At 41.5% G+C, this 56,278-nt stretch overlaps 1 protein-coding gene and 1 non-coding gene across 21 annotated transcripts; one reads left to right on the plus strand and one right to left on the minus strand.

Moving 5' to 3' along the window:
* Window positions 1-3,685: 3,685 nt before the first annotated feature.
* On the minus strand, window positions 3,686-41,399 carry LOC114791300 (CLIP-associating protein 1-B-like). 20 transcript variants are annotated; one of them, XM_028982015.1, is made up of 44 exons: window positions 41,308-41,399; window positions 39,680-40,197; window positions 34,584-34,662; window positions 34,317-34,420; window positions 34,123-34,214; window positions 33,929-34,004; window positions 33,524-33,621; window positions 32,910-32,974; window positions 25,490-25,624; window positions 24,933-25,009; window positions 24,553-24,645; window positions 24,325-24,470; window positions 23,891-24,026; window positions 22,350-22,420; window positions 22,210-22,269; window positions 21,788-21,865; window positions 21,448-21,615; window positions 21,216-21,262; window positions 19,424-19,588; window positions 19,103-19,126; window positions 18,266-18,370; window positions 16,950-17,105; window positions 16,433-16,540; window positions 16,149-16,211; window positions 15,455-15,558; window positions 15,028-15,051; window positions 14,295-14,539; window positions 14,135-14,198; window positions 13,979-13,981; window positions 13,710-13,873; window positions 13,534-13,612; window positions 13,304-13,447; window positions 12,676-12,771; window positions 11,999-12,142; window positions 11,679-11,788; window positions 10,888-11,007; window positions 10,220-10,367; window positions 9,788-10,025; window positions 9,135-9,191; window positions 8,713-8,906; window positions 8,479-8,607; window positions 8,185-8,391; window positions 7,390-7,506; window positions 3,686-5,612 (listed from the first exon to the last, which is right to left on the minus strand). In XM_028982015.1, the coding sequence occupies exons 2-44, from the start codon at window positions 39,869-39,871 to the stop codon at window positions 5,526-5,528; spliced, it is 4,812 nt and encodes a 1,603-aa protein (XP_028837848.1). In that variant the 5' UTR covers window positions 39,872-40,197; window positions 41,308-41,399; the 3' UTR covers window positions 3,686-5,525. The 20 variants fall into 20 exon arrangements, with proteins under 20 accessions (XP_028837848.1, XP_028837850.1, XP_028837849.1 ...); XM_028982017.1 differs by lacking the exon at window positions 41,308-41,399 and adding an exon at window positions 40,985-41,263; XM_028982016.1 differs by lacking the exon at window positions 41,308-41,399 and adding an exon at window positions 40,305-40,721.
* On the plus strand, window positions 35,008-35,137 carry LOC114791390 (U4atac minor spliceosomal RNA). The gene has a single exon (XR_003749999.1). It is a non-coding gene; the product is annotated as a U4atac minor spliceosomal RNA (small nuclear RNA).
* Window positions 41,400-56,278: the final 14,879 nt, after the last annotated feature.

Below are 56,278 nucleotides of genomic sequence, written 5' to 3' on the forward strand. Positions count from 1 at the left end.
AAGCAGCTCTGCTGTGTCACACAGACAGAGCTAAGATCAAGAAAGCACAGCTAGTACAGGGAGTGCAGAATTATTAGGCAAATTAGTATTTTGTCCACATCATCCTCTTCATGCATGTTGTCTTACTCCAAGCTGTATAGGCTCGAAAGCCTACTACCAATTAAGCCTATTAGGTGATGTGCATCTCTGTAAAGAGAAGGGGTGTGGTCTAATGACATCAACACCCTATATCAGGTGTGCATAATTATTAGGCAACTTCCTTTCCTTTGGCAAAATGGGTCAAAAGGAGGACTTGACAGGCTCAGAAAAGTCAAAAATAGTGAGATATCTTGCAGAGGGATGCAGCACTCTTAAAATTGCAAAGCTTCTGATCATCGAACAATCAAGCGTTTCATTCAAAATAGTCAACAGGGTTGCAAGAAGCGTGTGGAAAAACCAAGGTGCAAAATAACTGCCCATGAACTGAGAAAAGTGGAGTACTGGTTTGGGCTGGTATCATCAAAGATGAGCTTGTGGGGCCTTTTCGGGTTGAGGATGGAGTCAAGCTCAACTCCCAGTCCTACTGCCAGTCTCTGGAAGACACCTTCTTCAAGCAGTGGTACAGGAAGAAGTCTGCATCCTTCAAGAAAAACATGATTTTCATGCAGGACAATGCTCCATCACACGTGTCCAAGTACTCCACAGCGTGGCTGGCAAGAAAGGGTATAAAAGAAGAAAAACTAATGACATGGCCTCCTTGTTCACCTGATCTGAACCCCATTGAGAACCTATGGTCCATCATCAAATGTGAGATTTACAAGGAAGGAAAACAGTACACCTCTCTGAACAGTGTCTGGGAGGCTGTGGTTGCTGCTGCACGCAATGTTGATGGTGAACAGATCAAAACACTGACAGAATCCATGGATGGCAGATTTTTGAGTGTCCTTGCAAAGAAAGGTGGCTATATTGGTCGCTGATTTATTTTTGTTTTGTTTTTGAATGTCAGAAATGTATATTTGTGAATGTGGAGATGTTATATTGGTTTCACTGGTAAAAATAAATAATTGAAATGGGTGTATATTTGTTTTTTGTTAAGTTGCCTAATAATTATGCACAGTAATAGTCACCTGAACACACAGATCCCCCTAAAATAGCTAAAAATAAAAACAAACTAAAAACTACTTCCAAAAACATTCAGCTTTGATATTAATGGGTTTTTTGGGTTCATTGAGAACATGGTTGTTGTTCAATAATAAAATTATTCCTCAAAAATACAACTTGCCTAATAATTCTGCACTCCCTGTATACAGTTTTAACAGTTTTATTATTTCTCTTGCTACGGTGCACTTCCGTCCTCTTTCCAACACGCAGTTTAATTTTTCGATTAAATGTCAGACGTATTGGCGGACAAATACAAATGATTGCACTTGTCTCATGTTGAAAATGAATACAAAAATGGTTAACATTTAGTGGTGGCGAACAAAATGGCTCTTGGAGCCGACTCCTGTCTGTGATCCGCAGTCGCTTATCTATTCTGTAGAAACAGCTGCTATTAACCTGACTTTTAATTTATCAATTGGTGTTAGAAATAGCTCATATGAAAAGCTAAAACCCTACCAAATGATGTTTAATGCATTGAAATGAATTAGTTTCACTGAAAAAATGAATTATCATTTAATCAAGACAGAAAGGTCAAATTTTGGCAAGACAAAAGTTTTGTCGCCTATACAGAAATTGAGCAACTTTACTGCAAATACAAAAATTAAGTAGTGGTGCTGTGAGATTCAAATGTAATATCTTGAAGGACTGCATCCACTGCATCCAAGGATTCATACAATTTATTGATAAAGTCATCAGGAATAGCAAAGAATGCAGTCTTGCATGCTTCCCAGAGTTCATCAATATTCTTTGGTTTCGTCTTCCATGCTACCCCACACATGCTCAATGATGTTCATGTCTGGTGACTGGGCTGGCCAATCCTGAAGCTTCTTGATGTTCTTTGTCTTAAGGAACTTTGATGGTCAGATGGAAGTATGTGATGGAGCAGCATCCTGCTGCAGAATTTGGCCTCTTTTATGATTGGGAATATAAAAGTTAGCTAAGATTTCTTGGTATTTCAGACTATTGATGTTGCCTTCCACCCTGCAGATCTCTTGCACACCCCCATACTGGATGTAAACCCAGACCCTGGTTTTTCTGCCACCAAACTTCACTGTTTTCTGGGTGAATCTCGGATCCATGTGGGCTCCAGTAGGTCTCCTGCAATATTTGCGGTGACTGTGGTGTAATTCAACAGAAGATTCATCTGAAAAATCCACCTTCTGCCACTTTTCCAGCATCCATCCTTTTAGCAGCCTTTTAGAATGCCACTCGGTTTTTCAAATTTTTTTTGTTTAGTGCTGGTTTCTGGGCACTGATTCCACCATGGAGGCCATTTCGAGACAGAATCCTACAAACTGTTCTGGTTGACACAGGTTTCGTGGAGCTCTGCTGCAGTGGAAAATGGGCTGGCCTTGGATTTTCTCTTAGGTATGTTTGCAGAGGTCTAGTTGCAGTTGATGTGAAGGTCTAGTGTACTGGGGTTCTTTTTATACACACCAGAGACTGGTGTGTATAAACTGATCAATTATTAGTCACAGGTGAAGCTCATATGACAAGGCGACAACACTTATTGACTCAATGGGATTTACCAAGCTTTGAATATTAGAATACTTTTTCACAGTTTCATTTTGCACTGAAACATTATTACAAAATCAGTTGCAAATAAAATGATCAAATTCTTGTAAAAAATCTTTGATGGTCCCGCCTACCTATTCCCTCATCATCAGTCTGCCAACCAACTCATCAGACGGGAGCATTTAAGGACAACTCCAGCCACCAGACAGGACCCATTGTTATGTTTGTTGCGTGTTAGTGGTCAGTGTTGTTAGTTGCAAAGGATGTATCACAATATTTTGGCCTATTGGTTTTTTTCTCCAGGTACAACGTTCACACGACGAAGCCAGTTCTTCACCGCGACAGGCGAGACGGGCCGAGGACGTTTTTTTGTGTAAACTGTATAGTCTCTCATTTTATGGTGTGTTGTTCCTCCTGTTGGTTGTTGGTGTTGTATACAGCACTCTAGGTTTTGGTTGGTTGTTCACTTCTCACTGTAAATAAAAGCACAATATTTCACTGAGTCTAGTTTTCTGTGTTTTCAAACTGCTTGTATGGCTTTTATCATAACTTTATATTGAACGACACAGTAGTGAGGCACGTCAGGTACTACATACATGTCACACTTGTTCATAGTTCTGACCAGTAGTTATGGGGATAAAGAAATTATTTCACATATAAAGTCATCCAGATACTTAGTGACCTTTCTGTACAACATGCATATGATTGAGGAAGAACTTTTAAAGAATAAATAATCATCTTTATGAAAGAATAGAGAAAAGCTGTCTAAAGGTTACTATTCTGTGAATAAAATTGCATTAATTTCAGTTCAATTTTGTTTTTCTGTGTTTTACATGCACATGTTTAAGATGTACTGCCAAAGGATGTATCACAATATTTTGGCCTATTGGTTTTTTTCTCCAACCCCAAAAGTGTTAATGTGAGGATATTTTCATATGCACTGCCCTTCTTTTCTTAAAAAAAAATCTAAGCAAACACCTCACCATGTTCTTCCCACAGCGAAGGTGGAATCATCAGGGAGCAACAGGCATTTGGAAAAAAATTTTGTTTATTTCTAAAGCAAAATTATGTTTATATTTTGCAAATACCATCACAGGTGACCGTTAACAAAAACAGACCATATGTACATTAGTCGTAATATTGACAAAGAAAAACAGACATGGACTTAACCTAACAGAAGCTTTTTAAAACACATGCGCAGAAAGCAGATTGTAGGTATACCATCTCTAATGGTCACATCAGCAGAGCATGAAAGCAATAGACAACCAGCAGTCATCTTCACAATGTTCTACTCAATATTAATTTCTGTCTAGCATGTGAACAGTTGTATGTTTCCTTTATTCTTGATCTCTCGTAACAGATGACCAGGAACATGTGTATTTTGCACTGCAGTGTGCTTCGGCATCTCTGTGGCATCAGACAACGTAAGCTCACATAGGATTTATATGAAGGCTTAACAAGCAGCCTTCAACTGACATTTGCTGACATTAGAAGTTTGTATTTAGATGGCTGAGAAATGTAAAATGAATCGGCACATTTTTCAGTTATTCATATTAGTTGCAGTGTCATAAGTACAGGTTGATCTGAACTGTCAGTAAAAGAATGCATGCATTAGCCTGCGTGCAAAGTGTTTCACATTGTTATATTACATATTGAACTAATGTCCTTCAGATGGAAGATAGGTAAAAAAAAAAATGTAGCAGTGCCAAAGCTCTACAATTCAAAGAGGTGACAGGAAGGTCATGGCACATTAAAATCCACCCAGGCCCATTGAATCAGGCGATCGCCTCAAATGATCCTAAACGAAAATGTTACATGGAAAATCCTTTTAGTGAGAATGTACTCCTGCCTTCCTTCATCCAAATAATGTACTCGCAACCAGTACACTATCTCTATATATGTATAGGTGCCACAACATTGTTAAAGTAGCCTACAACATAACCTTAACATGAAAAAGCCATAAACGCAGCAAAATTCTATTTTTAGGGTTTGGGACAATATCTTAAACAGTGCAGTGACTCATAGTAAATCCAATTTGGATTATTTTTTGTCAACATTATTGCTCTGGAAAAAATAACTGACATATTAACACATCTGTAGCATTTGTTAGCATTTTAAACAATTTTATTGGCTGGCACTCAATGCATCTTATAATCTAAAGAAATGTGTATATTTACAAACAACAACAACTTAGATTGTCCATTACTGTGTTTAAAATAATAAGACAAACTCATCATATGTTTGAGAACACTGACAAAGTCAAGAATTTCCAGCAGCGAGTAATTCCTGAAATTATGGGGAAATATCAGTTAAACATAGATATATTCCAAATTCTATGCATTTTGTTTTTATACCTCATGCAGTTCAGTTGGTTCTCACTTAAAAAAAGTTTGAATGGAATGAACAGACAATAAAATAACAGGGTACATGTGAATGACATTGTCCATTTTTCCAATTTCATAATAGTCTAGCAATTGTAACAACATGTCTGAGAAAGTATGAAATAAGTTAACAAATTTGGGGGCTATGTTTTCTTTACTGTGAAATAATTTATACTCCTACAGTTTCCACATATGGTACATTTCTTTGCCCAACTTTCGTTCATGTTTCCAACATAACTAACAGACATTGTTTCAGAAGCTGAGAAACAACAGTACAAGCACTCGAAATAAGAGCTCCTTACATTCACTCAATGAAAATCTGGACATTATGAAAACCCATAGTTGACAAAAGTGAACTCTCGCCGTGAATGAAAAAAATTAGGATTAAACAAAGGGGGGAAAAAGGATTGCAATGGCTGAACAGTCTTCTTTCTAAAATATGGAATCGGAACCTCGCTGACAACGCAACAGAGGTACAACCAATGTACTCTAGCTGTGTGTAGAGACATCTGACAAGCTGCTACTGTTGCTATTGGTGGTCTGGGCCCTCTTTATGTACAAATTCAACAGTTTCATCTGTGAAGAGAAGGCACAGGTTAATTACAAATGTTCCAAAATGTATTGCTACATTTTTTGTGTCTCTGTAACATATTGTTTTATACACATATTCTGCTGTACAACATTAAAACCATTGACTGACTGAAGAGAATAAATGATCTTGTTATTTCATAGGTGAAATGTAATCCATTCTTGAATTTGATGTTTTGATCAAGGGTCATTTTTTCCATTTCGAAATTTGAAACGCAGACCTTTCATGTACGGGTCTGTTTCCTTACACTGCACCACTTATGTTACAGCCTTATTCCATAGTGGATTAAAAGCATTTTTAATACATTTTAAGGACAATGTGAAAAAGTTGACTTTTTTTTTTTTTTTTTGCCACAAGCTTGGCACACCATTCCTGGGCCAGTTTCACCCATTGCTCTTTGCAGCACCTCTCAAGCTCCATCAGGTTGGATGGAGGTTTTCTCTCAATCAGGTTCAAGTCTCAAACTCATTCATTAAGTTGTCCTGAATCCTGATATCTTGGCTGAGTGCTTAGGGTCTTTGTCATGCTGAAAGATGAACCATTGTCCCAGTCTGAGTTCAAAAGCGCTCTGGAGCAGGGCTTCATCCAGGATTTCTCTGTACGTTGCTGCAGTCATCTTTCCTTCTATCCTGACTCATCTCCCTGTTCCTGCAGCTGAAAAACATTCCCAAAGCATGATGCTGCCACCACCATGCTTCACCTTAGGAATGGTATTGGCCAGGTGATGAGCTGTGCCTGGTTTCCTCCAATCGTCATTCCTGCCATTCACACCAAAGAGTTCAAGCTTTGTCTCATCAGACCAGAGAATTTTGTTTCACATGAGAGTCCTTCAGGTGCCATGTGCCTTTTATGAAGGAGTGCCTTCTGTCTGGCCACTCTACCATACAGGCCTGATTGGTGGATTGCTGCAGTTGTCCTTCTGGAAGTTTCTAAAGGTCCTCTGAGAGAGTGACCATCAGGTTCTTGGTCACCTGCCTGACTAAGGCCCTTCTCCCATGATCGTTCCGTTTAGGTGGCCAGCCAGCTCTAGGAAGAGACCGGTGGTTTTGAACTTCTTTCATGGATGACAGAGGCCACTGTGCTCATTGGGACCTTCAAAGCAGCAGAAATGTTTCTATAACCTTCCCCAGATTTGAGCCTTGAGACAATCCTGTCTCAGAGGTCTACAGAGAATTCCTTAGACTTCAAGCTTGGTTTGAGTTCTGAACGGTCAACCGTGGGACCGTATATAAAAAGGTGTCTGAAAGTTGAGTCATGGCAACTGGACTTTCTTACTTTAATGTAAAGACGTTTGATTCTGCATCCACAGAACAGTTTCAGACAAATTCACCTGGATGACTGAGAATCTTCACAGACGTATATAAAAGGTGTGTTTTTCCAAACCAGGTCCAATCAATTGTTTTATTCCACAGATGGACTTCAATTAAGCTGCAGATACATCTCAAGGATAATCAGGGAAAACAGGAGGCACCTGTGGCAAAGGCTGCGAATACTTTTTTTTTTTATAAATTTGCCAAACCCATTAAGTAAACTTAATGTTGTCTTATGTGTGTTATGTGTAGAATTCTGGGGGAAATTTAATCAATTTTGGAATAAAGCTGTAACATAACAAAATGTGGGAAAAGAGATGCACTTTGAATACTTTCCAGACGCACTGCAAATGCTTTATTTACTGTGGTAAACTACATTATGTATATATTAAATGCCATATTTATTCTGCAGATCGAACATTTAAGTATTTCTTAGGAGGGAAATATGTATCACCTTGCTGCCTGTAAGCTGGGCAAGATGAGGTTTAAGCTCTTCACCAATCACAGAGTAGATTGCCACCAGACAGAACACACTGGCCTTACGCACACTGCTCTCAGTGTTATCGTAGCTCTGTAGACACAAAAACATAGTATGAGAGGGCCTATAGGACATTATCAATACTTGGTCTCGCATACAGAATAATATACTTGCACAAACAATACTATTCTCTTTCACAAATATTACCATACCCTCTTTCATGTGTAGTCACACTGTCCTTCGTTTACTAATATACTCTCTTACACAGATCATAAACCTGTAAAAAGTACTATGATAGTGAATGTAAGACAGAATAATAATAAATGCAAGAGAAAATTATAGTAAATGTAAGACAGAACTATATGATGTGTGACTGAGAATAGTTGTCTTTGTGAGAGAGTTTGATTGAAATGGAAGTGGTTCTTAAATGTCAGTTCCTGATTGGTTTATAATAATATCTCCAAATGTTGTGGGATCAGTGTCATAAATGTTGGAACAGAGACGACAATCATCCACAGGGGCTACTTCTTATTCTGTCTTACATTCAATATCACTATTCTTTTTACAGTGGTATGATCTGTGTAACAGAGTATATTAGTAAAAAAAAGTATGACTGCACATGAAAGACGGTGAGAGGGGATAGTATTGTGTGTGCAAGATAATGTTCAATACGGCCTCTCATAACACAGAATTTTTACCAGTAAAGTCTTTCATTAAAGAAATACAACTTGGTCACAGCAAATCAGTAATGGCTGACATAGATGCATGTACCTGCAGAAGGCCAGGAATAATGTCAGGCAGAAGCTGGTGAAGAGACTCTTGGGAGATTCGCTCAATCACTTTAGTCTGCATTTTGATCGCAGCCAGGTTGATGGGATAGTCTGCTGTCTGGACAATGGGGCACAGCACTTTGATGCACTGCTCTGGGTGGATTGAACTAGCCAGGGTGGAGGCAGCCTCTTCCGCAGCACGCACCACCTGTGGGAATTATAGACGACCCTCTTAACACTCCGAGGCTATGCATTCTCACAGGGTGCCAAAAGTATTATGTATGTTGCCACTCACCTCTTTATGGGAGTCTTTGTGAGCCTCTAAGGTTTTCATGATGGTGAGTTCTGCATAGTTCTTAAAGCGAGCCGGTTGGCTCCGTAAAATCTCTTTCAGCACACGGAGTGCCAGGGCCCGGATAGTGTGCTACACATGACAATGCCAAATTAAAATGCAAAGCTAAATGAAATGAACAAATGTACATGTGAAATGTGCATCTATATTCTGAGAGCTGCATAACTGTTCTCTCACATCCTTATCCCCCAGCGTCTCCAGCAGCAACAGCAGCATGGTTTTGAAATGCTCCTCCCACACAGCCAAGCTGTCCTCATCCCGGGTCACCTTCAGCAGCTCCAGAAGAGCGGCCCGCCGCTCCTCCACACGCTCGCTGTGATTGGACAGCTCTTTCAGTAGATCTCCCACCAGTTCCAGCTGCTGCAGTGGACCTGACAGACCAAGGGGATAGAGCACAGAAAATGACATCCCAAAGGAACATCTTTATAGTGCAGTTATGTTAATACAAGGTTGTCTACAAGGTTGACAAAAATCCCAAAATGTAAAGTATAATCATGATTAAAATGACCATTATATTAAATTCATAAATACAAATCTACATAACATGCATTAGTATAATAGTTCCCATTGAACTCTAAGTGAAATATCTTTTGTTTTACCAGCAGGAAAAGCTTTTGGATGAAGACTCTTCTTCTCGCCACATTCCTGCCGACGACCTTAGATAAAAATAAATTGCTTTAGGGAGGTCTTCACTATACTTCAAATTATGTCACAATTAACCTATTTACAAGCTTCATTAATGCTGTGGACATTTGATCCTACGAGGGCCTTGTAAAGAAGCAGCTATATAATTTGTAGGGGTGTGCAAAAAAATCGATTCACAAATGAATCACAATTTTATCTCTACCGATTCCAAATTGATTCACACAGGATACAAAATCCATTCATATTTCCCATTTTGTAACGGTGCGAGTTTATTTGTTTTTCTGGATAGGAGTTTGCCAATCCTATAGATGGCGCTATGCTGGTTTCGACCTGATTGGTAGATTCCTTGAGCAACAACCAGCCATCTGCGCTGCGCTTCTCACTGCTGAGGTGAGAAAATGTGGAGCCGGCATCTGCACACTATTATCTCAGGGCTGTATGTCGTATCAGACTGATGGAAAATTAAAAATAATAAAAGTTTTGAATCCAGAATCTTCTTGAATCGAGAATCGAAATTGAATCTAATCGTGACATTATTTGAATCATGCACCCCTAATAATTTGTAATAAATAATGGCATTTCTAGTGATGTGAAATTACATGCTCACCATCACGGATCTGCTCCACGTCATCATCAAACACTGCTTCTTTGAGTGCGCTCTTGTCATACACGCTGATATCGGCGTAGTTGTAGGGGTTGTAATCACGCATGCGTGGACCACTGAAGGAGCGAGGGGAGGGTGTGTTCAGCAGAGATGTCTTATTGTCCAGGGCGGTGCGCCCTACACCCTCCCCCCCATCCATGCCTAGCCGGGGGTCTGGACCAGGTGATCCCATTCCACCAGCCTGAAAGACAGCAGGGAAGACCCTCATTTTGTATCATTTTACATCCTTTCTCATTTGAGGACAGTCAACCAGTTTATAGAGGAAACACAGACAATTTCACATACAACACTTCATGGGCTAAAGAAATTTTTGGATTTACATCAGTTGAGTACTGTAATTTAATTACTACTATTATATGATTTAATAAAACCTACTAAGTCATCTCTCTTGCCATCACGTTTGATTGGCTCGATGATGTCCTCTTGGCTACGGAAGCTGAAGCTCTGGATGGCTTCAGTCACACCCCGCAGTGAACTGTAAATCTCATCTGAGTTCATGTTCTCTGTGTCGTACTCAAGCATGCTGTAACACAAACACAGCTGTGATGAGACTCCTGCAGTGAGTAGGTATCTGCACATGTAGCAAAAACACACTAAATAACCAAGGCGGGGACAGATGTAAAAACTAAACATGGCCAGACTTGTCTCTCCTCCAATTATGAATCTTGCTGATGTACAGAAAAGAGGAAAATCAGGATAATGTTTCCTGATTATGTTTTCCCCCAAATCCAAAACTGCTCAGAGAAAAAACAGGTCTTTAAAATGTAAAAGAAGCGTGAGTGAAGTAGACACAGAGGAGTTTTGATATGTTTCACTGGAACAGTTAAAATGAGAGCAAGAATCCACAATGCCAAACCATGAGAATGCAGTGGTATTAAAAAAAAAGTGCTTCTTAGTGTGTTAAACCATACCATGCAAAATGTGACCTTATGTTATGAGTGTAAAAGGATTTGAATCGGACTGAGCTGCTAAATGTAGACCGAGCACAACCACATCTCCACCTCCTCTCCTTCAGGTGGTGACCTCCGGCAGAGGCGCGTTACCTGGGGGAGTACGCGCGACGGGGTAGCCCCCTCACCGAGGGAGCGGCAGAGATGGAGGGAGGCGGAGGGAAAGGAATGGGGTGCTTAGAGAGGCCATTAGCACTCCAGCCCCAGAGCCGACTGTAGTCACAGCACGGCCCAGAATGGGAGGGGTGGAGAGAGGGAGAGAGAAAGAGGAAAAAGAGAGTGAAAAAAGAAGTGAACAATATAGTTCAGGGGTAGAAAGAGAAACAAGTGAGATGAAGAAAGAAAGAGAAGGAAATCATGGAAGATATATGTTTTTGGTTTATATGTGTCTGATCTGCATGAGTGCTAATATGAAGCATATTAGTACAATATTTCAAATGCATCAGAAACCCATAAACAAAGAGAGAATATGTTTTTTCAAATACCTACATTACCCCTTACGGTGAATAGATCACTATACACTGTTTGTGAACATTAATGGAGTTAATTCGTGGTTTATGGATTTCATGCACGCAAATGCAAGCACTAATTGACCACAGCCAGGAAAACCTCACAGTACATGCAGAGGTGTGGAAAGTCCAATGTGCTCCTTACAGTCTGATATACCTGAAGATACAGCATACACACTCTCTACAGTCTAAAATTGTTGCAAAAAGCAAGTGATGTCTTTTTCACACTCCAGAACATTCTAAGAGGTCAATGTAAAGATATGACTCAGTTGAAACCTGCCATTTTATCTCCAAAACATATGACCAAAGCAACTGAAATGCTCATCAGCTAGACCTAATGCAACCTTTAGTTGTGTTTCACCAGTGCTTAAGTACCTGGGAGATAGGCCCCCATGAGAGCAGTTGGTGGGTGAGGTGAGTGGGCTGGTGCGACTGCTTGGATAGCGTGGAGGAGGAGTCCGGCCAACAGTGTTACATGGAGAACCCTGCAATTTGCAAAAAGACATTTTCAGAAATCTCCATGTGAGTGAAATAGACTAACACAATTGTACTTAAGCACCCCCTTGTGGAATTAGGAAGCAGTGTTCATATTAGAATATATGACAATATATGACAATATAACAATGATGCAAGAAAGATGAACTATTTCTGCTTAGAGCAGCCACTTCATGTTGTATGTGCGAGTTCTACCGTACCACAGCTACATTGCTGGAGTTCCTCAGGTGGTTGTGTAGCAATTTGGTGGCCCCATCTTGAAAGGTTTTGGGTAGAGCTCCCAAGAGCATGGTAAACTCTGGTGTGTTCAACTCAAACAAGGAAATGAGGACCATCTGAGCAGCCTTTAAAATAAGGAGAGGGAACACTGTGTTAAACTACCATATTCTATAGTGCCAGCCACCAGTATTTGAGCAACAGGAGAGCTGAGTATAGAAGTGTTAATCCATGACAAACTGTTAGCTGATAAGTGATAATCATCATAACAAAAGCATCACTCCTTCAATTCATGCATTCTGGATTCTGATGACCATCAGAAAAGAGCACAATGGATTCAGCCCTGTAATTTTAAAGCATTCACCGAGTAAAAAGAGCCTTCGGAGGATTAATCGGCAACAATTAAATCAGCATGCATGAAGGGCAGATCTCTCATTATGCAGCTGAAGTTCCAAAGGGCAGAACTTTAGATCAGGCACTCATTCGCATCCATAACACCATTAATTAAGCAGGTCACAGAGAGAACAGATTAAACGCAAGAATCACTCCTAAATATCACCAGGGAAAACTTGGTTAGCAGTGGGGGGGAAGAGAGATTTTTTTGGCAGATTCCCACGGGCAGTTTGGCACAGACAGGGCATAATTGGCTAGGAAGTTCTACCTGCTTGCACCTCTCCTCCATGTTACCTTCCCCGGCAAGAGAAGCCAGAGTGCTGGGCCTGCCTGACAACTCCTCCCCTGCCCAGTTGTGCAGGGCCTGGGTATCGTGGGTACAGTTTAAACAACACATTAGGGTCCAGCCAATGTACAGTTTATAGGAATGAGTTTATAGAAGTAACTGCTGTCTTCAAGCGTGGACAGGAACCGAAACGTTCCATCATGGAGTTGTTATACTCTTAAAATGAAAACCACACACAAATCTCGTAAGAATGAATGAGCGAGGCAGGCCACCCACTGCTGCAAATGTTAGAAGCTATACAACAGCTATACAAAAGAAGCTAGAAAGCGATTTACTTTATTTTGTAAAAACATTAATAAGGCATAAAGAAAGCCTGGAACTTACAATTAGTTACATCTGACAAAGGTGTAGTCTAGAATCTTGAATTAAATGCATAATTCATGTTCATTGTTTTCATTTTTAACTTTTCTGGTTTAGAGACAATTAAGTGCATAGGTCTAGCATATTTATGTCAAAGCATTTCAATTTCTTGAATTGTACCCAAAATGCCAGATGAGCCATATAATATAAGAAAATTTAAGTTATTTGATTCGTCAGTGGATCTTCTTACCTTCCGAACATCTGAGCTCTTTGGTTCTGAAATCCAGGTGATAATTCGGGAAACAGCCAACCGTGTCTCGCTGGAGTTCACAAAATCTGTGGGATCCATCTGCCTGGCAAGAGACTCTATATACTTCAGTATGGCCACCTTAACCTACAAGAAAAACATTTTCAAATTAGGATTGCAATAACACTGACAGTTAGTGTTGAAGTAATTTTTTGGAAACAGAATCCACAAACTTTGAGGTTTGGTGTCTGCGTCTGGTCAACAATAAAACGCATAAGGATGTTGAATTGCTGATCGTATGGGAAGGAGTCCCTATGAAAGGATAGAGATAGAAGGTGAAAAAAGTAAATAAATAAAAATAGTCATCTAGAATTTGCTCTTAACAGAAGGTCATTAGGTGCCCTCAGACCTGGTGACATCGAGGGCCTTCTGGACCTTGGCCTGGACTGATCCCAACAAGTCAGCTCCCATTTTTTTTAGAAGCTGTGTGAGCAGCACAAACAGCCAGTCCTGCAGGTCCTCTCTGTGCAGGGTGATGAAGTCCACTAAAGTCTCTAGGAACATGCTGAATACCTAAGAGGGATGAAACCCAAATAGACTCATATGTATTTTATGCACTACAGGGTGGCTCTGTAGAACGTATTGTTTTAATTAGGTTTACATAAAGCACACACTTACTCTCTGTTACAAATCCAAACCACGGCAGACCATGCAACAAGAATAACAGTTAGTGTCAAAAACACCAGGTAAGTAGTAGATTTTATGCATTGTATGTAATATATATTTAATAAAGAGAGAGAGAGAGATGAAGCTCTTCTAAAACAGGTAGACCACCTTGCTATGTGGATCTGCAAACATCCTCGTGAAAATCTCACACAGCCTCTTCAGCTCTACTCGACTGCAGGGAAAAATGGAGGAAGATTGTACAAAGCACTTAAAAACTAAAAAGACAATCTGACCCGGTGACCTAGCACAGATGTAGTATTTGAGTTACCTGAGAATCCGCTGGCTCTTGAGCAGGTTTTGCAGGCCTAGGAGACCCTCCTTCCGCTCAGACCAGTTGGAGCTGGCACAGTGGTTCAGCACCTCAGCCACGTCTTCTGTCTGCCGCATGTAATGTGGAATACCACCATTCCTGGAGCCATACGAACGCTCTGAGCACGCACTGGATGCATCACTGTTTGCGTCATCATCAGAGTACATCCCTGGTGACTCGTAACGCCGCCGCATGGGCCTCCGCTGGCAATAAGAGCAAAGGAGTGAGACGAAAAGGGAAGGCCAGTGTAAAATATGGATGTCAAAAAGCCAAACTCAATTAAATTTGTTGCATAAACACAAAATGCACATGCACAACCATGCAAAAGAACTAGACAGGGTTGTCAACCACAGAAGAAGCATGCAATGTTTGAAGTACATTTACAGTATGCAGACACTTTGGAGACTTTATTTACAGCACAGAAGGCGCATTCGCCAATAGTGTGTTGTCGGTTGTGCTTTATTAATAAGAGAGCAGATTTTTTTGTGTGCTCCAAAAGCTCCAAAGCTACACTGGACTAAGCTAAAGCCCATAATTTAAATAGCTGCATTCTGAAAAGCACTACAGAAAGCAGAATTATCCATTTGCGGACAGCATTTGTTTAATGGCTGAATATTATGTTAACATGTATGAGTAGCAAAGAATGATAGAAGAACAAAAGAGTTAAGCCATACAAATTTTAAACAACTACCTTATTCCTGGAGTCACCTAAAAGCTGAGAAAGATAATCAAGGTGGGAAGATCAAGGGTGTGTTATAAATCAGTGAAATATAAACTGCAATCAATAGTTTTTCCTATTGAATCTAGGGCTGGGCGATATGTCCTGAAAAATTATAGCAAATTTTCAAATAGTTTTCTCAGATTTATCAGATAAAATCATAATTGGTTAATGGCAGGTTGTGTAACCATTAAATATGTGAAAGATGTAGCTTGTCATGGTAACTTAATTTAAGAAAGACATGATATAAAAATCACACATCCCTCTCTTTTTTATTTAATTATGAGTAAATGGTTATAAAACACATTTTAAAACATGTGGTTTGTGCTCTATAGAAACCAGAGGAAACACCACACTGATTAATCTGAGGTATCGTGGATAAATATGGGTGAGATCTAACCAGGGCATCAGCTACTGCGGCCTCCACCTCGGTGCCCGTGTTGAGGATCCTCATTGCATTCACTGAAGCTGAGATTCGGGCTTGGTGAACCAGGCCAAAGCGATCTGCAACACATAAGACAAGTTAAGCAAAGGCAGAATGCAGAAATGCCCCAGAGATGATGAAACTACATTATGCAATGAATGTGGCAGTTAATTTATGAACACAGCCCAATGATTCAACAAATAATTTAAAATTGAAAACAAACAAAAATTAAAAATGAACAGAAGCCAAAACTGAACATACAAAATAACTTCAATGTCATATATATATATACACACATACATACACTGATAGAATAATCAATGAATCAACAGAACGAACGTCCACAAAATAAAAGCATTTCAATATAAATTCAACACAAGTGAAACCAAAATCATTTGACATAAAACATGCTTTACAAAAATGTGATCCAACAAAACCAAACAAAAAATGCTGATACAAAACCAAAAAGAATCACACATCATACTTCTCAAGCAATTACTTACAGAACAATACCCAAGATGCATGCACAATTTGGATGGAAAAGCAAGAGAATTGCCAAAAGGCAATGAAAGTTGTGGAAGAGTGAGCTTTAGCTCTATAGAACCACCATGTGTAAGGATGAGTAATGAAGTAGTATGGGCACTGGTCTCACAGAGGAGATACCGGTCACCTGAGTACCCGAGCGGGTCGGCTGCTGTAAGGGCACTGGTGGAACGAGAGTGGCGTCGGGAGACTAGATAGCAGGGGCAGCAAGGGAAGTGGGGACATTACATACAGTTAGTAACATACTGCTTGAATGCTTTAAACTCCATGTTAGTACACAAAAAAACGGCAATACTGGGGACAGTGAAAACTATTCTAAACTATTTTAGTAAATTAAAGCAGAGAGTGAGCCCAGAGCACAGAGAAACATGGCAAATCTGTAAGTAGTCAGCCTGTCTGCTCTGTACTCACCCAGTGGGGTGAACCCCCGGGCGGGGCTGGTGTCACGACTGCTCTCACGACTGGTGTCACGACTACAGCCCTGACTCATACTGGGCCGCGGGATGCGGCTGCTCCGTGCTAGCAACCAACAGATAGAAGCAGCAGTGGAAAAAGGAATTTAATGCACATAGAAAAAATAGAAGAGGGAGAAGAGTTGAACTGAGTTAGTAAGAAGAGAGGAGAGGAGAAGAGGCAACCCAGTCCAATTTTATTTTTAGGGAAAAAAAATTAACAAAATAAAAGTAAAATCACAGTAAATCACAAAATAAAATAAAACAAAACAAAAAAACTATTGCTATTGTACAGAAATGACCAAATCAACATTAGTAGTTAAATAAACATGCACAAAAACTCTGTGTTGGTCTTATTCCTGGTTCATTTGTTCTCATTGTCTTCTGCACAGGGGAGTTGAGGGACGACACTGCTGCTGTCTGTGGGTCTGTGGATATTAGTTATCCTTAGCAGCATTAGGCTAAGGTTGTCTTACCGGATGCAGATCTGGTTGGGCTGGTCTCTCGGCTGCATCCCTGGCTGCGTGGGATTTTGCTGCGCTTCTCTGAAGGTTTAGCAGCTCCCGTGGGCCGTGGGATCCTCCCATAGGAAAGACCCAGAAGCTTCCCAGGAGAAGTGGAACGACTTCCAGCTAAAACAGAAAAGCAGAGAGTACATATAAACCCAAAGCATAACAGAATTTGAAGTCCATTGTAAAATCTATTACTTATATATGCATAGCCAAGTGAATATCTACATATAATCGTAATGAAAAATAATTCTGTTCCAAGAAAATGTTCATAACATAACAAGCACACGAGGATATAAATAACAAGCAATAAAGGAAAATAATATAATGACACAAATGTGTGGCAGTACGACACCAACTAACTCAAAAACAGTATACAGGGATGACTCATGCCATGCCGACAATACTCTGCAAACTACTAGCTCAGTGATGCATGCTGATCCCCTCAAACGGTGAGGGTCACTGAGATCGGCTGAGATTGGGCAAACTCTTACCACCACCAGTTGGGTTGGCAGATCTGGATCCTTGTTTAAAAGAAAGTGGTATGCAGGACAGTGAAAAGCATCCAGTTACGCATGAGACTACATAACCCAGCATGCACTTGGTATGCAGTGACTCCACCATAAGCTCACACATGGAGAGCCTCTGATGGAAACATCAGTGGCAAACATGACTCTTATGATATGGAATAAGTGGGATGTGCAGTTGGACTGGTATGTTTTAAAGGTGCAGAGGATATATTAGATATTAGGATATATTGAGAGTAGTTCAATCTTATAGTGCGTTTGCTGGTTTTAAGACTATTACTATAATTATTGTATACAACTGTATATGATCTGCTGGCAAAACAGGAAAATCCTCCATTTTGGTAATTTAGGAGCAAAAACAACACCTCTTTAATTTAATGTAATCTTACCTTGTGTTTTTGACACTGTTATTCTTGTTGCATGGTCTGGCATGGTTTGGATTTGTAACAGAGAGTCAGTGTGTGCTTTATGTAAACCTAATTAAAACAATACATTCTACAGAGCCACCCTGTAGTGCATCAAATACATATGGGTCTATTTGGGTTTCATCCCTATTAGCTATTCAGCATGTTCCTGGAGACTTTAGTGGACTTTATCACCCTGCACAGAGAGGACCTGCAGGACTGGCTGTTTGTGCTGCTCACACAGCTTCTAAAAAACCAACTGATTGCAACCTGTTCCTTTCTTGCACCTTTAAAATACCATTACACAGAATACAGATAAAAGACATCTTGTGGTTCATGCTGAACTACTCACGCTGTGACTGGGAGACCACTTTAGCTCGACTGCGGCCTCTACTGTCTGTGACAGTAACACCTCCCATTGAACTACCAGAACTCTGCCTCCTGGTACGCACACGACCTGAAAAGGGAGTGAAAAGAACAGAACACTGAGAGAACACAGAGAAATCAATCTTGATACACGCATACAAAAACAACTCTTTTTACAAGAGTAAAATGATAAAACAGCCTTTCAATTAGCAATCTCCAGTAACCAAGAGAATTTCACTGCCACATTTAAACAAAAAAGGCTGCTTTATGAAATGCCTTTAAGGTGATAATGTAAAAAAAACAAACAAAAAACATTTGAGCAAGGCTAGATAACGCCACTGACAAATGTGGATCAACAAATGAACGTCAAGATTCATATTCTCAACTGCCAACAAGACACGAGACCAAAACTGTGCAGAACTAAGGAAAAATGACCAACATCTCAGGTTGACTTCATTTAGTCATTGTGCAGGTAAGTAAAGTTGACCAGATGAAAAATGATCCTATTTTCTGACGACACTATTTACTGATAATAATGACTCCCATTCATTACATTTTCATTTATGAAAGGTGACTTGTATTCTTAGCCAGAAATGCAGTTGTAGACAACTGATTAGATATCTTTCAGATTTTATGATGGGAAGTCACACATCATGCAGACAGTTCATGCAGAAATTCTAAGAAAGTAGGAAGATATACACAGTAAACTACAGTAACACAGGACATAATGCACTACATAGACCAGGTGTGGGGTGAGGAAAAAGAAGACAGGCTGCAGAAGGAAATAAACAAGTGGATTATACAGACACACAACACAGCTTACCCTCCATATTACCAGTTGTACCATCTTTAGGCACATTATAAGCACAGAGAGCCGCAGGGGAGAGGCACAACAGGAAGGGGAAGAGATTAGCATCAAAAGGCACTAACTAACACAAGCCAGAATGGCCTGGGGACTCTGTTCAATGATGATGTTACAACAGGGTTAGTATAAGAGAAAAGGATGTTTCAGATTTCAGTTTTTGCAATTCGCCACCCATGAGCCTGTGAAAAGACTTTTATGTCCGAAAACATTTGTGAATAAACTAGCCAGCCTTGTGTCAAGAATGGAATAAAACCTGAACCCTTGGTGTTGAAAGTGTACCTAGTGATGCATATGAGCCAGGAGGCAGGGTGTTTGCCGAGCTAAACGCGGTGGTGCTGGTCACAGTGGAGATGCGAGATTTGGCACTGGCCGCAGCGTTGACATCAATGTCGCTGCGGGACCGCTGCAAGGAGGTGGAGGGTGTTCGGGTGGTCACCACTTTAGCTGCTCAGACACAAACATAGAAAAGGCAGCCATGTTACAACAAAACAAGTGGTGGAGGAAGTACTGAAGCTTAGTAAAAGTACAAGTAACCTGCAAAATATTTACTCAAGTAAAAGTAGAAGTGCTACATCAACAATCTTACTTAAGTAAAAGTCCTAAGTACTTACTTTATATTTACTTTAAAGTAAAAGTACTCACACAATGGTTTGTCTCAACATCTGGGGTGTGCCATTTTGTAAAAGCATAGTACATATACTGACTTATGCCTGTACTGATGTCATTGCTCGTAATAATTACAAGCAATTATACAGTATATGTGTATTGGAAAGTTAGGTGTGCTTATTGTGCGTGCACTCTGCAATACTGTGTGTACCTTAGAATGATGTGGATGACAAGTTATCTACTAGGTATGACAGATAGAAGGAGAAGACTGAAGGAGGTTCAGGTAGAAGAAAAACAACTAGTGAATTAGTTCATTTTTTGAGCTGTGAACTTGGTTCAAAATTGTAAAAAATTAACCATGAACATGAACTAGTTCTGTTTCAGTATGAACTGGCACAACACTGAGCTGGACATTATGCTAGCAAAGACATTAAGTTATCTTCTCTGAGCTAATAAACCAGTTTTATCCTACCACCGTGTTAAAATGTCATAACATACCCAAAAGCATAGCATACTATAGCATATTTCAAATTCAAATTTTATTTGTCACATACATAGTCATACATGGTATGATATGCAGTGAAATGCTTTTTTGAAGGGGAGTTTTTAAATGCCAACAATTCTTTATGTTGAGGCAGGCATGGGATGCAAAGAAATCGCAAGGACTCATTCTTTGCTCCTTTGTACTCAAATACATTTCTGTCATGATCCGGACCGGCAGGGGTTACTCCGGATCCCGAGTTCGGACCGGAGTTTCATTTTCGTCTCGTGTAATGTTCCCTGATCGTGTCCACCTGGTGTATATTTATATAATTGTATAAAGCTATCCTGTTCGTGTCTGTTCGCCGTCAGGTCACTGCGTGTTAATGTTCCCTTGTCGTGTGCAGTTTGTATTAAACCCCTGTCGTGTGAAGTCGTGCATTTGCGTCCTCCTTCATCCCCATGTCCAGCCCCCACGTGAAAATTTCTTAAATCCGGCCCAGGATTTCTTTGTGATTCAGAGCTCAGTAGATACAACTCTGGGTCCATGTTGAATGTCTCGACTACCAGTTCGTGCTGTGAACTGGCGCGCTCTCTGCCATCATTGGAGCTAATAAACCTGATTGGTAGGAAATGGCAAACAACGCCAGAATGCAATAGGCGAACTATTTTTTCATGTAAGATTTTGAGGAAATTGTGTTCATAAAATGTAACGAGTAACGACATAAATTGTAGAAATGTAGTGGAGTATAAAGTACAGATAATTGCCGCAAAATGTAATGGAGTAAAATAAAAAGTATGCATTATTATTTTTACTTAAGTAAAGTACAGATACGTAAAAATGTACTTAAGTACTGTAATGAAGTACAAATACTTTCCACCACTGAACAAAACATGATTCTACTGATGCCATTTTGAAGTACCGATTACTTCCGATGAACAGAAACTAGCAAGTTTATACATTATGCTTGGTGGTCAAACTTACTTCGGGTTACACTGGTTCCCACAGAGGCTTTAGCAGACAAAGGACGGCTTCAGGACACAAAGAGACAATTTAAACACAACAAATCAATGAATGAAACGAAAATAAACATTTCTCGTACAGATTATCACACACAAAAGCAGTGTTTGGATGTCTTTCAAACTGTCCTTTTACCTTATGATAGACATGCAAATAAACACACTCAATCACAGAAAAAGAAAAAACATTGACTTACTTGAGGCTCTCTTGGGAGCTAGAGGAGGAGCGGTCAGACTGGGGGAGGGACATAATGCTGTCTGAACCCTTCAGGTGAGACTGAAGAGCCTTCTGATAGGTCAGCTCTAGTGTCTGGAACAGTTGCTCTGCCTCCTTGCTGAAGTGGCCATGGAAGCCCCAATAACATCTACAGTAGCAGGTGAGACGATAATCAAATTCGATGATTTTGCCCAATCTACTTCAACTTACTGCTCCTAAAACAGATTACCTGCAATGTCTCAACTCCTGATTTCATGTATACTAGTAGCCTCAACCTTCCCAATATTAAATGTGATGTGTCTGCATTTTTATCAACTTACTTTCGTGCAACAGACCGAGCTTCAGAGTCAGCATCATGCACTCCTTTCTTAATGGTCTCCGTGAGGACAGCAACATGCCTGTGACAGAGGAAGAAGAAACACACCAGTGGTAAAGAACCCCAGAAAAGACCGGAGACCGAGATAAATATCAATCAATATTAGGCACCAGTTGGCCTTATCACAAGCCAGCATCCCATTACAACACAAAGACCCTCTGGATAGCAGGAGAACACATACTTGGAAGTTGCCATGGCAATTGGTGTGGAACGTCCTTGAAATCAATCCTCTGCTATGTGTCTTCATTATTTAAAATAGTAATAATAACTGCACGCACTGATGGGTGTGTGTGTGTATCATCATGGTTTAAATCATTAAACAGGACTACAATAAATTTGCTAAGGACAATGTGTCTTGTTCTTTACCTTTCAAGGGAATTTGTTTGCCATTCTTGAAGCTGTAGGTCCAGAAATTCAAAAGAGCGTCTGTGGAAGAGTTTGACACCATTTGAGTGCACAGGTAAATCAAGTCCTCAGCTATGACCTGGTAACAGGAGTCTTTTTACCTTCTGACAGCCACAGACTTGGATGTGCAATTGCTGGTAATGATGGGGATAAGCCGAGGGAAGTGTGTGTGCTGTAATTCAGAAAATTATGTTTAAAATATGTTTACACAGTGACAGAGTTACAGTGACATACAACAGCATGCTGAGTATCAGACTATCATTATTTTATCATTATAATAAATACATTACTGCATGTTGATATACAGAAAAAAAAAAGTCACAGAGACACTGCAAACATTTTACCATTTTATTTAGTATTATACAAACGAGATAAGACATTGGCTAATTCTCAGGCCGTTTAAGATATGAGTCGGGTGTTAGTCACATACAGGCAAACTTCTGATCTATGCCAAACTAAAGCTCTCCAGAACTGGAAACCTTAATGGAAAATATTGATGCAGAGGTCCAAAGCCAATGTAAAGTCAAATAATGAAGAGCCAATGGACCACAATGCCCAGCATGCAGCATCAACTTATTCCACTACAGACACATTTTTTTCCACTACAGACACATGTTCAGTTTTATACCCATTTGCAATATGTTGAGATATCCAAAATCCTGTAATGCTGTTGTATTTTTTTGTGTGAGCTACAGTCGTGGCCAAAAGTTTTGAGAATGACACAAATACTGTTTTTTTTACAAAGTTTGCTGCTTCCATTTGTATTATGGCAGTTTGCATATACTCCAGAATGTTATGAAGAGAGACCAAATGAGTCCCTCTTTGCCATGAAAATGAACTTAATCCCAAAATAAAACATTTCCACTGAATTTCAGCCCTGCTCAGGAATGGCAGCAGGCAGGTGTGAGGGCATATACATGAAGACTTTTGGAGGATGGCCTGGTGTCAAGAAGGGATCCAAAGTATCCACTTCTCTCCAAGAAAAACATCAAGGACAGACTGATATTCTGCAAAAAGTACAGGGATTGGGCTGCTGAAGACTGGTGCAAAGTAATTTTCTTTGATGAAGACCCTTTCCGATTGTTTGGGGCATCTGAAAAAGTAATTGTCCAAAGAAGAAAAGGTGAGCGCCACCATCAGTCCTGTCTCATGCTAACAGCAAAGCTTCCTGAGACCATTCATGTGTGGGGCTGCTTCTCATCCAAGGTAGTGGGCTCACTCACAATCTTGCCTAAGAACACAGCCATGAATAAAGAATGGTACCAAAACATCTTCCGACAGCAACTTCTCCCAACCATCCAAGAACAGTTTGGTGAAGAACAATACCTTTTCCAGCATGATGGAGCACCATGTTATAAGGCCATAACTTGAAATTTTGGGTCCATGGCCAGGAAACCCTAATCCAATTGAGGTCAACTTGTGGTCAATCAAGACAACCAAAAACAACCACAAACAAAAACCCACAAATTCTGACAAACTCCAAGCTCTGATTATGAAGGAAGGGGTTGCCATCAGTCAGGATTTGGCCCAGAATTGATTGACAGCATGTCACAGCAAATTCTGTGAAAACCAGTATTTGTGTCATTCTCAAAACCTTTGGCCAAGACTGTGCTCCAATTAGTTACTCAGAATAATCACTCACTCGTAAGATGAGACGGATGGCAGCCACACCCGATGTGGCCATGACTTTGGCGCTGTTGGGGACGAGGTTGAGAAGCGTAGGCATGATGGATTCAGCACCATGGTCGAAGCGGTTCCCCAGGACAGAGGACAGGTGCCTTGGGTAGATTTAATATCTTTTAATAAACTCACATTATCCATTTATCATCAATGAAAAGCAAAGCACAACTCTGGCCATAAGTATATGAGGTATTGTGTTCACACAATAATTAGGTTAATATAAATTACTCCCACACTTAAATCACAATGACACAAAGTGCCAACGCTTACTCTCTGTACTCTACAAGGAACGATTAAATGAAAAATGCCTCACTGACTGGGAAAGCAATATAGAGAAGTAAACACAGCATTAAATAAAACATGCTCCATCATCTGTATTCCTTCTGAGGTCCATACCCAAGCGTGATGCAGGCCTCCCTGACCACCTGTGAACGCAGGTCTTTGGCTGACAGCTTGAATGGCGCCTCCATCTGCCGCAGCTGCTGAGAGAATCCCTCATAGTCTGCCGCGCCGGACAGCAGCAGGGACCGCACTTTCTTCAGCTGGGAACATACACAGAATAAGTTCATGCCACTGGCATCAAAGAAACACGTAACGTGTAGCACTTTCGAAAAAAGATCTTACCGCTGCCACTCTGTGCTCCCAATCATGCCGATCATCTGAAAGAACCTCTCGGATCTTGTTCATAGATTCTTCCAGTTCCCTGCTGGAATAGATCTGAGCAGGGAGATCGGAACAATTTGGTTTAATATAATTTTCCATTCATACAGGAAATGGAAGAAACTGCTCAAGTAAAATGCTTGGTTTTCAAGAACGGACACCCAGAGCTTCTTTGATAGTTGATTCCTAACTAAAATCAAATCCGATCATGCAAAAACACTTATTATGGCATCATGAAAAAGGTTAATATATGGTTAATATGCTGAATGACCAGATTAGGCATTTAAGAATCATAACGAATGCTCAGATACTAACGAGGAATGTGAGGAACATCAAAGACGTACCTGTACAGCAGGCACATCCTCAAAGGCACGGATGAAATCCTCCTCATCCACAGCCCCAGCACTTGTACCCTCTTTCCCTGTACACAACCATAACCAACAGAACAAGCTGTTAACAGTGTTTGAGGCATTGAACAGTTTTAATAACCTGAAATAAACAATGTGCATAATCCACACATTCATTTGTCAAATATTGGAATTCCTTTTACTTCAGCACAAATTCATGTATAAGATCTGATCATTTCCTGTAATTTGTACCTCCTGTATCACATCATGATATTTTCTGTGGGTTACACGTGTTTACAATCTATGCTGTTTGCAAAGAACCAGTCTGTTAGATGTTCTGCGTCTCTATCATCGTCATCCTCGGATGCTCCTCATCAATTTTTCATGGGTTCTTTAATACCATGATGTAACACGTACTCTGTCACAAACATCAGCAATCTGGTTAGCATTTCCAGGCAGGACGATTGGTTGGCAGTGACCTTGTAGATTTTTTGATGTTGACAAAAAGTGACACTCACAGGCATAAAGTGAGTAAAAAAGAACCAAACACACACCTGTGGATTTGGTGCTGGAGGCTGAGCTGGGCCGCCGCATGGAGCCTGCACTCACTGCCCTTCGTCCCGACGACGCTCCCTTGGAGGATGAGGAGCGCCCCCCATCCACAGAGTCATCATCGTCGATGTTCTTATCTGCGGTGACAGTCCCACAGAAGGACAATGGCATGAAAAAAGACCCAACAACAAACTCTATCACTTCAGCAAAAAACAATAACAGAGGAATAAAGCCTGTTTACATTACCGTTAGGAAGTGTTGGGCGTATGGTTATGGTTTATATAATAGTAATAATGTTTATGAAAATGCACTGAAAACAGTGCAGCCATTTTATCATTTCTTGATTATATACATTACTCTCTCTCTCTCTCTCTCTCTCTCTCTCTCTCTCTCTCTCTATATATATATATATATATATATATATATATATAAAGCAGTGTATATGTATGCATACATATATATATACACACACACACACACACACACACACACACACGCACACACACACACACACACTGCGTATTAAATCAGACATCACACAGTTTTCACTCATTATTGCTGATTCAGCACAAGATGCCCAATGACGGAATTCCGGTGAGATGCTACTGTGCCAGAGTTCGCCACATTGCCAGCCCCCCTCACACCAGGCTCGGTGGGGAGCTCAGGCTCTGAAGGACATTGTCCCCTGCTCTTTAGAGTGACCTTATTGTTGAAATGGAAGTGCCAGCTGAGGCACGTGAGACTCTGAGCAAAAGGAAGGGCAGACCCCGCAAATCAATCCGCATGAATTATTCACCCGGTCCACACACCCCACCGTCCCCTGCCAAGCACATCATTCAAGTATTACTGCTTTGCCCCCCCCTTCACAACGTTAAAACACTCTATGGCAATGCTGCAAGGAATCAATCAAAGACGTACAAATGACAAACAGCGCAAAATACATCCAGGTACGTGGAACTGCATTTAAATGAGCAATGCTAATATTTCGCCATTTCTGAGGTGATCGCATCGTGCCTCCAGCATGTTCACGTGAAGCCCTTTGGTTCAGTCAGAACATCCTCCATAAACACAGAGACACACCTGCGCAGTGATGTCACCCGGCGGCCCTGTTGCTTTTCTCTGATGCGTTGCCCTGCCTTCACTGTGTCACTGTAACACCTCCCCTCAACGCCACGAACACAGCCCTCCCAGGGAGAGACAGACAGAGAGAAAGAAAGATGACGGAGCTCACAGGCACAGATCCTCCGACACACCAGCTTCCTCAGCATGCCGTCACGCTCGTCTCGTCGGCCTCATGCTCGAGTCAGCCTCCATGCACGCCGCTCCCCCTTTCCTCGCCGCTTCTGCGCTCCTCTCATGTGTGCCGTATCGCCCCTCCCTGCCTCTTCTGCGCGTGCGTGGATGTGTGCGAGAGACAGGCTGTTTGTCGTGTGTGTGTGTGTGTGTCGCAGCACACACCAAGGGAATGTTGTCTCTCACATTCAGTTCTGCACAGACGGCCTTCTGCGTGTGTGTGTGTGTGTGTGTGTGTGTGTGTTGGGGGTGGGGGTATCCCTCCTCCAGCACCGAGGCTGCTGAGCTGTCAGTCCCTTGGCTCCGCCTCACGTTTCACACCCTGGGGGAGGGGGGTAGATTGAAGAGAGGAGGAGCCATCGCTTGAAACCCCCCATCTCCACATCAGCACCTGCACTTTAATGGAGGCTGGGGACACAACAATATCCCTCAATGACAGTCTCCGTCACTGCACCTGAATGAGTAAACACCTATTGTTTTTCCCCGCGTCTGTTTCACAAGCCTCTGGCCAGCCACTGAACGTCAGTGAACATTTCAGCGCCTCTGCGTACAGGAATCCATCTGGGAGGACAAAGCTGCTCTTCCTCAAGCACAGAGGGGGGTGCATTTGTGTACAGCACACACACCAAGAGAGCCCAAGCACAGAGCAAAGCAAAGTGGGTTAGCAGACACGCAGCAAACCGAGCGGAAAACCTGAACCGAATTCATGCTACCCTGGAACTCAAGCAGACAAGCATGTGGGATTGCGAGCCCATAACAAACAAATATCAAGGAATTAATGGTATAGAGATGTTCAGTGGCTAAATTAACTACCAAAGAATTCATGTAACGCCACATTTGCCCACCAGGTGGTGGTATACTCTGGTGCGTCACAAGCAATAAATACAGAGTGAGGGAGGGGGAAAAAATCCTCAATGTTCCAAAAAGAACTGCATTTCAGAACATAATTGTATAACAGTTTTATGTCATATAAACCCTACAGGCCAGTTTTGTTGCTTTAATTAAAAATATTTAAACTAACCAAGCTATATAGGTTTTATGTGATGGCTTCATATACCAGTGCATAAAAGCATTTTACGTGCCTTGTAAATTCACTAAATAACAGCTACTGTCATACACTCGCACCTGTCTTGGAGTGACATTACACAAGACATCACACTAATTCACCGCACCTCTCAAACTGGTGGAAAATAAATTCAGTCCAGACAAACACCGACACTTTAAATGGCCAGGTAGTTTAGAAGCACAGATGCATACTGCCTCATTTACTGTCTCAAAAGACATAAATAGCACATAAATATAATACTAAATGTCTGTTGGCGAACTAGATTAAGACAGATTACAGCAGTAATATATTGTTTTAGTAAAGTTTATTTCAAATGAGCTAATGCAATATGAAAATCTTGTAATTGACTGCAGCACAAAAAAAGAACACAACACAAACATGACCACACTGAACAGTAACAAATCCATGAACACAGCTATTGTTAACAGCTCTACACAGCTATTAATAAACACTGCTGGCACCTACGTCCCAAATTCTACGTAGAGCCTCTGAAAGTGGTTGTCTGTGCCCCGCAACATCCTACTATGTGAAAAGATTCTCCAAACTCTTCCTTATTAGGTCTGTGAGGTCAGCACTAGCTCTTTCAACCAGTAAATAACATTCCGAGCCCAGCTCCAGAGCTCATTCATGCTGCAGAACATGGAAAAATACTGGTCCAAAGTAGCCCGACCATACCAAATAATTCCGGTCTTTAATTTAGGTGATGATGCAACCACATGGGAACTTAACCGGCACAGAGGCAATGTGCTCACCAACCCTAACACTATTGTATCATGTGACCGGAGCTGTAAAAAGTATAAAAGACTTCCAGACAGTTCATGCCTGGAATTGATTTCTTTGGACGGAAAAATTCAGACTGTACTTGAATAAACCTGGGTAACCTATCAAGTTTCTTCTGTAGGCTCTGTGCGGTCTTCTCCGTCATCAATATTACATTTCAGCACCCTCACCTTATGTGACTCAGCTCGGCTGGGCTAAGGCGCATATGAGCAGGGAGAAATAAGAGCTGCAGAGGTGTGGCAGCTGGGTCACCAAAAAAACCCACTAAAGAACACAACACGTTCCCACGAATGACGAAGGCTTTCATTAATTTCAATATAGATACATTTGATCTGAATAAAGAAATTACTGAAAAATGACTCAAAAGTTTATCACAAATATACCCCAGTGCGCATTATTATTTTATAAGCCTCTAATTACTTAATGTGGAAGTTGCTTGGTTTCAAGTGCTAAAGTCTTCCAAAGCCAAGGAGCCAGTGTCATGGCTCTGGCCATCCACTCTGATAGCCGAGAAAGTGAAACAGGACCCTGTGGAACGCTGCTGGATTCTTTTCAGTGCTGAAACAAACCTGTGAAACCAACACGCCTTTATTCCGTACATGAGAGGAACACTGACAACTGACACGCAGCTCACGCTGGTGACAGGCGCCATAACAATCTAGGTATTCTAGAACACGGACGTTCTCACGATATCTGTGTGGAAATGCAACTTCATAAACACATTACACGGCAGGAACAGCGGGTAAAAGCATTTAGAGCAAAAATGCTGCCAGTCCAGAATTGAGAATAAGGATACAGATTAGATGCATGCTCTCTCACACACACCCACACACAACCGAGAAATAAAGTGAGGCAATGTGGTAACTAAATATGGTCGTTTTAATCTCATTTGCAGTGTGTAGGCTGAATGTTGAATGGCATACTGTGATCAGATACACTCAGTGGCATGCCAAGCAGTCAGATGGGGGCGAAAAAATCTATATAACAATGAAGGAAGGGAAAAAAAAAACATCGCTTCTGTATCACGCAAGAAAGCCTCCAGGTAAGGTACCAGTGACTACTGCTTGGTCTGGGCAGAGTCCAACTTTTTAGAGGTCACAATGGCTGTTCTTCTCATGAAACCCAATGATGGAAGGGAACAGGGACACTTTTTCATGCCAGTCTGTGCCCCAAAGGGGCCCCTATTCATAATTGGGACATCAAATTGACTAGAGGACATCTATTCGCAGAACTCAGTGTGGCACCTTAATTGGGTGCCTGGAACAGAAGACAAAGGCGACATTGAGGTCTTCACGGTCTCAAAGCATTATTCTGACCAGCCCATAGGAGAGGGGCACATGGAGGCTTTGTGCAATTTACAACACCCTTCGTAATATACAGCATTTTAGCACTGATGTGCATGTAGTTATTAAAGCACATGTACTGTATAAAATGCAGCAAATAACAGCAGGAGTAAAGACGGATCAACATCACTGAAAGAACACGTGCACATTCGCCAAGTTACATATGTCCTCTTTTATCTACAAGTTTGACTCCAGAAACAGGACAATAAGCACACCCCACAATAATATCTTTAAAAAATCTCCACAATAAAGCAATGTAGTCTAAAAAAGGGAGGAAGAGGGAAAAAGAAACAACACCTGACATTGAGCCTGGTCACCACAATGATGAAAATGCGTCAACTGTGTAATAACTAGAAAAAAAAGACAGGAGCTGACACTAGACCAGAGGTGTCAAAAGTACACACTTTATTAACTTAAGTACGTGTATAAAACCTGCGTAGACTCTAATAAAAAGTACAGGCTCTAAAACTTGCAAAGGACGAAGCCACTGTTTTTTAGGGAAAGGTTTACTGGACTCCATGTCCAAGTGCAAGCAGAGGAATGAACACAATTGGACAATCTTTCCTAAACACATAAAAAAAAATAAAACTGATATAAAAGACTGATTCATTAGAAACTCAGTGCATTTTTTTTAAAAAAAACCATGGAGATGTGTCTGTATGTGCGTCACTTCAAAATTTGTGTTGTAGAACAAGTAAACACAATAAATAAATAGTTTGGTAGACACAATTTATGACACATTTTCCAGGAGTTTTTCTTGCTGCCAGTGATTAAAGGCCAAGGAACACGAACACACTGACCAGTTTTACCAGTCATTACGCTGACCTATGCTTTATGCCACCATCACAAACAATTTAATTTTCCACCGAGTTGCCGCCTGCTTTTTTTTTTTTCTCGTCATTTCTATAAGTTCATCGTCTTGTGCGTGTAAATATAAATGCACCAGTAGCTGTGTTTCAGTCATCCCTACGGAGGAAAGTGAGAGTCTGTATTCTGCAGATTTTAGACGCCCTTTAAAGGCAAGATTTGAAAATGTAGGGAGTAGAATGTACTGATACTCAAGCTAAAATGTACAAAGTAAAAGTCTAAAGTTGTCACAAAAATAAGCAGCCAAGTCAAAACACCTGAAAATTCTATTACAGTAATAAAGTATTTGTATCTCGGCATTCCAAAAATAGACTACACTGCTTACACTGTTAAACATTTGCATTTTGCAGCATTTCTAGCACTGTTATTTTACTTGTTGTTTTTTTTTCATTTACAGCTTAGCATCACTTGAACGTGAGAGAGGCACCCGATGATCCGCAACAAACGGTTATAATGAACACAGCATTTAAAATCCTTACCTTCCCCTGTTGTCATGTTGCAGATTTGTCAGATAAACAGAGCGAGAAAGAAGACAGCAGACTAGTGGCTCTGCGTCCCTTTTGTTCCGTTGCTGCCTCTTCTCTCCTACCTTTCCTGGTCTCTGTGCTAGTCTTGTGACTTCACCCACCACAGAGTGTCACCACATTCCAAAATAAAAGTCCCAATGCACCCTCCCCTTCAGACTCTGCCTTTTAAATTGGTTCTCTCTCTCCTTCTGTAGCCCCCATTCACTCTCTCTCTTCTTCCTGTGCTGTCCCTACTCCCTGACCGCGGCTTCTGTACAGAAGGTCTGTTTCCACTTGTCTGGGTACTGGGTATTCAGGTGGCAGGAGGGGGCTGGGAAAGAGCCTTTGATGGGTCCTGTGTGGAGGGGTGCCCTCAATGTTGCCTTTCTGCTTCACTTCCCTTTTAGAGGACTGAGGGTAAAATCAGTGGGTGAAAAAAATAAAAATTCACTCTAGAGGCTGAATACCTACATTTTGTCTGCAGCAATGAATGCAAAATGTTGTGACCTCTATGAATCTGGCTATTTTTAAAATCACTTGAAATGTTTCCGAAATAATGACATTGTGATACATTATGTGAAATCCAATCAGGCATGATTTGATCAAGCCTTTATACCTTACTTAAATATTCTAATCACCTGTTTCCCACCTGGGTCCTAAAACTACAAAAGGAAGCCACAAATCAGCGATTCACGATCAAATAAAAAGTCTAAATTCCTCCAGGTTTAATTAAATCTCTGATCATGGTGCATTCAGGTTATGTCGTCAAAGGGTGAGGCTCAGCAGTGGTGCAAATCACATCAGCCACATCTGGTATAAAGAAACTGAATGGCTTAAGAAAAAAGGTGGTAGTAGCCTAGTGGGTAACACACTCGTCTATGAACCAGAAGACCCAGGTTCAAATCCCACTTACTACCATTGTGTCCCTGAGCAAGACACTTAACCCTAAGTTGCTTCAGGGGGACTGTCCCTGTAACTACTGATTGTAAGTCGCTCTGGAAAAGGGCATCTGATAAATGCTGTAAATGTAAATTCCTCTGATATCCTGCCATGTCAAAAAGGTGACGTTAATGCCAGCACGTTAATCCCTATACACAGCACGTTAATCCCTATACACTCCGACACACAAACCCTTCCAGAGCGGGTTTCTCTTCCGCAACACACAATGAGTAGAGCTTGGCTTTCCAAATCCATATCAGCCCCACAGTTGAGAGTCAATCAGGAACAGGGGGTTAAAATGGGGTTTTCTTCTGCAAAGAACGGACACCACTCAGCCCTCCATCTCACTTTCAGATCGTTCACAAGACCACAAAACAAAAACTGGTAGCAGCTGTTGCTTTTTCTTTCAAACTTTTTTTCTGTATAGGGATATAAACTAAATGCACTGTGCCTGCCAGTTGCAGCAGAACACAGCAAAACAAAGCAAAGGCCTTCATTGTGGTCGAGGTGGTCATCACTGACATCCCTCAGAAATTACTAACCCTAACCATCAGCTCCAGAGTGCAGATGGCTCAATGTCAGCATGTTGGAAATGCTTATCAAAGATGATCAAAAACATAGCACTCACCAGAGGAAAGAATCATGTTCCCTGATCTTTGGACTTCGTCAAATTTGCTAAAAATTACATTCAAGCTGTAAGACAAAAATACATAAATAAATTCAATGAATCTCATGAGAGAGAAGCACATGTGTGGCTAGGCTCTGCATTGCGGCCTCTACACGGAAACAGCATTTTTAGCAGTCATAATAACTTGAGTTCACTTTAAGGTTTTGGCTTTGGCTACACGTGCTGTGTACAGATTTACAGCATATTTGTCAGCTGCAGTTCCAGTAACATCTGCACTGTGTTGAAAAGTAATGAAGGATTACTTACTGCTACATCATAGAAGATATTGTGCAGAAAAAAAGATTATTACTTTCAAATATAGATGCACTATGCAGCAGTACACAAGAATAAATGCACACAAATATGTACATATTTCATTGTACACATACACATATATTTACATTATTACAAATAGCTTTGCATATGGTTTTTTAAACACAACATCTTATAACAGTAATGAGTATTGATCGTCACTTCACAGAAATGTTCAGGTAGAAATATTTCTTAAGAATGGGGTTTAGACTCATTAGGGCTGATAACTGTAAATGTAGTAAATGATAGAGAGGCAGATCTACCGTGACTGTGGTAATCCCTTTTTCCCCAGATCCATGCGCACCCTCTCGCCCACGTGTCTGTAAATCTCAACAAGGCAGTTCATGGCCCCATCCCGCACCTGCACGCAGTATAACACAACTCATGACTAACCGCAGCACAGTGCACATGCTGTTTACATAAACTATTGGTTGAAGCCTACACAGAGTATCGGTGAAGCATTCACAGTTGTTTCGCCCAAAGAAATATTACACACCAATTCCTGTTTTTCCATCAAATTGTGGTGCACTTTAAAAGTGTGACAAAGTTGAAATCTTTCTTTCAGCCACCAGAGGTCTCCAGAGCCTGTTTAATGATTGACCTTGGAGCTACCTTTTTTATTAATAAACAAAATATTAAAAATAAAAAAAAATCAAAGACATCAGCACCTGACTTGTAGGATCTCCTAACAAATTACAAATGTGGGGAACAATTTTGCTGAGAGTTAAGCCTTGGGCTCCATATCTGAAAGAAAAGAAGGCAAAACAAATGAAAAATAATCCAAATAAAAAACTTACGTTTACAGGATATTACTTTACACAAATGACCCATTACAATTTCACCCACACATTTTCCTACTTACACATTTAATGTGGCAATAAGGCAGAGGCACACGCCTTCTCTGGTTCTGTTGTTCTTGTGTTTGAATCCACTTAACATTCGGTCCCAAACATACTAAAACCAAACCAAATACAAACAAAATCCAGTCAGGTCAGATTTGCACAATATTTTCCAGAACAATTATAAATATTAACAGCTCTGCTATATGATGTAGACCTGTGGATTGGCTGCTTGGTCCATGATTTTCAACAGCAAAGCCTGGTCCTGGTCTCGGACTTGGTCCTTGGCATCACCTAAACGATCTATAAGGCTGGGCAGGACTAGTGAAATACACAACAAAACTTAGTTTATACAATCACTTATCATAACATGCATTCACCATATAGAAAAGGTTGTGATTTCAGTCCAGACATGAACAAAAGAAACATTTTGATTTAAAAAAAAAAAAAAAATTAGTAATAAGAATTAATATAATTAATATACCTGTTCCAATCTGGGTCCTAAACCGATCCTGTAACCTGATTACTAAGGCAGATACTATGTCCAAACCCAGCAACGCCACCTTCAAAAAAAATAAAACAATAAAAGGATACACACTTAAAATCATAAAAATACAAATAACATTCATTGAAAATGTAAAAACACCTGTATCAAACAAGGAAGTCAGTCTTCAGCAACACTATGCAAATTTGAGCAGCAAAGGATCATGGGTAATCTGCTTGAAAACACATCTATCTTCATTTTATTAAGTCTACAGAGCAGCTGATGGCATTACATGTGAATAGATTCATACGATACAGTGGGAATATTACTACAGTTGAACAAGAAGTTGAAAAAAAGAACAGGCCACCGTGACTGAAAAAAATGTTCGGTCTGCACGAGCTGCAGCCAGACCAGTCAGTCAGCAACCATCTCTGTCTTGGGGTGCTATGGGATGTTCAATGAACGTATAGTGAGAGCATCCCTGCTAACACCTAACCAACACATTCAGCATCACCTGAACGTCTAGTTCAGGCTATGGTGCAATTTTTGGAACCTTTCATCTTTGTTAAAAAGACAAATCGTAAATGAGAAGCCGCATTTGCCCCCTGGTGGTGAGATAATGCTAATACCGAAAATGGCAGAGTGTAGCACCATAATCTAACTATAAAACGGAACGACGTTGTGAACAGAACAGCCACGCGATATTCTACGCGGGTAAACTACGTCATTAGCATCATGTCATAGATTATTCTGCACCTCACACCAACAGATGAACCGAGCTCACCCAGAAGTGACCGGAGGCTGCTGCAGTGCCTGTCCTGCCTGCTGTGATGCTGACGGGGCGAATAGGGTCTGCATTTATGCACATAACACCACACAATTCGCGCATAACCTACTTAAACCCTACACACAACAGCATCCGTGGATGCACTCATCACGATCACACATCTAGTGTATCTCTGTCATTTCTTTTGACCCGTTTTAAAAAGCAATTAAAACACGATCGACCAGAAGAGTCGAACTGGGTCTGATCGTGTAGAGACAGTGGCTGGTAAAATAAGGTTGGCCTTGGTTGCTGTGGGACTGCTGCCCCCATTATGTTTCAGGCCAACACCACTGCAGCAATATGATTGGTTGCCCAGTCTCGGCTGTTTCATGCTGGGGGGATGGCTGCTGCTGGCAAATGACACTGTAGGGTCTGTATAGGTGACAGCAGAATTATGACCACAAATCCTCTGGCCAAGAAGAGGAAGGACATTAGGTGAAGCAACTAAGATGCGAAAGTCCTGTTGCAATCCACTGTGGTTTGTGAGATGCAATGTGAAACTACAATTGCAAATAAAAAGTCTGGACATCAGAGGCACTTTTTCAATCTTCAATGGCAATGTGCAAAACACAACATTTCTAATTAAGGAAAAACAATATTGCATGCATAGTTTTTATACACACTTCCATACATGAGCAAATTAAATAAGCACAGTGCTCTAATTACAAATTCATTAGATCCTCCTCCTCCTCCTGCCGTTTCCCAGTATGTCACTTTGGAGCACTACTTCAGAAGTTAGTAGCCTTAATTTTAGGATTAAGGATATAACAGGGGCTTCAGCCATATTTACTGTACAAAACCATATTTAACAACATTAAATAATGATCTTGATATTAGACCTTTAATACGCTGCTCCCTGAGTCACTCAATAATCTGATCCGGTTGTGTGTGTCACCTGAGTGAGTATTGACATGTTAAGTTTGACATGTTAAGTTTACTTTGAGTAAACTTAAGTGTTCAAATCATCTTTCAAAAGAAAGTAAAGTGCCTTTTGATGAGAATAAATCTGCTGCTCTGAGCGATTCAGATTCGGCTGCATGGTTTCGGCTATGGAGAAAGTTAACCACCAGATGCACTTGGGTTAGGAGCGCTAACCCGTTTTTGAGTGATTCAGATGGTACAAAGAAACTGTATGATATGTAAATTTCATGGCAGTAATTCATGCTTTCATTACATTTACATTACATATAATCATGTTTTCATGATTATAAGATGTTTTTATGTGACGGAGTTTACAATTTAAACATGGTGTAGTTATTCGGTTCAATAAAGACCTCAGATTCATGACTCATGAGCTGCTTAATGGATCCGGGTATTTTAATTTCAAGAATGTACTAACATAATATGTTCACCAGCCAATGATAGTTATGGACAATTATTTTAATGGATCTCTTTCGACACTGCAAACTGTCCTGCTCATGAATGAAAATAGCATCTTAATTTAATCCCTTAATTTAATCCCAGGGTCCAGCAGACAAAACAAATTGCACTCAAATTGATTAGGCATCTTTTAACTTTTGTTCCTGTCAAACCAAAAATGCCGGGAGAAACAGATTAGCTGCAATACATTGCACCAAGCATAAGCTTCAGAATCCAGATTGCTGTATTATACAAATCTAACAACCTAGAATACACATGGTGTGTTCTAATGAAGGAGTGCATATTTATTTAAAATAAACACACACTGAGGGGTCTTATGTTCTGTCAAAACACTTGGGTTCCACACACCACACTGTTCATGTCAGTTGATTATGAAAATGAACATCAAGTATCCATTTATACAGTACTGAAATCACCTAAATCTGCTAAATGTGCTTGGAAAAGCAAAAAAAGGTTTATTTCAATCAATTTAAATATATCAACGCCTACAATAAAAAGTGCTCTAATTTTCCGCAAAGACGTTCTTTCCACAGGAACTCATGACAGTTCTTTACAGCAAGATGAAATTAGAACCAACCACACATAACCATGGCAGCCTCGGCCATGCAACATAAATCAAAAACATATGTGTGTTTATCATCCTGAGAACCGAAGAATGAAAGTGTGTGATTTCCTAACTATTTGGGCAAAAAAAAAAAAAAAAAAAAAAACACCATACCATTTAAACATTTTTAATATATTTTTTATTTAAATTTTACAGCATGTCCACCATAGAGGACAACAGGACATTTTCTGTGTAAAAATAGAACAAAACAATAAATTGCTTGCAAGGACAACAAAATATGTATTTAGTTCAACAGTGAACTGCTGGTTGCTTTCTCTTCCTCTGAATATTTTAGCAGTGATAGTCATGGAAGCATGTTTACGTTTTTATGCAGCGGAACATCTTGCATTTTGTGCATCTCAACCCTTTTTCCTGCATCTTTCTGCATCTCTGGCACATGTCTGGCTTTGGTTGTTGGATCCTTGTTTTGGTTGGTGGCTGATACTCTTCCTCACTGTCCTCATTGCTCTCATAAAATGAAGAACTATCCAGCAGCTCTTCAGCCAGGTGTAATTTGAAGTCCTACTGTGTGTTCTTAGCTGGACTTGTACTGAATCCAAGCATTTGTGATGGCAACTTCTTCACCATCACATGTGACGTCCACTTCTTGGTCCTGGTAAAAAGCTCAACATTCCGCCACAGAGGTCTACGCCAACCAAGTTCTCATTATATTCCCTGATTGCTGCCGGCTGTCTTACCTAAGACATGACGTTTGTCTTTGTTGGACCATGTGCTACAGATATCCTTTGGATGTTTCCCATAGACAGCAGAGGTCATCAAAACCGGTTTATTATCAAACCATTTTGTCACTGCCAGTTCAGTCCCCCTCTGCACCAACATCACTGAAGCACCTCTCTTCTTTTCTCAACTGCTTATCTCCCGGCAGCTGGCATTGCTTTGGAACCCTGTTCTTCATAATGGTTCATGTTGCCACAACGCACACCTGGGACACCCATCACACACCCATCCAGGTCCCTGACAATCTTGAGTGAGCTCCTCAGGTTGTAGAACCTATCCCTTGTCATTTTCTTGTGAATAACTTGCTTTAGCCCAATTTGTTTTTACTCTGGGATAGCCAAGGCAGGTCATGTGTACTTATATGCCAAAGAAAATCTTGATTTCTTGGGCAGTAGTATTCAGTGACAATCCCGTTGATTGCAGCAGTCTTTGAATTGCAAAAGCTGCCATGAAAGACTTGGTCATTAATGTAGTGTGAAAAGTACTGGACTGGACTCCAGTATTCTTGAATTTCAGAGTCATCTTGACAGGCGGGAAGCCCATGTAGCACAGGTGTGAATCTATGATGGATAGGGAAAAAAAAAAAAAAAAAGTTAATAAATGGAATAACAAATGCACATCAATTTGGATTAATGCAGTAATTTCAGTGTCATGGATGTGACATGAATTCCTATTGACCAACTTCAATTACTACAATGATCTAACATGATAATAAAATTGAATATATTAGACTAAATCAAAATAAACGTACAAGTATGTCCTGGCCCAAAGATCACGGAAACGTTCCTACTCCCTCTCTGTCTCTTACTCATCAGACTCTCCTGCATCTTCTTCCTCATCACCATCTTCCCCTATCACAGGATAAAATTCCTCCTCATCCGACAGACAGTAATCTGAACCTCCCTCTATTATCTGGTATAGAATCCTCTCTGCATCACTTTTTTCTCCTACAACAAAGTGCAGTCATTAAATAAAATGGTCCAAGTGTCCACTAGTGTTGACATTCATTAAATTACTTATTTCAAAACAAAAATAATGAAACTATTTTCAGATGTAAAAAAAATATTATTGACCCATTAATAAACAAGAATATGTATAATTACTATGGTAAAAATAAAAATAGATAAAGAATATTCGACTTACCTCTACTCTTTCCGTAAAATGTGGTTGTTCGTATGGCAGCCATCTTGATAGAGAAAAAAATACAGTTCCCAGCATGCCATCCCATCACATAACACATCACTGGAAAGCCCAGGATGTCCTCTACAGAATACTATAAGGCTTAATGGGGTGTCCACTCTAAACAATAGAAATGAATGGGCCAGGTCTCAGGAGTCTAAATGTATACGAATGGATGAGCATTGACACTCAACAGAAACGTCACTACTTGCACCTTATCAATTAATAGGAAGGGCTACTTCATCTGAACAGCAAAAACACATAATATAATAGGCCTAATAATAACAACTTTATTTTGTCAGAAACTGACTGCATAGCCAGTCAACATAGCAATAAAATGTTGCCTGCACAAATTTCAGACCAGCTCACCTTGAAATTGCTCGAGTTGACCCAGGAAGAGGCAATACTGTCCACCATGCGGTCCAGCATGGTCTGATCTTGCTCAAGATCATCTGATTTCTCTTTATCCAAAATAAAGTCTATGATGTCCTGCCCAACCTGAAGCCGTCGTCCCATGTCCTTCTGCATGACGTCTGCCATGCACTGCTCCATGTTTTCCATGTTCACGAACAAAGTTGATGCAAACAGAAAATGCAAAAAATCCAACAAAACGTTAAAGCAGCCTGTTCAAAAAAAAAAAAAAAGAAGGCCACGGGGAGCAGTTTTATTAAAAACCCAATATATCCAGGACAGGCACAAGGCCATAAACCGTAGAAGGGAGTTTGATGATGAACATTTGAACATGTGTCCATGTGCAATCTTTACAATGAGCAGCCAAACAGCTGCAGCTGAGAGGGCATCTATCAAGGCAGCAACAGCTAGTGATGGAGGAGTCTCCTGCGTTGTATCTTCATCATTCCTCAGCTATCCATTGCTTTCTCTTGTTCCTAAAGTTCAGGACAAAGAGATCACAACACGTTAGACAATGAGCACACCGCTTTCGAATCACCAGGAACCTAACTCGTAGCATAAAATTAGCATTGAAACAACATACCAGACTTCCGAGCTTGCAAATTTTTATCTGACGAAGAGAACTTGCCCAAAAAAGAAAGTTTACCGCCGCAAAACGGACCTTCTAAACACTCATCCTGGTTAACCTCATGCCGGCGAGCTGTCCCAAATGCGTTCAGCTAAGTTAGCGCCGCCTGCTACCACATTTTGTGATGGCTAGCCAATGAACCACGAAGCAAAATGCGTGATCTGACTACAGCGAACGCAAGACCGAAGACTAGCAGGACATTAATCGCAGACTATCTGGCGTATCTCGACAAACACTCGCTCGGTTTGTTCGCTAGCAGGGCGCAATGGATAGTTAGCGACCACTGTTACAGCGGGCTAACTGAGAGGGCGCTGTTAGCATTAGCCGCGGCCCGAGTTAGCGGTCGCTTTTATTTACAAACAGGACGCACTGCTGCTTCTTCTTCCCGTGCTGCCATCCCAGGAGTGGAACGCCTGTTAAACACGTCGTTCTACACGCGTCGGCGAAATCTCGGCATCGCACGGATCAACGTTGAACAGACTTTTATTCGAACACAAAAACACACAAAGGGGCTTTTCTGGATTAATGGCTGCATGGGGTTAGGTTTAAGTGTGTGTTTCTTTTTTTATAATTGCGGTATTAATTAAAGTACAGTAACTAGATATGGGCTAAATAAATGGTGTACTGTAACATACTCTGTTCTAGCTGCGGGCTTCTTCGCATTCAAGCGATACATTCCATTCAAGGTTTTCACCGGGCTCGTAAAATGAACAACATTTGCTGCAAACAAAAATGTGACGTTGCTGAGCGCAAATAAATCTAGATGTGTGAGGAAACAATCGGTGTCTTAACTTTTGCAGAATAAAACAGAAACGTTTTTCTGCGATTAGCTGAAGAACTTTCAACAAAAGGTGGCGGCTTAAGCTGCTACAAAACAAAATTCAACTATGACGCGAGTATCATGCAAGAAGCAACATAAAATGCACAGCCATATGAACCAAAGCAGAAGTGAAGTTACCTGCCCGGGTCTAAGCGTCTCCGAGCATCACTCGAAATTAACATGAATCGCCAGAATGTCCGAATACTACTGACTCCGCCTCCAACGTTGCGTGGCCGGAAAACTAGAGTCCTACTGCGCATGTGCAGCCTCTCGATAGAACCTGGATCTCGAGCACCAGTTGAAACGACGTTTATTACTTTATTTAACGAGTGTGAGCTGCTCTACTGCGCCTTTTAAATTGCCCCTCGGGGATAAATAAGGTTCTTTGAATTGAAGTGAATGTGCAAATCTCTGTCTGTTTTGCACTTTATTCACAAAAGCTGCACTGAGGCAAGACTAAAAACAATCATCGTGTCCGACATGAAAGAGCTTATTTCTATTTGCACTAAATCAGCGCTAATTGTAAAACCGGCTGTTACCAAAGACTACGCTCAAATTGGTAAAAAAAAAAACATGATTTGTCACGAATTGCCTTTTGTGTCCTGCTAATAAAATAACATTTAAGCATTTTCTTTAATTTACCGTAAATCCAGCGATTACAGACAACGCGCGTTATTCCTAATTGGAATGGTAGTAGCCTAGTGGGTAACACACTCGCCTAGGAACCAAAAGACCCGGGTTCAAATCCCACTTACTACCATTGTGTCCCTGAGCAAGACACTTAACCCTAAGTTGCTCCACGGGGAGACTGTCCCTGTTACTACGGATTGTATGTCTCTCTGGATAAGGCCGTCTGATAAATGCTGTAAATGTAAAAACATCCATGCTAATTCTTCTCAGTGTAGAAAGCGAACAAACTTACTGAGAGATTTTTATTTATATTTTCATGGAAAAGTGAGTGACTGACGTTAAAAAGCCCAAAACGCGGCACTTCTTTTAGCCGCCTGTGCGCCCAGAGACATGACCGTCAAACACCAGCAGGTGGCGCTCGAGGCACCAGTTTCACTCCCTGACGACTTACAAAATGACGAACGTCTGCTGTACGTCCTAAAGTGAAGTGATTGTCACTTGTGATACACAGCAACACATGTCCTCTGCATTTAACCCATCACCCTGAGTGGGCAGTGGGCAGCCATGACAAGCGCCCAGGGAGCAGTGTGCTTTGCTCAGTGGCACCTCAGTGGCACCTTGGCGCATCGGGATTCGAACTGGCAACCTTCTGATTAAGGGGCCGCTTCCTTAACCGCTAGGCCACCACTGCCGCCCCCCCCCCCCCCCCCCCCCCCCTCGAAAAAAAAGCCCCATATGGCTGTGTAGTGCAGGGTCAGCGCGTTCGTCTCTGGAGCGACTGGCAGAACATCATTTTTTATTCTCCAGCCTATTTTGGCCTTCACAGCATTCTGGGAAATGTGGTCAAACGCCAATAAATAAATAAAAGTAAAAGGGCTACTGCATTGGTTTCCATAGAAAATTATTATTTGAAATATATAATAAACATTATGTATAAGGTACAAAGGCCCGCGAGTGGCTCAGTTGATAGCGCGGGTGTCCAGGAAGTGCGAGATCCCGGATTCGAATCCCACTTACGGCAAGTTAACTTAGCAATTTACTGGTTCGTTGCTGTGTAGGCTAATGTCTATATGCATGCATGCTGCTTGTCTTTGTGAGCTTTCAGGAAAGAGACAACATACTTCAAGAAGAGTTTGAGGAAGTTTCATGGAATTTTTGCACATTATTTAGATATATTTTATTTTACATTCTAGTGTCTTTGTGTGTTGTGGCAGTCATTCTATAAAAAAAATTCTTCTAATTAAATGCATTTTTCTGATTCTGGAGTGCCTTAATTCTCAAAGCATAGATTCAACAAGATGCTGGAAACATTCTTTAGAAATCTGGGTCCATATTGACGTGATTGCTTCATGCATGCAAAGATGTCTGATTGGACGGAGATTTCTGGTGAGAAATAAATTAGGACACCCCCACATATTATCCCACTTAAAATGGTTAAAATCCCACACAGCTGTATCCCGTCAGGTGCATATGATCAGTACATCGTTACCCAGCATTGTAAAGGAGCCTCGCCCTGGTTAAACCTCAGATTAGTGAAGTGAGCACCATGGTGAGATCTAAAGAACTGTCTGATGCCCTCAGAAAGAAGAGTGTGGTCGCTTATGAGTCTGGTAAGGGATATAAAAAGATCTCGAAAGATTTTCACAACAACCATTCCACCATCCGAAAAATAGTTTACAAGTGGAGGACATTCAAAACAACTGCCACCATGCCCAGGTCTGGCCGTCCAAGCAAATTGACCCCCAGAGTAGACCGTAAGATGCTCAAAGAAGTAATCAAAAAATCATAAAATGTCATCATGGAAATCTACAGCAGGCTCTGGCTACTGTCAATGTGAAAGTGCATGACTACTGTCAGAAAGAGATTACACAAGTTTGACTTTCATGGGAGGTGTGCAAGAAGGAAACCTTTGCTCTCTAAGAGAAACATTAAGGCCAGACTGAAGTTTGCCAGAGCCAATGTACACAATGACTTCTGGAATAATGTTCTTTGGACAGATGAGTCTAAAATTGAATGATTTGGGCACCAGAACAGAAGACATGTTTGGCGTAAACCAAATACAGCCTTCCAAGAAAAGAACCTCATACCAACTGTGAAGCATGGAGGAGGCAGTATCTTGGTTTGAGGATGCTTTGCTGCAGCAGGACCTGGCCAGCTCACCATCATAGAATCCACTATGAATTCTACTGTGTATCAGAGGGTGCTTAAAGAACATGTGAAACCATCTGCAAAAAAATTGCTGAAGCGGAACTGGATACTGCAACATGACTATGACCCAAAGCATACCGGCAAAACCACCACGGACTGGCTAAAAACTAAGAAGTGGAGAGTCCTGGAATGGCCAAGTCAAAGCCCTGATCTTAATCCCATTGAGGTGCTGTGTAGTGACTTGAAACGGGCTTTAAATGCAAGAAAACCCTCAAACATCTCACAGCTGAAAGAATTCTGCATTGAGGAGTGGGGCAAACTTTCTTCTGATTGATGTCTGGTAAAAGGCTTCCAAAGGCATCTCACCAAAGTTATTTCTTCCAAAGGGGGCAACATAAGTTATTAGGGGGTAGGGTGTCCTAACTTTTTCCTCTTTTAATATACACATTTTTGTTCAAATCTTTTTTTTTTTTTTATGTATAAAAAATGTCATTTTTTGTTTTAATTGTAATTAAGTCACTTTCTTTTCCAGACATACATAAAAACATGATTGGACATTGATATGTGAACATTTCCCAATAAAGAGCTGATTATTCCTTTTCTCACATGACTATATTTGAAACAGAAAAAGAGGAGTTGGCGGTTTTAAGTGCTCAACTTGATAACCTTTATCTTATGAAGGCGAGAGGGGCTTATGTGAGAGCTTGAAGGCAATGGTTAGAGGAGGGAGAGCAAAGCCCAGCTTATTTCTTTTGCCAAAAAAAAAAAACAACAGCATGCACAGTTTAGTGAAAGTGAAGTAATTGTAACTTTTAACCATCACTCTTGGTGAGCAGTGGGCAGCCATGACAGGCACCCGGGGAGCAGTGTTTGGGGAAGGTGCTTTACTCAGTGGCACCTTGGAGGCTCAGGATTTGAACCGGCAACCTTCTGATTATGGGGCCGCTTCCTTGCCACTGCCCCAAGGCTGCAGTAGAACCTCTGTCTTTCTGCAGGGAAGTTGGTATACACACACAAGCCGCCCTGAGTCGGTGACGAGCTCTCAAGGGATTCCAAATGCAATTAAATGCATGGTGAAAGAAAACACTTGTGGCCACAAATCTATAGATTTGAACATTTTATTCATCCTCATAAAGATGTCGTTTCAGGGCAGTTAATGCAAGCAGAAAACGACTATTTTTTGTTTCAGAAAACAATACAAGAAATTACAATTGTATTCTATTATTCTATTAGTTCACTAATTGCAGTTTTATGACGGGATGGCAATAGGCATACCGATGTGTCCTCCAAACGCTCCAGCCATCCAAACAGGAAAAAGGCCTTTCTAACAATGCTAGATAGTTTCTCACCAATAATATTACCAATGTTGTTCTAAGCAGACTAGTATCTGACTTCAGCAAACTTAAAAAAAAAAGTATCTGCACTTGACTAGGTTAGAGTACCAGGTTCTAGACACAGTTTCATGTCTGGTGTGATGACATAAAATGATTTTTACAGCTCTGATGAAAGTTCAGCTGCCCTCCAGTGGGTTCTCGTGGGGTGGAAGGAGAACTGTGCAGGCTGTGCATTCTCTTCTGAGACATCATAGTGTTCCTCCCTGAAATAGGTAGGCAGAATCAAACAATGCAAATGTTCTTCTAAATTTACTAGATGTTCCATTTTTGTACAACTACACTGAGCATGTAGCTAGCATTTAAATTCTATCCAACACCATTACAACCTAGCGTTATAGAGGAGGGAAAGAGCGCTGCCTGTCGTACCGCTGATCTGCACGGGGACAGACGGGGAGTGGAGGAACTGTGTGAGTCCAAGATTTGGACCAGTGGTCCTCTTTCCTGGTCGGGGGATGTCGGGTGGTGTACTGATCTATCGCTGCTTCCTGTATTCTCTCTCCACGCCGATGTCTCACCAACATCCCGAGCCACAGGAGGAAGGAGGAGGCATAAAACGACATCACGAGACAGGGGATTTATTATATCATAGTGTTCCTCCCTGAAACAGGTAGAAACGTCCCCAAACGTCCCCCGACCATGACCAGACATTTATACTCCTGCTGAAGTTTTTGTCCAACACAGCGGAGATTCTCAGAAATCAGCGTCAAAACCTCCTTAGAAAACTCAAATCCTTTGAATTTTTACCGACCTTGTACTTCTCCTTCATAGAGAGTCGTGTCATTCTCCATCATCTGCTGGTTCCATTCCACCAGCATGCAGCACAGAACGCGGCTACAGAGCACCGTCAGCGTTGCTCCAAGATTATTGGACTGCCTGTGAGATCCTCATCACACATCTGTGAGCAGCAGACATGCAGGCTGCCACTCAAGATCATTAGAACCCGTCACACCCGCTGAACTCTGCCTTTGAGCGTCTCCCCTCCAAATGCAGGCTCCGAGGCCCCGGCTGCAGGACACAGAGGAGGAACGTCACCTTTGTCCCCAAAGCTGTCCTTCTTTTCAACTCCTGACATCCCTGACATAAAATTATGCACCTTACTGCTTCGGTTATGTACAGTTATTTATCATGTTCATAGTGCAATATACACAAAATTGCTATTGTGTGTCATATGTTGTGCTATATGTGTGAGCTGCTCTACTGCGCCTTTTAAATTGCCCCTCGGGGACAAATACAGTTCTTTGAATTGAAGTGAATGTGCAAATCTCTGTCTGTTTCGCACTTTATTCACCAAAGCTGCACTGATGCAAGACTAAAAACAATCAGTGTGTCCGACATGAAAGAGCTTATTTCTATTTGCACTAAACCAGCGCTAATTGTAAAACCGGGCTGTTAGCAAGGACTAACTAACTAAAGCTCAGTTCGTATTGCGGGTGTTCTGAAAGCGGTAGGTCACGGGTTCAAATCCCACTTAAGGTCAGTTAGCACAATGTTCGCTGACCATGTTCTGTCTGTGTGGTTTCAGGCATGAGACAGGAGGAACCTCGGTGGATCCTTTTTATGCCTTTATATGCCCTTATTACCAGATATTTACTAACAGGAACATCTCATCTACACACTGCATGGAATGAGTCTGGCAAAACAAATTTGGAAACCATTACAATATTTAACCACAGAGGTATTTCAGAGGTATTAGATAAATAGATGAAATTATTATTATTGTTATTATTATTAATAATAACATTAATCATAATTATTATTATTATTTGTCTATATTGTTCATCCATTTTGTTTGTATATATAATAAATTGAATACAGTAGTGGTTAAGTACTTAAACGTCAGAATAAAATTGTAGCTGTTGTAAATCTAGGGGATACACTGGAGATATTACGTTAAGTTACATGTAAATAATACATCATAATAAATAGTTAGCGCAGATAAATAGTTAGTGTAGAAGTGGTTCTGCTGCAGTGAATTGTCACGGTGACCATAAATGAAAATGACTGCTAAATTAATTAATAGAAAAATTAATACAATGTATTACATTTTTAAATTAAGTAATATCATTAAACATTTCAATTACATTGGTGGCATTTAGCAGATGCCCTTATCCAGAGCGACTTTCAATCAATGCTACTTCCCAATCAGTGTAGATATACTGTCAGGCTTGACTGCAGCTGTGCTTTTCACCTGTACCCAATCCTGACAGCGCTTAAAAACCGCAGATGTCCGCCCCTTCGGGAGGGACGGCATTTTCGTGGATGTTAGTGCACTGTTGTGTATTTTGAGTTCTGGCACCGCGCAATTGTTTATTTGTATTTATTTATTGTTTATTTATAATAAAAACCCCTTCCCAGCATGTCAAACCTCGGTGCTTCCTTTCCCCGTAAGTCCGTAGGCGTGACAGAATGCCATCCCTCCCGAAAACGCAGCGAAGGATGCAGCCCGGCGCGACGAACGCGGACAGCGGGGGAGAGATGCTACACCCGTTCTGGATGAGCGTTTTCTCCCCGATAAGCCATGGTATGCGGCGCCGCGTGATGACGTCACCCCCGTGAGAATCCGCGAAACCCGGAAGCGACAACGTCGGCGGGTGAGTGGGCGGAGCGAAGATGCTGGTGTCGACAGCAGCGATGAAGTGACATGGGCAGCGAGCGCAGAGGATGCGACCCCCACGATCTTCGCCATGTCGAGCCAGGAACTCTGCGCTCTGCTGGCAAGGCTCCCCGTGGACTGGGACGATGACGACGAAAGCACTGAAGACGCTAGTTGGGCTCCGGTCGGTGCCGGGATGGCTGTCTGGGTCAGCATGGAGCTGGGGCGCAGCCCTCTGGCAGCAGACTTCCTGCCGAGACTGAGGGCGGAGTTTGATCGGCCAGAGCCTGAGCCGGGGATCGAACTCTGCCCCTCCACCACATCCAGCGCCAGTCAGGATCCGGGGCAAGAAGACCCAGCACTGGTGGGCGACGAGCAGGTCGTGCCTCCCGAGATCCTGGCTGTGCCCCCTGAGGAGGTCCCGGAGAGCCCAGAGAGGGAGCCAGACGACCCTCACTTCTATCTGTCTCTGTCTGTGTGTGTGTGCATGGCAATTGTGTCCGTATGTCGCCCCCACTTCCCCTCTTTGTGTCCACCAGATGGTGACCCAGCCGTGGAGCCGAATCCCGGGGAGGAGGTTCCTGACCCAAATGTGCTGGTCCAAGACGAGGTGGACGAGCCCCATGGTTCCCCTAAGTCCAGCCAGGGGGGGGTGCTCCCCCAAATCATTTTTTTTGGGGGGGTGCAGTTCGGGTTGGGGGCTCCTCCTGAGGGGAGGGTAGGTGGGGAAGCGATGGAGCTGGGTCATCCGGTAGCCGGTGAGGAGGGCGGGCCAGGCATGGGCCTGTGTCCACCTCCAGAAGGGTGGAGCGCCATAGAGCCCCCTGGTAGGCATGAGGACCCAGCTGGGACAGGCAGGAAGATGGCCTGCTTGTCCCAACGGACGCAGAAGGGGCTAACCGGATGGTCTGGCAATGCCTCCCCTTGGCCGCCATGCGGGACCATGCCGGGGAGCCAGGCCGAGGGACCGCCAAGCGGGACCTTGCCGGGGAGCCAGGCCGAGGGTCCGGGCCGCCAAGCGGGACCACGCCGGGAAGCCAGGCCGAGGGACCGGGGCCACCACGCCTGACCACGCCAGGGAGCCAGCCCGAGGGACCGGGGCCGCCACGCCTGACCACGCCAGGGAGCCAGCCCGAGGGACCGGGGCCGCCACGCCTGACCACGCCAGGGAGCCAGCCCGAGGGACCGAGTCCTCCAAGGGGAGGATACAGCAGGGCAGGAGCCCTGTGGTTCCCGCCGTCCGCCCCGCCACCTCCACTGATGGTACCGCTGGGGCTCCGAGGACGTAGCCCTTGGAGGGGGGGCTCTGTCAGGATTGACTGCAGCTGTGCTTATCACCTGTACCCAATCCTGACAGCGCTTAAAAACCGCAGATGTCTGCCCCTTCGGGAGGGACGGCATTTTCGTGGACGTTAGTGCACTGTTGTGTATTTTGAGTTCTGGCAATCGCCACACGCCTGCGGGTTTGTTTATGTTCTTTCCTTAAGTTCAATTGTTTTCGGTCACCGCGCCATTGTTTATTTGTATTTATTTATTGTTTATTTATATTAAAACCCCCTCCCAGCATGTCAAACCTCTGCGCTTCCTTTCCCCGTAAGTCCGTAGGCGTGACATATACAGTGGGTACAGAAAGTATTCAGGCCCCCTTAAATTTTTCACTCTTTGTTATGTTGCAGCCATTTGCTAAAACAATTTCAATCATTTTTTTCCTCATTAATGTACACACAGCACCCCATATTGACAGAACACACTTTTGCAGATTTATTAACAAAGATAAACTGAAATATCACATGATCCTAAATATTCGGACCCTTTGCAATTTAACTCAGATGCTGTCCATTTCTTCTGATTGTCCTTGAGACACCTTCATTTGAGTCCAGCTGTGTTTGATTATACTGGTTGGACTTGATTAGGAAAGCCACACCCCTGTCTATATAAGACCTTACAGCTCACAATGCATGTCAGAGCAAATGAGAATCATGTGGTCAAAGGAACTGCCAGAAGAGCTCAGAGACAGAATTGTGGCAAGGCACAGATCCGGCCAAGGTAACAAAAAAATTCTGCACTTAAGGTTCCTAACAGATCAGCAGCCTACATAATCTTTAACATGTACATTTATGGCATTTGGCAGACGCCCTTATCCAGAGCGACTTACAGCGATCTTCCATGTTACCATCGATTAAGTGATAAATTCTGGTTCACTAGGACCCCCAACTGTGAATACATTCTTATTATTCACTATGTTGTAGTTTCTATACATAAGTCAGACAATAAGAACGTTACAAGTTAATCTAAATATTTTCTAAAGAGGATAGTTTTGAGCTGCCGTTTGAAAGTACTCAGTGACTGAGCTGTTCTGACCTCCAGGGGAAGTTCATTCCACTGGGAGCCAGTGGAGGGAACATAGCAGAGGGGTGGTGTGGAAGAATTCGGGAAGGTTGAAGATCAGTAGTGCTGCTGCATTTTGCATTAGTTGTAGAGGTCGGATGGTACATAGTGGTAGACCAGCTAGAAGGGAGTTACAGTAATCCAGTCGTGAGATTACTAGGTACTGAACCAGTATCTGGGTGGCCTGTGTTGACAGATAAGGACAGATTTGTCTGTAGGAATCTGTAGGAATCTACATGAGTGAGAAAGATTGCTGATGTGAGTCGATGTGAATCGACGTGAGTAGATGGTACATGGCCGGATGAGATTGAGCCATTTATGATATAAGAAAGGAGATGGTCAGGAGAGATGGTTTGGAGCATTGCAGAAGGGATTGGATCTAGTGGACAGGTGGTTGGATTGCCTGTAGATATAATATGAATGATTTTATCTGATGTGATTTTAGTAAACTGAATTAGAGCAGTTGTAGGATCTACCCTGGAGATTTGTGGTGGAGAATGTCTTACTGATTTGTTCAATTATCCCTGTGAAGAAGTTGGCAAAATCATCAGCAGTTAGGGAACATGGGGTAGGGGGAGTCGGAGGGTTAAGTAGAGATGTTGTGGAGTTTTTGAGGGTTGTTGGCAGAGGCTTCCAGTTTTGCCTTGTAGAATGCAGGTTTAGCAGTAAGGTTAGTGGAAAATTTGCGCAGAAGATTCTGGTAATACAGTAGGTCTGAGTCAAACTGTGATTTCTTGTATTTTCTCTCCAGTGCTTGAAGTACTCTTCGTTTGCTGCGTAATGTATCGGAGAGCCAGGGCGCAGAGATGTCCTTTTGGGATTAGAAGATAGACAGAAGTGATCCATAGAAAGGGAAAGGGAGTTGTGAAAAGAGTTAGTGGCTGTTTCTAGTGGTAAGGAGAAGAAAGAGTCAGAGGTAGGGAGATGTGAAAGAATGCAAGAAGATACAGGTGAGTCAGTGTGAAGGTTGTGTCGAATGAAGGATGGATGGGGGATAGTTGTGGATCCTGTAGGTAGAGTGAGTGTGAAGGTCAGGAAGTGGTGGTCAGAGATGTGAAGTGGAGTGGAAGATGACTGAAGACCAGGTCCAGGACATTCCCTCCTTTATGTGTGGGAGAGATGTTGCTGTTGGTCAAGGAAAAAAGAGTGGTAAAGGGAAGAAGGCAAGATGATTGGAGTTTGGCTAGTGGAAGGTTGAAGTCACCGAGGAGAGTTAGGGGGCTGTCTAAGGAGAAAATGCATAGCTGAGTGTCCAATTCATCAATAAAGGTCCCAAGTGACCCTGGAGGGCGATATATGACAATGAGAAGGATGTTCACAGGAGAAGCAACTAGGACTGCATGGAATTCAAATGAAGAGGTGTTAAGATGAGGGAGAAGCAGTGGTGTAAAGGAGCAATTTCGTGAAATTAAAAGGCCAGAACCCCCCCCTCTCCCAGTTTTCCTAGGAAAACTGAACGTGTAGGCAGAAGAGAGGGCAGCAGGTGTAGCTGTATTCTGAGGGGATATCCAGGTCTCTGTTAGCGCCAGGAAGTCTAGGGAGTGGAGAGTAGTGAGACCAGAGATGAATTGAGCTTTTTTAACAGCAGATTGATAGTTCCAGAGCCCACCAACCACACTTGTTTGAGAAGTATATGACAGGGTGGGGTAGATGTGGTTGTGAGTAACAGAGCCTCTGCAGGGTGAGTGTTTTCTAAACCTGTAAGAGATAATTACTGGAATATGTTTCAGACACATTGATGCTGTGAAGTAAAAAGCTAAAAGGAAAAGGAAGATCAAGGAAAGATGCAAGGTTTGGATTGACGGCTGTTTTACCGACTATGTCTTTAGCAGAGTGACCTTCACTATAAATCCCTAAGCCCTGCCCCCTAATTTACACCTCAGGGGAACCCGAAACTATCACTGATTGACCACCTCAGTAAGATAATGATGACAACACTTGATGCTGCTTAAACACAATCTACCTTTCAATACACACCACACAATTGATATCTCCAGGGATGACCAGAACCCTTCCTAGAGCTGGCTAAAACTATTTTTTTTGTGCTAAAAAACACAGAAGGACTGATGAGAAATAAGATTTTGCCAAAAGTTTACTTTCCAAAAGACAATTTACTTGATTTCTTATCTTCAAAATTGTCCAACCGTAATCTCCATAATGTGTTTGAAAATTGTGATATATGCTGAGTGTCATATACATCCTTCATAATTGAGTTGTTGGTCAATACATGAATGGGAATGGTGAACTGATGAAACATGAATGAATTCTTTGAGAATGGGATGATAAGAACCCAGCTTCAGACATGCTGAGGTCAATGATGTATTGTTTTATCAATTCAGATGACTGAGAAGAACGGTTGCTAGCTGCTGAGTTGATCTAATTCTGGATTTAGTACTGAGTTAAAATCCCCTCCTATTATCAGTTCTGATAGTTAGAAGAAAGAAGAAAGATGGGCCGCCACTATTCGGAACCTTATATATTCGCGATCACTTTGTTCCATAATAAAATAGAAAATAATTATGAATCTTCCTTTTGAGTCTGTGATTATGTCCTTACAAGTGAAATGTATTTATTTGCAAAATAAAATTGCCACGCCTCTTTGCTTTGAGTTAAAATTAGCAAAATACAGCAAATTTTAACGTGTTCTGTCCTGTTTTGGATATATGAGTTTCCTGCAGCAGGATAATATCTGCCGGTAACAATGCTAAATATTCCATGATTTTGTGGTTGTTTGCATATGAACTAATTCCATGCACATTCCAAGTGACAAAGTGTAATGAGTTCATGCTGACTAACTTAATCCTGGTCGAGTGTAAAGTAATGATGTAATGGAAAGATGAATGTGTGTGAAGGTCTCTGTGTGTGCATGTTTGAGTTGATGCATGTGTACGTTAGTGTGTAAAAGGCATACACACAGTACAGGCCAAAAGTTTGGTCACACCTTCTCATTCTGAATATAATGATGTTAATTTTATAATGAATATAAAACATGTTTTCAGTGATTTTCATCTTTTTTGTTAAGATACTATTATTATTAATATTTACATTTACATTACATTTACAGCATTTATCAGACGCCCTTATCCAGAGCGACTTACAATCAGTATTACAGGGACAGTCTCCCTGGAGCAACTTAGGGTTAAGTGTCTTGCTCAGGGACACAATGGTAGTAAGTGGGATTCGAACCCGGGTCTTCTGGTTCATAGGCGAGTGTGTTACCCACTAGGCTACTACCACCCCATAATATTGGTCATAGAGGGTGTAAAATTATGGTACACTGTGGGATTTTTGGAATTATCGGTCGTACAGCAGGTAAAATTCAGGTACGTTGTGGGATTTTTGGAATTATCGGCCCTACAGCGTGTAAAATGATGGTACATTGTGGGATTTTTGGAATTATCGGTCGTACAGCGGGTAAAATTCAGGTACGTTGTGGGATTTTTGGAATTATCGGCCCTACAGCGGGTAAAATTATGATACGTACGGTAATTATCGTACGTCTGGCAACACTGATGGACAGAAAATGTCGCTGCAAGTCCGGGAATGTTCCAGGCCGCAGTCGGTCGATGTCATTTGGAAAGCGGCCCTCGCACCCTGCGCCTGTCCGTCCCGTCATGCTCGCGGTTTGTCGGCTGTGGAGCAGGCGGGCGGCCCCGGTGTCCGTGGCCGGGGCGCGGAGCTTCTGTCTCGGGCCAGTCACGACAGAAGCGCGACCGGCGGCTCGGCCCGGTGCTGCCTGCTCGTCCCACGGGGCAACAACTGAACACGGAGTCCTGCAGCGTGAGTAGAGTCGGAACGAGACATGGCTCTCTAGAATGGGAACAATCTCAGGTTATATTGTGACCAGCATTCTGCCGCTTTACCAGTTTATGGGTGTGGAGGTTTTCTTTTCACCGTGCTTAGCTTTCTAGAAATTTGTCAGTTTATTAAAATATTTTCCAATTATGATGAAGCCTTGAGACTAGAATAAAAAACACCTTTTGAAGGATGGCAGCTACTTATGGTTAAAAGCAGAGAACACGTTCCGTTGTGTCACCGTGTGCTGTGCTGCACTGTTTCACAATGACAATCACTTGTCAAAGACTTTAGGAAAAAAAAATGTATTAGTCTAACCATCTACATTTAATTTGGTATCAAATACATTCTCATCTGAAAATGCTTCAATCATGTCAGAAACTGCATGCACTATGTGAATAGTAATAGTTTGCCTTTCAACAACGTTCTCTGGATTCTCAGAAATTTTCAGATGTGCTGGACATTGAGCTGTGGCCTGATTTATGTTACTTTCAAGTGCTGGTGGCAGTCAGATAATGTGTCAGATTCACAATTTGTGTGCACTAGATCTGAACATGGTACTAAAAGATATCCATCTGATCATCTAAGGACAAAGAACCCCAAGATCACTATGGCAAGAAGATCTGTGAGAAAGATGTGATGACGTCACACCATCTGTCATCAAGGCTCTCTCCAGTGATTTGGCTGGTTCTGGTGACCACAAGCATCGTTTTGTATGTTCTTTGATCAAATGTACAATCTTAGCATTTTAAGATGAGTTTTATCTTCTGAGCACACTATGTAGTCAAATATCTCAACGCTTTTTATATATTTTTCCCTCTTTTTAATATCTTCTTCCCATCCTCTAAAACTTTGCTCACAGTGTCATCTTTCTTGACAATGATCTCTCATGTGCCCCCACCTGTTGCCTGTCTAACCTGCCTGTAATAATCATCTTCACAATTCAACCAACCCATTACAATTTTTCTTGTTTTCGTGAAGCATTTTTTTTCTGAAACCAGGACCAGGATGAACTTGTTGCTGTGTGGCAAGAGTTTGGAAGTTTCATTTTAGCTGGTAAAAGTTTCCTCTTTTCTCTGCATTGCTTCCAGCTCCTCCTGAAGAGGGGCCTGTCTGATTTTTTTTTTTGCAAAACAGTCTATAAAATGAGGAATATACTTTGTCAGGATTTTTTCTTCTCACCACATTGTGATTCACCTACCAGGTTAACAAATAAAACAATTTAGAATTAAAATTAATATAGGATTAAGAAAAGCAAAGGCTAACCAGTACATTTTTAGAAATTGCACTTGAAAATTCACTTTACTGAATTCAGTACTGACTCTCCTTTTTAATCAAATAGTTCAAAAGGAAATTTTACTGTCTGGATTGAAAAGTAAGGCGTGGCATAGGGCTTTAAAATGAGTTTACAGCAAAGTATTTATTTACCATAGCCTAATAAGGGAAATCCTAAGAACTGGTTACAGCATAAATTCATATGCTATATGCTACATTCTAATAGCTGCTCAATCAATTCCGAAATTACAACAACACCAACATTTATTTCTTATATAGCCCAAAATCACATACAGTATGTCTCAATGGGCTTTGACAGGCCCTACAGTTGACACCCCCCACACTTGACCCTTCTGCACACAAGGAAAAACTTTGCTTTCCATTTTCTATAAAAGCATCTGTAATATATGAAATATATATATATGAAATTTAGAGGTTAGTATTTCGAAAGAAGAAAATACCTATATGCAGATTACATTTTGAACATAAAACTATGCTATGTTTTCAAAAAAGGCTTCACGGTCATAAATACGTGTGGTATTAAATTTTTCCCGTTCAGGGTTTCGGGGTGAAAATCATAATATATGATTAAATGAGCATTTTATGTAATATGATAAGATCAACCTTTATTAGAATTCTTTATTCTTTATTCAGTTGACATTAGTAAACTACAATGTACTTTCAGAATGTGGAAAGCTTAAATAAATAAAAACCGAGTTGGAATTAATCATTAAATGCAATACATCATACTTTATTGTCACTAGAGACCCCATCACATATTGAAATGTTTATTCTGCAAACCCTCTAGCAACATGAGAACGTCACAAAACATCAGAGCAAAAATCAACCAAGTATTCAGTTTAACAATAGTATTTAAAGTAACAAA

This window comes from Denticeps clupeoides, chromosome 5 (assembly GCF_900700375.1).
Source record: "Denticeps clupeoides chromosome 5, fDenClu1.1, whole genome shotgun sequence".
In the NCBI taxonomy this organism is placed as follows: domain Eukaryota; kingdom Metazoa; phylum Chordata; class Actinopteri; order Clupeiformes; family Denticipitidae; genus Denticeps; species Denticeps clupeoides.

Bases quoted from the DNA above. Each gene is read 5' to 3' on its own strand.
- LOC114791300 (XM_028982015.1), bottom strand. From the start codon at position 39,871: ATGGAAAACATGGAGCAGTGCATGGCAGACGTCATGCAGAAGGACATG. The intron at 21,263-21,447 runs GTAAGTCAATGT...TGTGTCCTGAAG, and splicing joins AGCTCCCAAGAGAGCCTCAA to CCGTCCTTTGTCTGCTAAAG. The intron at 8,392-8,478 runs GTGAGTGGCAAC...TAATTCCCACAG, and splicing joins ACAAAGACTCCCATAAAGAG to GTGGTGCGTGCTGCGGAAGA.